Source organism: Lactuca virosa, chromosome 1 (genome assembly GCF_052849685.1).
Source record: "Lactuca virosa cultivar CGN04683 chromosome 1, Lactuca_virosa_CGN04683_v6, whole genome shotgun sequence".
NCBI classification, from domain to species: domain Eukaryota; kingdom Viridiplantae; phylum Streptophyta; class Magnoliopsida; order Asterales; family Asteraceae; genus Lactuca; species Lactuca virosa.
This window is the reverse complement of record NC_136426.1, coordinates 255,222,328-255,294,416: the sequence shown is the minus strand read 5'-3', so window position 1 is coordinate 255,294,416 and position 72,089 is coordinate 255,222,328. Positions and strand designations below refer to the sequence as shown.

Sequence of the window (72,089 nt, the reverse complement as noted above, 5' to 3'; positions counted from 1 at the left end):
ATCACGCGTTGGCCCTCACAATAAATCATAGCACCGAAACGGATAAGCCAATCCATACCCACAATCACGCAAACATCCCCCATGGAGATATTGATCAAATCGATCGGATAAGGTATCCCGAAGATCTCCAGAATACAACCCTGATACACTGACGATGTCGAAACCCCGTGTTCATTGGCGATAGAAACTCGCAATGGACACTATTGCTCCCCAATGGGCATATCAAACCATCTACTGAACGATCGAGACACAAAGGAGCAAATCGCACCCGAGTCAAACAACACTAAAGCAAGCAAAGATTTCACTAGGAACGTACCTAACATAGGCACAATAGATAAGCATAAAATAAAACATAATCAACAGAATAATGGATAGAAACATACCAGTCACAACATTTGGAGCTGCTCTGGCCTCCGTGGCAGTGAGCTGGAAAACGCGACCTCAAGCCTTCAGGGGATCCACCCTGCCCTGACTCTCATCAGTGATCTTCAAAGTAGTAGGCGCTGGAGCCTGCACTGGCCTAGAAGCAAGCGAGGGACAGTTGGCTTGCACATGGCTAACCTGGCAATGATAACAAATCCTAGAAACTAAGTGTTGGGCCTGCTGGCGGCAATCCCTCTCCATATGGCCCTGTCGGCCACAATTGTGGCACCCAGAAGATGATCGGCAAGCACCCTCATGAACCTTGCCACACTTCCCACAAGTGCGGCCCCTCCAACCCCCAGATCTGACATCAACGGCCTTAAACTGCTTTGGCGCAGGCTATGACTGCGCCTGGGCCAATCTTTGCTCTCTCAACTACAAATCAATCTCAATCTCATGCCACCTGGCGGTCTCCTGCATCTCCAACAAGGAACCATAACGCTAGGTGGAAACAAACTGTCTGATTTCCGTCTTAAGCATGCTCAAGTAACGAGGGTCATCTAATCCTTCTCAGATGTAGAAAACTCAAGACAAAACATAGCCCTCTCTGTGAACATCTTGGTGATCTCCTTCACCGTCTCCGTCCCCTACCTCGAATCCATGTACTCCTGGGCCAACCTCTCATGCTCCACAAGTGGCACATATCTAGAGCGGAACATATCAGATAACTTCTCCCAAGACACAGCAGTTTTCTGCTCAGCAGAAAATAAACTAGTAGCAAGCCTCCACCATCCTTTGCTCCGGTCCTCAGAAGGTTCAGAGTACACCTGACCTTCTGGTCAGCTGGGCAAGAACAGGTGAAGTAGCATCCCTCCACATCAGATAGCCACCTCATGGCTATGATTGGGTTCTGCACCCCATTGAAAGTCGGGGGCTTCGTATTGTCGAAGTCCCGATACTAAAAAACCCGACTCAATTCCAAACCTTATAGCCACAACGGCTGCAGTGGCTGTAGCAGCAGCAGCCTCAGACAAAGCAACATAATGCTCATCAAAGTATTCAATCATGGCGGTCTTAATAGACCCAAATATCTTTGGAAACTGAGCTCGGAAGCGAGCAACAACCTCCTGCAGGATCTCCCTGATCATGTCATCCAACGCAGCCGACCCACCCTGACTACCAGCTCCCGATCCCGATCCAGATCCAACCTCAAACCCTCACTCCCTATATGAAGGCTAAGCATCTCGAACTGGCCAGTTGACCCCATACAACTCATCCATGAAACTTCCACCAACCCTGCATCACTAGTGTATGCTAGCCATACATAACATTGGACCCTATAGATAGTCGGATATCTGATCCTACCCTAAGCCTTCATCAAACAAGAATAGGAAATAAGGCCAAACCAAACATTCTCAGGCTATAGAATCTTAGTTATGCATAACCATGATGCATACACTAAGCAACTACAATAATGATGTCAATTCCATTAGAGAAGAACCCTAGGCTATCAAGCATCATATAATCAGGCAATTCTATTATACAAAATCCTGAAGATCCCTAGCCTATCACTAGCATGTTGTTCTAACATATCACAATATCAAATAACAATATGGTATTTTAGGGTCAACTTACTCGCTCCGGCTAATCATACACATCGCATCCTCCTTGATTATTTTGAAAACCATTTGGAAAATCATTTTAAAATCTTTTTCCTTAGTTTGAGACTGAATTCACACGAGTGTTCCACCAATTCACTCAAACCAAGGCTTCTGATACCAACTTGTAACATCCATAAAATTCATGAAAAATTTAAACTTTTAAAACAACCCATATATCATCATTGTTTACAAATAGATTTCAAAACGAGTTTAATATCAGAGTTTTCCCAAAATCATAAAACAAAACACGAGGAGGTGCACGATCACGCCTTCGCCTTCCCGCGATCCTCTGAGGTACCTGAAACATAATCCAAAACTGTAAGCCCAAAGCTTAGTGAGTTCCCCCAACATATCAATACACAACAAATAGCACATATACAATAACAGCATGCAATGGCTCCACAACTAACAGACTGGATTACTACTAAGCCCACATCATAAGTTTGGCTTTCTCCCCGGCCTGATCAGTCCTCGGACTGAATATCACTAAGCCCTCAGTACGAGTCTAACATTCCCTTCCTGAACCTCAGCTCGTATCTGCAATGCTCATGAGCCCTCAGTATGAGTCTGGCATGCCCTCCCCGGCCCTCAGCTCATATTTGGCTTGCTCCAGGGTTTTTTTGCTACAACACGGAGTAGTACAACCTCAACCCAACCCACACAATATGTCGACATATAACAAATTTAACATACACAGATAAACAAACAATATCACAGGTAGTCCTACAGATCTACCAGACTAGCATATCAAAACTAGCATGCATATCTACTCTATACTCAACATATCAACGGATATTCGGTTATTAAACCAATGGGTCAGTGTCACAACTAGCATTTTGGGCTAGGAAATTATGTCTATGTGTAATTACTTCTGATGTATCTTGTAACCCTAAGTATTATGTTATACATGTTACTCATTCAAAAACGACAATTCGAATCAAAACTCACTTGTGCAAGCCCTAAACCTAATTCAATGCACTACATTCACTCAACTTTGTGTTTGAAACCCTAACTTCCCAGTTCAAACTTTTGTTGGACCAGGATCCTCTTATTGGGCCTAATGGACCAATAAACCCTCAACTTGCTTCTTTTGGGCTAAGACACCTCATTTGGGCCCTAGATGGACCCACACTCAATAAGCAATAGCATTTTGGGCCATAAGACTCATCATGGTCCTTAATGGGCCCAAAACCATCTTCTTTAATTATATGGGCCGAAAACCCATTCCTTTTTCATTTTGGGCCGTAAACACATATGTGGGCCTAATGGGCCGAAAATTTCGTTATTGGGCCATACATTTTCGGTTGCTATTTAAATTAAGCCCAATTTTTATTCTTTCTTTCCTTCCCTCACCTCATTCTCGGTTATACGTATATATGTATAAAAAAGGAAAAGAGGGTGATTATTTAGGGTGACACCTCATTAAAAACCACCAAATAACAAAGTAATTGTCTAACAAATCTCCATGCACCCAACATATGACCCCCATGCAAGGACCAACCTACTCTCTCTCTCTCTTCTCTCTTCTTATTCTCGGTCGAAGGCCATTCTCTCCCTCACCAAAATCATTCAAACTTCATTCCACTTTCAAATCCCTCTCTAAACCTTCAAGAACTCCTCCATTTTCCTTCATGAACCCGTGAGGTGGTGTTTGTTTTCAACAAGTTTTTATTAATTTCATCCTTTTTGTTAACTTGTGATCACACTCAAGATGTTGTATTCCATTTTGTGTTAAGGATTTACTCTCATAACTACCTTCATTTCATGTTTAAGCTTCCTAGAACTTCCTATGTTCGAAACTCTTCCTAAAGGAGCTTGCTAGGCCGAAAACACCTTCAATCTTCTCTTCAAAACTCAACCAACACCAAGGTGAGCTTCATACCCCCTTGTTTTCGGTTTTACTATGTTTTGGGGGGGAATACAAGTTGGTTTTGTGTTAGATCTAAGTATTTATGCATGTATGTGTGTATTTTCATGTTATATGGTGTGAATATGTCACGAAAGCTTGTCAAACTTTCATAAAACTCGAAATACCTACCAAATCATGTTGATGTTAGTAAACAACAATATTTGAAGTGACTCTACGTAATGATTGAAAAGTCTTAACATGCAAAAGTTACTAGAAAAACAAAAAAATAATGCAAAAGAGCCATTTTTGAAAAATAAACAAAAAGTGAGCCTTTTATGATAACTCGCGGTTTTGAGAGGACCAAAAGAGTCATTTTTGGATAAAAATGGGTTTTTATGACATTCACGGTTTTGTAGGGGTCAAAAGTGTTACTTTTGACAAAATGGGCTTCTTTTGGTCCTTCACGGTTTTAATGGGCTAAAATGGTCGTTTTTCATAAAAAGGGGCCTTATTTGGAAATTCACGGTTTCATGGGCTTAAAATGTAAATTTTTGGCCTTAATGGACTTAAAATGTCATTTTTATCAAAATTGGCCTTATTTACAAACTTTCGGTTTTATTGGGCTTAAAATGTCATTTGAAATGAAAATGGGCCTTTATTGTAAATTTTTGGTTTTAGTGGGCCAAATAATTAAATTTTGACAAAAGTGGGCCTTTATTGAAAAATCTTGATTACTTGGGCCAAATCAGACTAAAACAATCATTTTCATAATAAATGGGCTCTTTAGGACATTTTTACTCGAAGTTGGCTTGTTATACTCATTACATGCTTATTGGGTCTGTTATACTCAAATACATGTTTATTGGGCTTCGTATACCCATTTCATGTTTATTGGGCCTTATAGGCCCATTGATTATCTTATTGGGCCTTACGACACATTTTATACTAATCGGGTTAATAACATTAAATATTTGACATTTTGATAAAAAACAAAATGTATTTTATCACCAATGTTTTGTAATCAAATACATACTCGAAACATTATTTAAAGCGGTACATAATGTAATACACTGTTCGCGTAAATTTAGTTACGGCTCTTGTTAGACGCGCCTTCACCCGTACCTACCTAGTGTAAAACCGTAAGTCCTATAGTTATAACCAGTGTCTCCTGGAAGGAGAGCGAAAGTTTGTGTATAGATCTATACGGGGTTGACAACCCCACGCCTGAGTTGTTCGCTATAGTCAGACTAGGCCAGTCTAGGGTGACAAATGTCTTACCTTAAACAAGCGACGCCTGAAGAACTTCATGACATGCATATCAGTCACAACAAGCATGGTTATAACGACTCACATAGAGTTTAACAACACAATAAATTTACGGAATAAATATACTATACTTTTGATACACGTACGAGCTATTCATTTCTATAACACTCGAGTCTTATGGTTTAAAGACTACAACTCTTTTACAGAAAGAAACTATCGGATTTTCTGGGAAACAAACACTATATCTTACATTTTACTTACAACAAAAAATATAGGATTTTCTGGAACTCTCTCTTTATACATTTTCAAAATATGAACACACATACAAGATTTGAAACAAAACGCTCAAACCATTTTTACGGAAAATATCTGATTTTCTGGTGTTTACAAATGATACAAAACTTTTCATACAAACATGCTTATGAACTCACCAACATAATATATGTTGATGTTTTCAAAATAACTTGTATTCTCAGGGACTCGTTAAGTAGGTTGGTCATCAAGAACACGTTGATTTTTGTTGTATTTTTGTTATCAACATACATTTAACATTTGGAATGTAATTTGTAAACCAACACACTTATGTAAACTATGATGGTTGTTATATTTCATGTGTGATGATGATGTTGTCTTTGATTCAATTATATACACTGTTATGATATTACAAGATGAAGTCACCCGCCCCCGGACGTTTCCGTCGTCTGGTTTGGGGTGTGACAGATTGGTATCAAAGCAATGTTTATAGTGAACTGGCATATCTAATCATACATGATATGCAACTATAAATACATTGGGACTTAAATACTCTGAACAAAAAAATAAAATACATACCTATGTGTGCATTATTACAATAAGAAGAAAAGGTCTTTGGAGTAATTGAACATCGCGGTTAAACCCAGGCAGTTATGTAATCGTATTGGGGGTAAATATAGCTTGATCAACTATATTTATTCAAAATACGACCAACATGTGCTTGGGAGTGATCGTGGTGGGTAATGAATCTAGAAACTTACCAACCTCGTATCCAAAACGTTTTAAGGAACCCAAACATAAACAATTAAAATACTATAGGAGCAGTTTGGGGTATCATAAAACCGTCGCACGTACACTTTCTACACACTTCTCACGCCTCCATGTTCGCACAGGCACCATGGCTGAAATTCCACAAGGCGACCTCTACTACCAGGCCTTAGTGGCCAATGGATGGATTGAAGGAGAACCAGAAATGGTTAAAGAAGAAAATCCAGAAGCGAGACCCGAAGAGTATATGGAACTGGACTATGAGGATAGTGAATCTGACGAGGAGTCAGATAAAGGAGAAGATAACAAGGAAAACCCTAGTGAACTCTACCCTTCGGGAATCATACCAAACCAGCACACAGTGCAGGGGAGCACTACTAACCGTATACTCTCTCTAGAGGAAGAAGTATACAACCTGAAGCAACGACTCTTTGCGGCTGAAGCTAGGGTAGTTCGAGCAGAGCAGAAGGAAGATGAGATCACTCGTGAGATGAGTGAGTTGGCCGAGCTTCTGGTGCATCACTTCGGAATCTGAGTATCACCACCCCTATCGATAGGACCCTCTCTCCTTTCATATACTATTGTATATAGGACCGACTTTATGATTAAGTGACTACACTACTCATAGAGCCGTTATGCTGACGGATTTTTATTTTCTCTATGTATTGTACGCCTTTAAAGGCGAATTTTCATGCATTGTACTACAAAGTTATCATTAATGAAATGGTTTTATGTTTTATTTGTGATGTTGTTATCTATTATGTGTTCTATTTCCCTTATTTCATGATATTGTATGAATTCACTCATATGCACCACCGAAACCGCTATATGCCAAAGGAACTCGAAACCACGAACTGCTATGTACTCACCATCTTTCTGTTCCATGACAGATGATGCCTCAAAGATCGATACACAGAAACAACAACATGGCACCACCGCCGCCGCTAGGGATGAGCATATGGACCGGGGAACCGGCCGGAACCGGTACCGGAACCGGAACCCGATGGAACCGATCGGGCCGGGACCGGGACATTATTTTTGTAGATTTTTGGAACCGGGAACCAGTAGGAACCGAAACCGATATAACCGGAACTGGTAGAACCGGCAAAAACCGGAACCGTATGATGCTATTTTTCAAGGACCTGTTCCAACATTTGAAGACACGACAAGAACCGGTAGGAACCGGGAACCGGTAGAACCGTCGGGCCGGTTCGGTTCTTGATTTTGGCCGAAGCCGGTTCCGGGGTCGGGTCCGGTTCCGGCCGGTTCGGTCCTTTTGCTCATCCCTAGCCGCCGCCTCCGTCGGAGGTAAACTCTGCTGCACTCCAGGCAGCAGTATCGACTGCGGTCACCGCATCATTTGTAACACCCAATAATTTCATGCCAAATTAAAACTTTTTCAAAACATTTAAAACACATGATTATTACAAACTTGTTTTCTAAATAGTATATTGTCAGGGTATCCCAGAATCAGATCATAAAATCATAAAATGTGAGGAGCGATACGATCACGCCTTTGCCTTCCTGCGATCATCAGAAGTACCTGAAACAATAATCGATAAATGTAAGCTCGAAGGCTTAGTGAGTTACCCCCAAAATACCAACACCATACAATCATAATACTGACATATAGACTTTCAGCATGCATAATGAGCCTTCAGCCTGACTGGACCGCCTCGCAGGCCTTCAGCCCATCTGGACCGCTCCCCGAGCCTTCGGCATGTCTTGACCGCCTCGCAGGGACTACAGCCTATCCGGACCGCTCGTCGGGCCTTCGGTCTGACTGACATGCCCTCCTGGGCCTGTAGTCTATCCGGACCGCCCTGGGTATGTTGGCCTTCAGCACAAAGCAGGTCCGCCTCAACCCAACCCCCAATCAAACAACATGTGCACATAATATCATACGCTAGCATATATAACAGTCAAACCGATCTAACAGATCACTAACCATGACAACATCCCAATAACCGGGATACAGAACTAATCGGTCACTAACATAACATCATCCTATAACCAGGACACTGACCTAACCAGATCACTAAGCATAAGCATACCACCATCCCAACTACCAGGATATAATCAACAACATGTCATACCATAATCCAGATATACATATACATAAAGGGCCGGCCTTGGTGCCTTAGACCCTGTGGATATAGTGAGGATAACTCACCTCTCAAGGGTCGCACTGAAGTGATAAGCTCAACTCTCGGACCACCAACACGAACTCCTCCACCTAAAGTTACCATAAAAACCTTTTTTCATAAATTTCCAAATTACCAAAAATACCCCAGAGGTCCACTGGTCAACCCTTGGTCAAAGTCCATGTCCACAGTCAAAGTCAACAGTCCATGTTGACCCAACTCGTCAAGTGCAGTTCACCGACTCGTCGAGTCCTTCCTGAACTCGTGAAATCGTGAAATCCTAGGTTGACTCATCGAGTTCCCCTATAACTCGTCGAGTTCCCCTATAACTTGTCGAGTTCATACGTGTCCAAAGGTTGAGAGAAACCCTAGCCGACTCGCCGAGTCCAAGGCAATCTTCATCGGACTCGCCGAGTTGTTCATCCAACTCGCCGGGTACAGGACCATCTTCATGTGGCTCGTCGAGTTGACTATGCAACTCGCCGAGTCTCTTCAGACCTTCATCCATACAGGTACTTTTTAAGCCATGCAGCGGCTCCATATTGCAGATCCAAGCTTCTAAGGCATGTTTATCACGTAAAGTTGCAAACTTTACATGCATGCAAGGCCCTAGAGACTCTAAATGACCAATCTAAGCTTTTAATGGAGCTTTACACCTTAGGAGGGTCTCATTCTTGCAAGAGTTGGAAGCTTTATGGACTTGAAAGCCCAAGAGAGTTCAGATCTGAAGTTACAACTTCAGATCTTAGCTTATACCCAAGAAAAGCTTCCAAACATACTAGAAAAGCCCTAAAATTTACCCAAAAGGGATCTAGAAATGAAATGAGGTCAAGATAGCGATTTGATACCTTCCAGAAGATGCCAACTAAGGTAGATTCCAGATCCCACACGTTCCTTGCTTCTGGATACTTTCTCTCTAAGCTCTTTCTCCAAAAATCCTCTTCCAAAGCTTAAGAATACACAAACGGAACACACACACTCGATTTAGGGTTTGAGAGGGACAAAAAGCAGTAAAAGGGGAGGCTGGGGAAGGCCAATGATCCATTAAATAGGGTGCGATACCCCGGAATTTAGGGTTTCATCTGCCAGCTCCTACTCGTCGAGTCCTTTCTTGGACTCGGCGAGTAGGTCACTAAAACACGTGGACCAACCCGCTGCTACTCGACGAGTAGGGCAACCAACTCATCGACTAGCCCTTGAAATCAAGAAAACTCTTATATTAAATCAATATCTGAGAATCGGGGTCTTACAATTCTCCCCCACTTGAACTAGACTTCGTCCTCGAAGTCTGCCGCGGCGAATAGCTCCGGATAGTGCTCCCGCATCTTTGCCTCTAGCTCCCACGTCCACTCGGACCCCCTCTGATGCTCCCACTATACCTTCACCAAAGGTATCTCCTTGTTTCGCAGAACTTTCATTTTCCTTTCAAGTGTGGCCACAGGCCTCTCCACATAAATCAGGCGCTCATCGACCTGAATATCATCCAATGACACCACTACCTCCTGATCCATAATGCACTTTCGCAACTGCGACACATGGAAAGTGTTGTGGATCCGACTAAGCTCCTCCGGTAGCTCTAACCTGTAAGCCACCTTCCCAATCCTGGCAATGATCCTGAACGGCCCAGTATATCAGGGGCCCAATTTTCCCCTCTTCCTTAAGCGGATCACACCTTTCCAGGGCGAGACCTTCAGGAGTACCATATCACCGACCTGAAATTCTAACTCGGATCGGCACTGGTCGGCGTAACTCTTCTGCCGACTCTGAGCGATCTGCAGCCGCTGTCTAATCTGCTGAATCTCCTCGGTAGTCTGCAAGAATACCTCCGTCCGACCCATCACCCTGTGTCCGACCTCACCCCAACAAACCGGGGTGCGACATCTCCGCCCGTACAACAGCTCGAACGGCGGAGCGCCAATGCTATAATGGTAGTTGTTGTTGTAGGCGAACTCCGCAAGCGGTAGGTAGGAATCCCAGCTCCCACCGAAATCAATGACACATGCCCTCAACATGTCCTCGAGGGTCTGAATAGTCCACTCGCTCTGACCATCTGTTTGGGGGTGAAATGTTGTGCTGAAGTGCAACCGCGTGCCCAACTCCTCGTGGAACTTCTGCCAGAAACGGGAGGTAAACCAAACATCCCGGTCGGAGACAATGGAGACTGGAACCCCATGGCGAGCCACGATCTCGCGGACGTACACGTCGGCCAATTTCTCGGCCGATGAGCTTTCCCGTATGGCCAAGAAATGGGCACTCTTGGTCAATCGATCCACGATGACCCATATAGCATCAAGCCCCTTCGCCGTTCTCGGCAACTTGGTAATAAAATCCATTGTGATTTATTCCCATTTCCACATGGGGACCTCCAGGGGCTGCAGCTTGCCATGCGGCCTTTGATGCTCGGCCTTGACCGTCCTACAGGTCAAGCACCTCTCGACGTACCAAGCCACCTCTCGCTTCATGAACGGCTACCAGTAGCTCAAACTCAAATCCCGGTACATCTTGGTGGCCCCCGGGTGAATGGAGAAGTGAGACTTATGAGCCTCCTCCATGGCCGTCTGTGTGACCCCACCAGTCATCGGAACCCACATCCGACCGCATCGGGTTAATAATCCCCAACTATCCTGAACAAACTGGGTGTTCTCACCCCTAATCCTCTCCAGCTTCCAGTTCTCTGGCCGCATGCCCTCGACCTGAGCATCTCTGATCAAACCCACAAGCGGAGAATCCACTGCTATCCTCATGCATATCGCTGGGGTGGAAGTCCCAGCTGACTTGCGGCTCAGAGCGTCCGCCACCACTTTCGCTTTACCGGGGTGGTAAAGGATCTCGCAGTCGTAGTCCTTGACTACATCCAGCCAGCTGCGCTGCCTCATGTTTAGGTTCGGCTGATCCATGATATGTCTCAAGCTCTTGTGATCCGTATATATGGTACAACGGACCCCAAATAGATAATGCCTCCAAATTTTGAGAGCGAAAACCACCGCTCCCAACTCTAGATCATGAGTAGGATATCTCGTCTCATGCGGCTTCAACTGCCGCGATGCATAAGCTATCACCCGTCCCCTTTGCATGAGGACCGCTCCTAGTCCCGTGATGGATGCATCGCAGAATACTACAAAATCCTAGACTCCCTCCGGAAGAGTCAAAACTGGAGCCTCGCATAAACGCTGTCGAAGGGTCTCAAACTCCCTTTGCTGCTCAGGGCCCCACCGGAAATCCACCCCCGTCCTCGTCAGACGAGTGAGGGGTACTGCAATCTTGGAGAAATCTTGTATGAATCTCTGGCAGTACCCTGCCAATCCCAGAAAACTCCTGATATCTGAGGGAGACTTCAGAACCTACCACTGCATGACCGCCTCGATTTTGGCCGGGTTGATCAAAATCCCATCCTGGTTAACGAGGTGCCCCAGGAACTGGACCTCTCGTAACCAAAACTCGCATTTCAAAAACTTGGCATAAAGTCATTCTCACGTCAGAACGCCCAATAACTCCCACAGATGCTCCTCATGCTGCTCTCGGGTCTTGGAATACACGAAGATATCGTCGATAAACACTATGACCGAGCGATCGAGCATCGTTCTGCAGACCCGATTCATCAGGTCCATGAATACTGTCGGTGCGTTGGTGAGCCCAAACGGCATCACCACGAACTCGTAATGTCCATAACGCGACCGAAACGCGGTCTTCTCCACGTCCTCCTCCCTTACTCTAACTTGATGATACCTGGATCTCAAATCGATCTTGGAAAACCAAGATGCACCCTGAAACTGATCGAAAAGGTCATCTATCCTCGGGAGTGGATAACGGTTTTTCACCGTTAACTTGTTCAACTCCCGGTAATCGATGCACATCCGGTGCGAGCCATCCTTCTTCCTAACGAAAAGGATCAGTGCTCCCCATGGGGAACTGCTAGGTCGAATGAACTGCTTTCCCAGCAGTTCCTGCAGCTGTGACGACAGCTCCTGCATCTCTGGTGGTGCGAACCGGTACGCTGCCTTGGCGATAGGAGCCGCACCTGGCACTAGGTCGATCCTGAACTCGACCTGCCTCTCCGGAGGTACTCCGGGTAACTCCTCCGGGAACACATCAGCGAATTCCCTGACCACCGGAACATCTGAAACTGAAACCTCCTCTCTGGCCCGCGTATCTACCACGTACGCTAGATAACCCGCACTTCTGTGCTGAAGGTATTGTCGAGCCCTAGCAGCTGAACAAAACCCGGATCCCAACCTGGTGCCCTCGCCATAAACAATCAGTCTCCCCCACTTGGGGTTCGAACTACAACTCGCTGACCCTCGCAATCTATCATGGCACCAAAACGGCTAAGCCAATTCATCCCTACGATCACACACACCTCCCCCATGGGAATCGGTATCAAATCAATCGGAAAGGACACTCCGAAGATCTCCAACTCGCACTCTTGATAGACCGAAGAAGTAGAAACTCCGTGTTTGTTGGCGATAGAGACTTGCAATGGACACTCTAGCTCACCCACTGGCACACCAAACTCCCTACTAAAATTCTGAGATACAAAAGACCGACTCGCCCCCGAGTCAAATAAAACCAAAGCAGGAAAGGAGTTCACTAAGAACGTACCTAACCACAGGTACAATAGATAAGAATAAGACAGATATAATAAATGAGATAAAGGATAGAAACCTACCCGCAACCACATCTGGTGCTGCCCTGGCCTCCTCTGCTGTAAGCTGGAAGGCACGCCCCTGGGCCTCTGGAGGCTCTGCCCTAACTGGCCTCCCATTGGTAATCCTCAATGTAGCCGGCGCTGGAACCTGCGCCGGCCTGGCTGCGAGCTGCGGACAGTTGGTCTTCACGTGACCAACCTGATGACAATGATAGCATATCCTCATATCTGATGCAGGGGCGGACCGGCGACAGTCCCTCGCATAGTGCCCCTCCCTACCACACTTGTGGCACCCACTACTCGCTCGGCAGGCTCCTGAATGACCATTGACGCACTTTCCACAAGAGCGCCCTGCTGACCTTCAACCCTAGAATCAGCGGTCTTAGACCGCTTTGGCGTCGGCTGCGTCTGTGTCGGGGCCCGACCCTGCTCTCTCAGCTGTAACTCAATCTCAAGCTCCCGCCGCCTGGCGGCCTCCTATAACTCCAGAAGCGTATCACAATGTTGAGTCGCCACAAACTGTCGAATATCCGTCTTGAGCATGCTCAGATAATGAGTCATCTGAGCTTGCTCAGAAGCAAACTTCGGGCAGAACATCGCCCTCTCAGTGAACATACGGGTGATCTCTGTCACCGTCTCCCGATCTTGTCTCAACTCCAAAAACTCCTGAGCTAACCGTTCCCGCTCGACACGAGGAATGTAGCGAGCGTGGAACATATCCCTAAACTGCTCCCAAGTAACAGCAGCTCTCTGCTCGTCTGAATATGACCTAGTCATCAACCTCCACCAGTCCTTTGCCCCGGACCTCAGCAAGTTTAGGGCACATCTGACCTTCTGGTCAATAGGACATAAGCATGTGAAGAAACATCCCTCTATGTTAGACAGCCACCTCATGGCTTTGATGGGGTCCTGAGTCCCATCAAAAGTAGGGGGCTTCGTGTTGTCGAAGTCCCGAAACTGAAAAGCCCGACCGGCTCCCAACCCTTCCGTTGATACAGCTGCTGAAGCTGTTGCAGCAGCCGCCTCAGTGAGGGCTGCATAGCGATCATCGAAATACTCCACCATAGCGGTCTTAATAGACCCGAACATCTCTGGCAACTCGGCCCGGAACAAAGCAGCAACCTCATCATGCAGGATCTCCCGAATCCTGTCATCCATCTCATCTGGCCGATAGTCTCGGGCGCTGTCGGCGTCCCCTGTCCGCCCTCTCCCTCTCCCGGTCCTGATCCCGAACCAGATCCAGTCACCAAGCGTTTGGTCATCACCATTCTGAAACATAACACAAGGTATCAGATAATCCATACGAAGAACTGGGAACCAACTCCCGACTAAGCCCTATGGGTTGTGACTTCCTTGCTACGCGTATGGGTCATGTGCTTTCAGTAGTACGGTCCCATACTACCTTCCACACCTACCCATATTTGTCTCAAGTATCACCACAACACCCTAACTATATACATAAACATAGCGAGCACTCAATCATCATTCTTATAGAAGGGCTAACTGCCTCACAACTGACCTACCGGTCTCACACAACCCACCCATCCATGAAACTTCCACCAACCCTGCAGCACTAGTGTATGCTAGCCATACATAACGCTGGACCCTATAGACTTTCGAATATCCAATCCTACCCTAAGCTCCCAATCAAATAAGAACAGAACATAAGGCCAAATCAAACATTCTCAGGCTATAAGATCTTAATTATGTATAACTGTGATGCATACACTAAGCAACTACAGTAATGATATCAATCTCATATAAAGGAAACCCTAGGCTAGCAGGCATCATGAAATCAGGCAATTCTATCATGCAATTCCTGAAGATCCCTAGCCTAGTAATAGCATGCTATTAACATATCACAATATCAAATAACTGTATGGTATTTTGGGGTCTACTTACTGGCTCCGGCTGATCGTACACCCTGCATCCTCCTTTACTTATTTTGAAAACCATTTTAGAAATCATTTTCAAAACCTTTCCTTGATTTGAGACTGGACTCACACGAGTGTTCCTCCAATTCACTCAAACCAAGGCTCTGATACCAACTTGTAACACCCAAAAATTTCATGCCAAATTAAAACTTTTTCAAAACATTTAAAACACATGATTATTACAAACTTGTTTTCAAAATAGTATATTGTCAGGGTATCCCAGAATCAGATCATAAAATCATAAAATGTGAGGAGCGGTACGATCACGCCTTTGCCTTCCCGCGATCATTAGAAGTACCTGAAACAATAATCGATAAATGTAAGCTCGAAGGCTTAGTGAGTTACCCCCAAAATACAAACACCATACAATCATAATCCTGACATATAGACTTTCATCATGCATAATGAGCCTTCAGCCTGACTGGACCGAGTCGCAAGCCTTCAGCCCATCTGGATCGCTCCCCGAGCCTCCAGCACGTCTGGGCTGCCTCGCAAGGCCTACAGCCTATCCGGACCGCTCGTCGGGCCTTCGGTCTGACTGACATGCCCTCCTGGGCCTATAGTCTATCCGGACCGCCCTGGGTATGTTGGCCTTCAGCACAAAGCAGGTCCGCCTCAACCCAACCCCCAATCAAACAACATGTGCACATAATATCATACGCTAGCATATATAACACTCAAACCGATCTAACAGATCACTAATCATGATAACATCCCAATAACCGTGATACATAACTAACCGGTCACTAACATAACATCATCCTATAACCAGGACACTGACCTAACCAGGTCACTAAGCATAAGCATACCACCATCCTAACTACCAGGATGTAATCAACAACATGTCATACTATAATCCAGATATACATATACATAAAGGGCCGGCTGTAAAAACCGGTACAATTCGGTCATAGCTCGACGATCAAACCCCCGTGGGCCGTGATGCAATAGAGACCAATGGCACGTAGATTGGGGTCTCTTAAGTATAGGTGTTTGTATTTTTAATTTAACCAGCCGAGGTTTAACAAACTAATAAATTTTACATGGTTAAATATATATAAGTTCAAATATATATATATATATATATATATATATATATATATATATATATATATATATAAATATATATACAAATGTGTGTGTGTTAATTACCTTTGCAATTATCTAAATACTTGTAGGATATGTAACGTTATATATTCAAAATAAATATACACTTAAAATTGCGTGTTGTGTAAAATCCTAAAGACCAAATACCTTATATACATACATACACCAATACTTCTAATAATATATCAAATTCAAATAAAGGAATATACAAATACAAACAGCCAATTGACACTAATAAATTGACAGCCAATTGACACTAATAAATTGACAGCCAATTGACACTGACACTGTAGGGGAATGGCTTTATTCTTTCCCTTTTTCTTCCTTGTTTCCCGCAATCTATCAAAGAAACCCCAAACACTTTTCCCTACATTGATTCCTATTAAAACAATCATCCATTCTTCAATTATCAAATACAAATAAACAGAATCAAAACAAACCTCCCCATCGGTTTCTATCAAGAACAACCAAAAAGAAAAACCTGTATCCAAGCAAGAACACTCCTGTTCTTGATTCTCGAGTACAACTGCAAACAAGAAGAACAATAACCCGTTGGTATTTCTGTTCCTTTTCCTGTGGAAGAAGCACAATCACAAACACCCATCGAATTCTCGTTCTTTCCCTGTCAAATAATCAAAACCCAAACACCTATCGAAACCCTGTTGATCAAACTCCATACTTTGCAATCAAAATCACAAACACAGACAAAGAAAATTCGGACAATTCAACAAATGTGGAAGCAATCAAAAGTCAAAATTGTAAGTAACATGATCTTCTGTAAATGGAAACCCAAAGATGTACAGAATGAAGGAAGAGATAATGGATTCAGAGACAATTGGAAGATTTGGAATATAGCTATTACCTCAATCGATCTTGCCCCCCCTTCCGAGTCGTCGAACACCTCCGCAAAACACTGCTGCTGTCGCCACTCGATTCTAGCCGCCGGATGACAGAATCCATCTCCATCACTTCGCGACTGCCTTCGAGAAAACTCACCGCTACCCTCGCGATTTACCGATCGCCGGGTCCGCCTTCAGCTTCTATCTCCGAAACGAAGCAAGCCCCTGTTTTTACCCCGGGCTGTTGATACAGACGGCGAAGGGGGAGTCTTCGCCAGGAAGTTGGAGTCGGGTGATGAGGATGGCGAACCAGATGCGATCGGTGGCTGTGTCCGGTAGTCTCCACACGCGAACCGGGTGTTCACCAAGAAACAATCTCGTGGTCTCGTGCACCCCCAAACCTACCCCCGGTTTGTCTAAGTGAATCGATCGAGCAATTGAAAAGAAGAAAGGTTGCTAATATTGAAGGTGAAACATCTGGAGTTCCTGAAGGTGACTATCAATTAACACACAACAGAAATTTACAGATCGTGGAAAATACAGTGAATGGAGTACAACCAAATCATCACAAGAACTAGAAGATCAGGATTCAGTCGGAGCCGGGCGGCGATGGTGGTGATACCGTCGTATTAGGTTTCTGTGTTCGATTGCCTTCGTCTTCCTCCCGTTCATAGGGTTCTTCGAGTCGGCTGTAAAGAGAACACGATTTCCCTTTCGATCTTATTACCCGATCAAACTGATTGGAACGGGTTTAAAAGACCCTAATATTCTAGATATCGGATCCGTAGTCGGGTAAAGAGTTACAACCCGAAAAGAAAACGGGTACCGGGTTTGACCCAGTCAACAGTCAAACGGAAATCAAACCCAATTTTTAAACTATCAAAACTTAACCCTTTTTTACAAATACTTTGCAAATTCAGTCCAAACCCAAATCTTTGATTCCAATTGTCAATATTAACCCCTCCTTTGAAATTATGTTTACCCAATCAGTCCCACTTTGGTTAAAATAATTTACAAACAATCCTTATACTGTAAACCTGTTACAAAACGGTCCTGGTAATACTTCAAGGTTCAAGAATTATGAATTTGCGGTTCACTCGGAATGTTTATTATCGTTTCTCAAAGGAATGCAAATACCGTACCAATGGAACTCACGCTTCAAGGGTGAGTTCATACCCATACATTTACATGTTTTTCTTAAGTTTTAAGGGGGGAATACAAGTAAAATCATCAAGAACACAATTAAACTTTTTCTAACAGATTGCATCAGAAAAGATGGACGTTAATCACGGACTGTTTTGGTCAACTTAAAAATTTTAGTTTTCAAAACTGTTTCAGGTGCAAGTAGTTAAAACTCTTAGCTTTAAAATGACTACTTGCACATCTCCAAATGATTTTTCTACAATTAATGGTGATTTTTACAAAACTGCCTGTCATTTCAGAGGCAAACCCGGACCAGTCTGTGATTATGAACATTTTCACCTCTGTTAGAGATCACTAAAAATCATGATAAAATTCACGAACAAACTAGACTCATATTCCAAACTCTCAAAATTTGCGGATTTGGATTTAGAGCTGTGATGATTTTTCTATAAATTTTCTAAGAACGGTAACAGAAACTGTTTTTAACGAAAAGTTGCTGTTAATTTCATTTCACCTTGTAACATGTTGAGCAAGGTGTATATCTTTATGTGACTATATGTTACTGCAATATATGACATTTTATCTTAATATTTAGACACACATCAGTTTACAAATGGATTTGGTCATATAAAATATAAAGAATAACAAGTGATTATAATCAAAGTACAATCGATACATTCAAACATTAAATAAACTATTTTGAATATAGTTTGCATACATTACCACGTACTACCCTTGGTTGATAAACCATAATAGGTATAGTTTATGATACATTACATAACACATACATTTAAAAAGGGTACATTTATACAAAGGATATTTTCATTAAGCAAGGTACGGCCATACGGTACCAAGTTTTCATAACACGTAATTCCGTTAATGACTTTGTGAGACATTTACTTCAAATTACCATTAAGTCATGTATTGTAACCAGAGTCTCCTTGAGGGAGAGCGTGATACTTGTGTATAGATCTATATTGGGTTTGACAAACCCACACCTAAACTGCATGCAACAGTTAGACCGATAGGTCTGGGGTGACAAATGTCATAACATTTCCGACGCCTGAAGAACGTCGTTTCAGGCCAACTAGGTCATAGCATGGTTATAATAACTCACATAAAGTATTAATAAACGTTGGAATTTACGGGAACTTCATTAAAATTTAATGAGTTTATGTCGATTTAAACTTGCATTGTTTTACTATAAATATGACAAATTACTTGTACATTTCGGTCTTTGGGTTTTAAGACTACATTTACACATTAAGGAAAATATTGGATTTTCTAACACAAATACTACTTTCACAAACGAAAGGCTTTTAATAATACCAAACAAAAGCTTATGAACTCACCAACCTTTGTGTTGACACTTTTTCAAACAACTTGTATTCTCAGGAAATCATTAAACAGGTAATCAAGTGCTTTTGAGGATGGGACGCTAAGGCGTCTACTATTTCATATTTTGTCAACATATTGTAATTGATTCGTAAACATGTAATTCATACAATGATGTAACTCTTTCAATTATATATATGTTGGTTGTGTTTGCTTGAATTACTATTACAATTGTTGTTATGATACTACACATGAAGTCCTCCACCCCCGGACGTTTCCGCCATCCTTGGTTTGGGGGTGTGACAGATCGGTATCAGAGCACAGTTTATAGTGAATTAAGTGTATCAAACCACATAAGATATACAAACTATAAACACAATTGGGACTAATAGTCTCTGATTTGTGCATTTTCCAAATAAATATACCTTTAGAAAATAAATGTTTTTCTTAATTAAAGTATACCTACCAACATTCATACAAAGACCAGGGTCACAAGTACAGAACAAAAATATTACGATTGTTGGACAGCACAGGTGGGCTTAGAGACATATGGTCAAGTCTGGGAAGATGTAGCCTGATCAACTACATTATCTGGGGTTTGACTAGCATGTGCCTAAGTACGTTTGTGAAGTTTCAACAAATCTAAAAACTTTATTTCCATAATCAATTTACAAATAACTCACAAGTCCATATGCATGTTTCTCATAGTTGACTTGTTCCTTGTTTGGTTGTGGACTTAGGGGAGACTCATTAGGATCAACAGTCTAATAAAATTTTAATTACACATAACTGGGGGCATGTCGAGTGAATCTTAGGAGTGGATCAGACATGGAACAAATCACAAGATTTAATCAAGTTATTCCTACTAAAATCATAAGTCTATTTATATAGACCTCTGGTTTAGAGTCGTCAGAGTAGTCGTGTCGGCAATCTAGAATATAGCTAAATACATAATACAAACTATAATACCCAAATTATACAAACTTTTCTGCCTTAAAAATCCATTAATTATAACAAAATGGCTAAAAGAAAAGGTAAGGACTAAGGATTTTTCAGTCCTCTCTTCTTATAAATAGCTTTGAAGCAAGCTTGCCTAGGCCTCTTTGTTCTTTCTGTCAATTCCATACCGGGCAATTTCTCCATCATCTTCTTGTGCCCTGCTAACGTCTCTACCTCCTCCTTTAATCCCAACTCCTAGTTTTTTTTTGTTAGGTAGATGCAATATATTTTTCGTGTGAGTTCATAAAATTTACAATGAGTTAAGTTTATGTAAATATAAATCAGAAATCATAGTAAAACAATTGATTCGATGTGACATATGCCTAGGACCTATGATTATGTTATAAAGAAACTAATAATTAAAATTTTAGAAAATACCAAAACTACTATGGTTACCAAGTGCATGCATACATGCATGAGTAATGTATAGAAGGTTATTAAAGTAGTTTACCTTGGCATTTTGAATGAGGGATTCAAGGCTCTTAAGTTTCCTATGAGGCCATCTGTTTATGTTTAGCTCCCTGCATCTCTTCTTCAACAATGTTGCCCCTATCCCTAGTTCCTTTGCTGCCATGATTATCGGCATCTCAAAGTACTTTGCTATCTCTTCAAACTCCAATGGTCTCAATCTATTTGCCACCTTCCGGCCACCGTGATCAGTGGTGGCAGCACTAGAACTACCAGTAGCATCACCACTGGGTTTACAGTCTTCCCTGAAACTAACCGATGGTAAATTACCATCCTCCCAACAATCCCATAAGCTTATGTCTTCAAGGGGATCCAAATCGTGAAACTCATTTCTAGAAATGATGTTTTGATCTTGGTTAAGTACTGTGGAAACGTTCTGATCAAGCACTTCTGGCAATTTTTCTAACAACTCGTAATTATGATGGTCGAGCATGTCACCACTGTCAGAAAAAAAAAAAAAAAAAAAAACAAAACTCAAGATAATCAAATCCAACCCGATGAAATACTCTTTTGATCACTACAAATCCAAACCATGTTTTGATCAATATAGACAAAATCACTTTTCTGTGCGAAAGATAGGGTAATGAGTGACGTTTATATATACCTGAAAAGATCTTGATGATCAAAGTACGGAAACCAATCGAGGTCATATATGGGGTTTTGATGATCTGCAGGTGGATCCATTTGTGAGGGAGAAGTTAAAAGTTGCGGTAAGAATGTGATGATTTATATAAGTGAAGTAGGAGAAGTAATTAATAACAAATAAAGAGGAAGTGAATATAAATACTCGTTGAGCCGTAACTTTTTTCTTCCATTCACACACGTATAAGTATATACTGCTAAAATCTTGACTTGTGTGCCGCATGCATTTAATGCTTCACATGTCTACCCTGCAAATCCTTGACTTTGAAGCGACGTATCAGTTCCCATATACCTCAGATTAAATTCTTTTCACTGCATACTACAAGTCTTCAATCATGCAAAAGAAAACATGACCTGTTGTAGCTAAACTACTTACGTTCATTATAATTATTTGACTCGTATAAACTTGGTTGCTATAAGTTGCTTGGTATGTGTATGCTAGTGTCAATTCATGAGGTCTTATCACATTTAGGTCCCTGGAATCAGTTCACACTAATCATTAACTCCTTTGAGTATATGGTCATCATGGATAACGCTAGCCCAAAGTAGACAACTCCTCACTTGCACGATTCGCTTGAGTGCATTTTACCATTTTATACACTATGTTTTTGATACACATAGTAGTCACTAGGGCACAATTCGGTCATTAGGCTGGGGTTATGAACTCATGAATGGGGATTTGGTACATCTACGAGTCTTACATCACGTTTTGTCAACAAATCGTGTATACTCAATTTAACAACCACTCTGGTATCTCATTCTAGCAACTAAAAGTGTATCTCCTTTTAGTAACAAATTTGTTATCCCGTTTTCGCAACAAGCTTTGATTACCCAGAGAATATGAAATTGCATCTCATTTGGGGCAACATACTTCATCTCTCATGATAACAACAAGTCATGGTAATAGAATAAACTTGACATCATTAGTAGTTACGTCTCATATAACTTCTTGTAAACATCATACTTTGACATTACTACCAATATTCATGTAAATTTCTTTTGTGTTTCAGAATTTTAAATTTATGTTTGAGTGAGAATTAGGTTTAGTGAGTTGCATATTCATTAAGGAAGACCTCAACCGAATAAGGACAATATAGATTTATCATACCTATATAACATCTGGAAGAGAAACATGTGTTGTATTCAGTTCCCTTCTCGATTATAATTCTAACAATGTCATACTTTAGCATTCTAAATGTACGAAGAAATGATTGAACCCTTAATTCCCATATCAGCAAAGTAGAATAAATCAATCATTCTCATCGCTATCAAACAACTTCATTCCGCTAAATGTGAAAACCTAACAATATTGTAAACCATAAACAAGTCCATATATATTTTTCATCCATACCAAAACTTATCTTGTAGTCGATTATCCATAATCAAAGCATTGTATGTTCACTACAACGGTATACTTCATTAACACCCTAAGTGGTTGTAACGTTTGATGATCAATCAAACTCTTTCGTTTAGTAAACTAAGAATTTTAAATTTCACAGACAAAATTAGCAAAGCTAAGTTTAATTTACACAACTCATTGGGTTGAAATAATTCCTCAAATCTGATAAAATCCTTTTGAACCTATACATATTCGTAAATTTTATATTACTCGTCATATAGTTTGAAAATAATTAGCTAACCCAATGGGGCAAAGTTTCACAAAACTAGTCTAAACATACGTATCTAATATCGTAATATATTAAAAACTGGTATCAAAAAAAAAAAAAAAAAAAACCACCACTTTTCTCTTAAGGTACTTCTTTCTTAAATTTCGGGACGAAATTCCCTTCAACAGGGGGATAATGTAAAAACCGGTACAATTCGGTCATAGCTCGACGATCAAACCCCCGTGGGCCGTGATGCAATAGAGACCAATGGCACGTAGATTGGGGTCTCTTAAGTATAGGTGTTTGTATTTTTAATTTAACCAGCCGAGGTTTAACAAACTAATAAATTTTACATGGTTAAATATATATAAGTTCAAATTTATATATATATATATATATATATATATATATATATATATAAATATATATACAAATGTGTGTGTGTTAATTACCTTTGCAATTATCTAAATACTTGTAGGATATGTAACGTTATATATTCAAAATAAATATACACTTAAAATTGCGTGTTGTGTAAAATCCTAAAGACCAAATACCTTATATACATACATACACCAATACTTCTAATAATATATCAAATTCAAATAAAGGAATATACAAATACAAACAGCCAATTGACACTAATAAATTGACAGCCAATTGACACTGACACTGTAGGGGAATGGCTTTATTCTTTCCCTTTTTCTTCCTTGTTTCCCGCAATCTATCAAAGAAACCCCAAACACTTTTCCCTACATTGATTCCTATTAAAACAATCATCCATTCTTCAATTATCAAATACAAATAAACAGAATCAAAACAAACCTCCCCATCGGTTTCTATCAAGAACAACCAAAAAGAAAAACCTGTATCCAAGCAAGAACACTCCTGTTCTTGATTCTCGAGTACAACTGCAAACAAGAAGAACAATAACCCGTTGGTATTTCTGTTCCTTTTCCTGTGGAAGAAGCACAATCACAAACACCCATCGAATTCTCGTTCTTTCCCTGTCAAATAATCAAAACCCAAACACCTATCGAAACCCTGTTGATCAAACTCCATACTTTGCAATCAAAATCACAAACACAGACAAAGAAAATTCGGACAATTCAACAAATGTGGAAGCAATCAAAAGTCAAAATTGTAAGTAACATGATCTTCTGTAAATGGAAACCCAAAGATGTACAGAATGAAGGAAGAGATAATGGATTCAGAGACAATTGGAAGATTTGGAATATAGCTATTACCTCAATCGATCTTGCCCCCCCCCCCTTCCGAGTCGTCGAACACCTCCGCAAAACACTGCTGCTGTCGCCACTCGATTCTAGCCGCCGGATGACAGAATCCATCTCCATCACTTCGCGACTGCCTTCGAGAAAACTCACCGCTACCCTCGCGATTTACCGATCGCCGGGTCCGCCTTCAGCTTCTATCTCCGAAACGAAGCAAGCCCCTGTTTTTACCCCGGGCTGTTGATACAGACGGCGAAGGGGGAGTCTTCGCCAGGAAGTTGGAGTCGGGTGATGAGGATGGCGAACCAGATGCGATCGGTGGCTGTGTCCGGTAGTCTCCACACGCGAACCGGGTGTTCACCAAGAAACAATCTTGTGGTCTCGTGCACCCCCAAACCTACCCCCGGTTTGTCTAAGTGAATCGATCGAGCAATTGAAAAGAAGAAAGGTTGCTAATATTGAAGGTGAAACATCTGGAGTTCCTGAAGGTGACTATCAATTAACACACAACAGAAATTTACAGATCGTGGAAAATACAGTGAATGGAGTACAACCAAATCATCACAAGAACTAGAAGATCAGGATTCAGTCGGAGCCGGGCGGCGATGGTGGTGATACCGTCGTATTAGGTTTCTGTGTTCGATTGCCTTCGTCTTCCTCCCGTTCATAGGGTTCTTCGAGTCGGCTGTAAAGAGAACACAATTTCCCTTTCGATCTTATTACCCGATCAAACTGATTGGAACGGGTTTAAAAGACCCTAATATTCTAGATATCGGATCCGTAGTCGGGTAAAGAGTTACAACCCGAAAAGAAAACGGGTACCGGGTTTGACCCAGTCAACAGTCAAACGGAAATCAAACCCAATTTTTAAACTATCAAAACTTAACCCTTTTTTACAAATACTTTGCAAATTCAGTCCAAACCCAAATCTTTGATTCCAATTGTCAATATTAACCCCTCCTTTGAAATTATGTTTACCCAATCAGTCCCACTTTGGTTAAAATAATTTACAAACAATCCTTATACTGTAAACCTGTTACAAACCGGTCCTGGTAATACTTCAAGGTTCAAGAATTATGAATTTGCGGTTCACTCGGAATGTTTATTATCGTTTCTCAAAGGAATGCAAATACCGTACCAATGGAACTCACGCTTCAAGGGTGAGTTCATACTCATACATTTACATGTTTTTCTTAAGTTTTAAGGGGGGAATACAAGTAAAATCATCAAGAACACAATTAAACTTTTTCTAACAGATTGCATCAGAAAAGATGGACGTTAATCACGGACTGTTTTGGTCAACTTAAAAATTTTAGTTTTCAAAACTGTTTCAGGTGCAAGTAGTTCAAACTCTTAGCTTTAAAATGACTACTTGCACATCTCTAAATGATTTTTCTACAATTAATGGTGATTTTTACAAAACTGCCTGTCATTTCAGAGGCAAACCCGGACCAGTCTGTGATTATGAACATTTTCACCTCTGTTAGAGATCACTAAAAATCATGATAAAATTCACGAACAAACTAGACTCATATTCCAAACTCTCAAAATTTGCGGATTTGGATTTAGAGCTGTGATGATTTTTCTATAAATTTTCTAAGAACGGTAACAGAAACTGTTTTTAACGAAAAGTTGCTGTTAATTTCATTTCACCTTGTAACATGTTGAGCAAGGTGTATATCTTTATGTGACTATATGTTACTGCAATATATGACATTTTATCTTAATATTTAGACACACATCAGTTTACAAATGGATTTGGTCATATAAAATATAAAGAATAACAAGTGATTATAATCAAAGTACAATCGATACATTCAAACATTAAATAAACTATTTTGAATATAGTTTGCATACATTACCACGTACTACCCTTGGTTGATAAACCATAATAGGTATAGTTTATGATACATTACATAACACATACATTTAAAAAGGGTACATTTATACAAAGGATATTTTCATTAAGCAAGGTACGGCCATACGGTACCAAGTTTTCATAACACGTAATTCCGTTAATGACTTTGTGAGACATTTACTTCAAATTACCATTAAGTCCTGTATTGTAACCAGAGTCTCCTTGAGGGAGAGCGTGATACTTGTGTATAGATCTATATTGGGTTTGACAAACCCACACCTAAACTGCATGCAACAGTTAGACCGATAGGTCTGGGGTGACAAATGTCATAACATTTCCGACGCCTGAAGAACGTCGTTTCAGGCCAACTAGGTCATAGCATGGTTATAATAACTCACATAAAGTATTAATAAACGTTGGAATTTACGGGAACTTCATTAAAATTTAATGAGTTTATGTCGATTTAAACTTGCATTGTTTTACTATAAATATGACAAATTACTTGTACATTTCGGTCTTTGGGTTTTAAGACTACATTTACACATTAAGGAAAATATTGGATTTTCTAACACAAATACTACTTTCACAAACGAAAGGCTTTTAATAATACCAAACAAAAGCTTATGAACTCACCAACCTTTGTGTTGACACTTTTTCAAACAACTTGTATTCTCAGGAAATCATTAAACAGGTAATCAAGTGCTTTTGAGGATGGGACGCTAAGGCGTCTACTATTTCATATTTTGTCAACATATTGTAATTGATTCGTAAACATGTAATTCATACAATGATGTAACTCTTTCAATTATATATATGTTGGTTGTGTTTGCTTGAATTACTATTAAAATTGTTGTTATGATACTACACATGAAGTCCTCCACCCCCGGACGTTTCCGCCATCCTTGGTTTGGGGGTGTGACACCGGCCTTGGTGCCTTAGACCCTGTGGATATAGTGAGGATAACTCACCTCTCAAGGGTCGCACTGAAGTGATAAGCTCAACTCTCGGATCACCTACATGAACTCCTCCACCTAAAGTTACAATAAAAACCCTTTTTCATAAATTTCCAAATTACCAAAAATACCCCAGAGGTCCACTGGTCAACCCTTGGTCAAAGTCCACGTCCACAGTCAAAGTCAACAGTCCATGTTAACCCAACTCGTCGAGTGCAGTTCACCGACTCGTCGAGTCCTTCCAGAACTCGAGAAGTCATGAAATCCTAGGTTGACTCGTCGAGTTCCCCTATAACTCGTCGAGTTCATACGTTTCCAAAGGTTGAGAGAAACCCTAGCCGACTCGCCGAGTCATTCGACTGACTCGCCGAGTCCAAGGCAATCTTCATCGGACTCGTCGAGTTGTTCATCCAACTCGTCGGGTACAGGACCATCTTCATGTGGCTCGTTGAGTTGACTATGCAACTCGCCGAGTCTCTTCATACCTTCATCCATACAGGTACTTTTTAAGCCATGCAGTGGCTACATATTGCAGATCCATGCTTCTAAGGCATGTTTATCACGTAAAGTTGCAAACTTTACGTGCATGGAAGGCCCTAGAGACTCTAAATGACCAATCTAAGCTTCTAATGGAGCTTTACACCTTAGGAGGGTCTCATTCTTGCAAGAGTTGGAAGCTTTATGGACTTGAAAGCCCAAGAGAGTTCAGATCTGAAGTTACAACTTCAGATCTTAGCTTATACCCAAGAAAAGCTTCCAAACATACTAGAAAAGCCCTAAAATTTACCCAAAAGGGATCTAGAAATGAAATGAGGTCAAGATAGCGATTTGATACCTTCCAGAAGATGCCAACTAAGGTAGATTCCAGATCCCACACGTTCCTTTCTTCTGGATACTTGCTCTCCAAGCTCTTTCTCCAAAAATCCTCTTCCAAAGCTTAAGAATACACAAATAGAACACACACACTCGATTTAGGGTTTGAGAGGGACAAGAAGCAGTAAAAGGGGAGGCTGGGGAAGGCCAATGATCCTTTAAATAGGGTGCAATACCCCAGAATTTAGGGTTTCATCTGCCAGCTCCTACTCGCCGAGTCCCTTCTTGGACTCGGCGAGTAGGTCACTAAAACACATGGACCAACCCACTGCTACTCGACGAGTAGGGCAACCAACTCGTCGAGTAGCCCTTGAAATCAAGAAAACTCTTATATTAAATCAATACCTGAGAATCAGTGTGTTACATCATTGGCTCATATTCATGATGGAAACAATGGTGGCGGAAATGGTCAAGGAACTGGAAGCTCAAACCAAGGAATGAACCAAGGGCTTACAAATGTCTGCACCTACAAAGATTTCTCAAATGCCAAACCTCGAACATTCAATGGAACTGGTGGCGTGATAGCCTTGAAGCGCTGGATTGAAAAGACTGAGTCCGTCTTTGAAATCTGCGAATGTCCGGAAGAAAGCAATGTGAAGTTCGCAGCCTGCACATTTGTTGACCAAGCCCTATCCTGGTGGAATGGTCATGTGAAGGCCATGACTTTGTCGGTCGCAATCGCTATGCCTTGGGGAGAACTTAAGGAGATATTGATGGTAGAATATTGTCCCCGTGGGGAAGTATAGAAACTAGTGTTGGATTAGATGTCTAAGCCCATAACTATTATTGGTATGTACTTGACCCGAGAGTAGCATGGTCCATTTGGGTTGCATATCATAAGGACAATTTGTTAGGATGGACTTTTGAGAGAAGGTTATTTATGGTTTATTAATATATTATAAGTTATAATATATTAATATGAAATCATATGTTTTAATTAGTATCGATCAAGAATTAATTTGGAATTAATTTAGTGATCAAAAGAGACTAATTAAATCTATGGGGACTAATTATGATAATTAGTTATATTTATATGTGTTGGGCTTATGATCCATGTTGGACCAAGTTTATGTATGGATACATAAAGAGTTGGGCCACATGAACCATGGATCATAAAACTCATAGGTATGGATTATGGGTTATACCCATGACCCTTGGAATCCTACATATAAATAGGTTACTCCATAGCCAAAATCACCACTTCTTTTCTTAGAGAAATATGGAGGTGTTTTGATGCATGGAATTCTCTCTCAAGAGCCACCTTTGTCCTAGGTGTGTTGTGATTCCATTTGAGGCATTTCATACTATTGGTGCTAAGCTCTTAAGGCCAAATACATCAAGACTTCAAGCCACATAAAAGGTATGTTTCCCTAACTAGTATATTATATGGTTTATGTCAAATGCATGCTAGTTATAGGTTTAATGCCTTGGAAACCATTTGCATGTATAATAGAGAAAACATAAATCCAAGGTATTTAGGGTTGTATGTGCACTATAGGATGTTGTAGTATACTAAAACCCAACAGTGGTATCAGAGCCATGGGTTGTTTTCTATTATATTTGATGCAAATGTATTTTTTTTTCAAGTTGAAGGAAAAAAAAGAAAAAAAAAACATGAAGTTTGTCAAATTTTATGATAATTACTTGATTTTATGAAAAACTAATTATTTATAAAATTTGAGTCACTTTACTACAAGAGTTGAATTAGGTCAATTTATTAAAAGATAGAATGATATGATTATTTTATTTGTTTTAAAAGTTTGATCTAAATGGTTTTAAGGAGTTACAAATTTTGTCATAAAATTTTGGAACTCAAAAGTTTTTTTTTAAAGTTATGATCTTAAGAGTTTTGAAACTTCCATAAGTTATGGATGTGAAATGTCTCATTTATTAACTCTTTAGGTTATGAATTCCAAGAGTCTTCAAAGGATAATTGTCAAAGTTTCAAGATTTGTATTAGTTTATATGATTATCTAATTTCTTGAAAATTGTTGATGTGAATTATCTTTACTTATGAGTTTAATCTAGATCATAGAAAAATTATTTGATTATTGTGTTAATTGGAATATTTGATCTTAATGGTTTTTATGAACTCCATAACTTGTCCTCAAGTTATGGAAAGTGAAGAGTTTTTCTTTTTAAAGTGTCATTAAGTCTCATAGGTTATGAAAATAGAAGAGTCACTATTTTTAATGTCATCATTAAATGATTTAATGTCTTCCATTACTTGTCCTCAAGTTATGGAACTTGAATTTTTTTTTTCATTAAACCTTAATTAAACTCATAAGTTATGAAAAATCCAAGAGTTTTGAAAGGTTTCAAAACTTGTCCTCAAGTTTTGGAATTTGTAAAGTTACCCCCCATGTATACTTTAATTCCAAACTAGACCTTAGAATTTTAAAAGTTTAAAATTCAACCCTTATACTATTATTATAATTTTAATTATATAGATATGTATAAGATAAAGTCGTCTTACCATTAGTAGGTCTCATTCACGAAGCCGGTCTATAAGGGGGGGTATAAGGTTACTGCCTATAAAATGACAGTTTAATGGGTGTCCACTCTCACTCACCGCTTCCTTGACCGGTGGAGGGTCGTTAGCCGAACAGGTAGGACAAGGACTATAATTCTCCCTTCATTATAAGTATAATGATAAATACTAAGTAACTAAACACTTATAAATTCCCAATCTTAGTTACTTAGGAAAATGTGAATAAGGTGCTAATCCATGAAATTACACTTTGCACTTTGTTTAAGCTGTTAGTGGAGCGTGTGTGGTTAACCGGCACACTAACCTGGACTTAACAACGTAGGCAAAGGGTAACTTAATGTTTATCACAGTATCGTTGGAGCGTGTGTGGTTAACCGGCACATCGATTGAGGGGTAAATATTAAGGGTACCAAGTATATTTGCATGGTTACTTCACACCTTGTTTTGTGATCCTCGGCATCCCAGTCACAAAACCTGAAGGGCACACTCGAGATTGAAACATGCCATTGAAAAGTTCAATGAATCTCAAAAGAATCTAGGAGTTTCAAAACCAATTAAAACCTAATAATACATTTCGTTTATCTTGGTGGAAATTGGTGAATCGTCATTCACCTACCTTCAAATATTTTATAGCTTGGATTACGGCATCCCTCTTCCAAGTTATAAAATAGTTTGTTGGGTCCTAGCCTTAATATATCATATTGGGTGTTATATTAAGGACTTAAATCAACTTTACGTGAATTTCTCCCATTGTTGATGTCTGGTTTAGACAGCAATGATCTTCCCAAACCAAGCTTTCCTAATGAATATGACTTCCCGAGTTTGGCTTATGGAAGTCATACTTCTCTTCCTCCACCTCCTCCAATTATTCTCCCTAACCCACAAGTTCAAGGTCACTCAAGCCCTAATGGCAAGCAAGGTCTATGTGTGATCACATCTTAGAGATGAAGTCACATATTGACAAGCCGGGAGAGTTGGGTGTCAAAGTCTTGAGAAAGTTGGATGTTCAATCACTTTCTAATTCGCATAGTGAGTTCCTTTGGGACTACTATGAAACAGACTATGACATGAACCTTAATGATCATATCTATTTGCTTGGTGCTGCTGAATCAGCAATGATTTGGAACGATAGTAAAGCAAATTTGATTAGAAGATCAACTTCCCAAAAACTTTATGGACAGTGACAATGGTGACACTGGAAATCCAGAAAAAGCATTCTCTTCCCAATGGAAAGGGATTGGCCATAGTCAACCCGGTTGACCAAATGGTAAAGAGAAAGGCTAAGGAATAGATAACAACAATTTTCCAGGTGGATTGTAAGAATAAGTTTTTCCGCAAAGTTTTAAAATAAAAGAAAATTGTTTAATTTTATTTATTTGAAGTATCTTTACAATGGAATTTGTGGAAAATTGTTGCTTATATGATTCCACTGACAGCAATATTGGAAAATAGATTTGATTCTTTCATTTGTGGTAGTGTCTAAATTTACCAAATCAGGAAAGTTCCTCATCACCCAAGTTTCAATTGGACCGAAACTTGGAATCATGCAAGTTGAATAGTATGATGAATGAGAACTTTCAAGCATTGGAAAATCAAGACTAATTACTTGTTCACATGGATGTGTGAGTCAAGTGAAGGACTAAAGGGACCGAGTACACATTCTTGTGCATTGGTCATGTCGACCACAAAGCTCGTTAAGACTATTTGATTTACTAAAGTTTAGTAAATATGGTTATACTTACAAGTTTAAGTATAATTCTGAAACATTGGAAAAGTCTCAATGTATGGCAGAACGAATGGGAAGAATCAAATTAGGCATAAAGATAAAAGTTTCTCAAATCTGAAAAGATGGGAGAGTACTTTAGTATCATGTTTGTGATCATCTTAATGATTTAGAAATCATATCACAATTAGTCCTCTAAAGGTCATCTTAGTGCATTCTTATGACTAAGAAGAGGAGTCATGAATTGTTGAAATGGTTAGATCAGGAAGATGAGTCATACTTCGTTCCAAAACAATTCTTAGAGTCATACTCCAAGATTGTAACTTGAGTGACATATCTTAAAGAAAGGTTTAAAACACTTGTCAAATGTAAGAGTAAAAGTGTCCTACTCTTGTACATTTGAAATTGGTAAGTTGTGATGTTTTGGATAAAACAAAGACCAACTAAGGCCAATTGTGTGAAGTGTTTGTCTTGATAAAGAATCCGCACTATCTCTTGAATATTTGGCAAGATAGTCTTATATGTCAAGAGGATAGTGGGAGTCTTAAAGATCCTAAAAAGAATTTCAAGAACTAATCAAGAATAAAACCTGAGGTTCTTCACTAGCACACGACTTGAGTTTTATAACCTATCGTGTTGACATATTCTGTGCCCATTCCAGTTAAAGTTGGCTTTGCATAGGAGTTCTGAAAGTTCTCAATTGGTTGCATAACAACTTGGAAGCAATGGCAGGCTCTGTACTGCCAGGTGGCAAGAAGTTAAGATTGCATAAGTTCAGTCCATATGAGTTTGGATTTGTCATTATCCTTGTCTTGTGACTATGGTCTTGACGATTCACATGGATAAGAACACATACACCATAAAATCTAAGGGTCATAAGTTTTCTCTCCGATTCATGAAAATGATGGTGAGGAAACACTTCCACCAAGTAGATTTGAAGCAGATGGCAAAAGGTCTAAACAATTGAGACTATGATTACGGCATCCCTTTTCATAGTTCTGAAATTGTTTAGACACACATGCATGCTATCTAAGGAAAGGTGTATGATTTTGATAAAGTTTTATCAAAGCATCTCGTATCAGAAATCTGAACTTTGGTAAGAAAGTCAATAAAGTATTGATTTCTAGAAGTCCAGCTGATTTCTAAGTACATGTCAAAGCTAGTGGGAGCATAAGTGTTATGCTAATAATCATCATGTTAGTGGGAGCATGATAATTATTGTTAGTGTTGCAAGTTAGCAATGTTAATTATAGAAAACAAAAGTTTCAATTCGTGAGGCTGCAGGGATTGAAAAAGTTGTTTTGCTATAATTAAGGGAGAGGATATACTTCATTTTAGTTCTAAAGGCTTAGATTGAGACCTTAATCATCTTTAGTCAAGAATATATATATGAATTTCATTTTGGATTGGTTCAACTTAAGGAAATTCTATATATTGCGTTCTCAAAATTCGATTATGATTACGGCATCCCTCTTCATAGTCAAATTTTGAAAACATGGCAAATAAAAATAATGTAGCAAAAGACTGGTCTAGAATCATGTCTTTATGTGAGACATCATGAATCGTGTACCATTTGCTTTGGGTACAGGATCGATTGCATGTGCTATAATATTTGTCATTTCTAAATTTTTCCAAATGCCCAGAGGCATTAAGAAGGGAAAAGGTCTAGAATTGGTTATGACTAAAATGATTAAGCAATTGTCGAGGACAATCTGAGGTTTACCAAAGATTGGTTGCTCAGGGAAAGTTGGAAGTATAGTGCTAATTTTGGAAGGACCATATTGACATATTCTGAAAAGAGGCATCTCTTATTCAGAAGTGATAGTCAAAATGAGAATATGGAGTTGTCTCCATAGGTGGAAGTTATCTGTGTAAGATTAGAAAACTTAATGCAAGAAGCATGTCCAAAGCAATGTACTTTGAATATGAGACTTAGTTTCCATGGAGTTGATCTCCATTGGAATACCTTATAATGATTGTTGACAAGTCTTTGTGACTTCGTACATATTCATTACAGGAGGGTCAGTGCATATAAGTTTAAAATCTAAACATATTTCGATAAATGATAGGAATTTGAAATTCTCACATTTTTCGATAAGGATTTGGGAGTGTGAAATTAGAATCATTGAAATTATGTTCAATTGGTTTATTTCACAAAGTAAGGATCATAGACAAACATAAAGTGCATACTTGGTGTATGGCAAAGCTATTGTTTAAGAAAAACATAGTGTACATGCTTGGAGCATGGGACAACTAGTGTTTTTAATTCAAGTATAAAGTTGATAAAACCGAAACAATGAATAATGAGTAATCAGTATGGTGATAAATAAAAGTGTTTATTTATATTCATAGGGTTTGATACCATATTTGATTCATTTATTCTTGTGTTTCACTTCGCATGTTTTGACTTCCAGAATAACTAAGTTGCTCTTCCTGAATGATTAAGTTATTCAAACCATCCATAGTCGGTCATATGTTGGAAGTAGATATGAATCAAGACTGTCATGGGTTGGTTTGTAGAGGTCCAAGTTGGTGGACAAAGTGGTGCTACAACACTCATGAGTGCTCATAAGTTCTGAGTATTGGATTCAACCCGCGCTCATTTGAATCACTTCATGGATTTTATCACGAGTAATCATGAGACGATAATATCTTATATTCTTCAAACCTAGAGATATGAGTTGTTACTATGAGTTGGTTATACATTGATTGCACGAAAACGCATTTGGTAACTCGATGTTATAAAACGTGCCTTTGTGTATGATTCAATAAGAAGTAGAACAAGCCATATGAGTCGAAGTTTATCCATTCCTTTTACCTTCGGGATAAAAGCAATATATGTGGGCCCCTCGATGATTTAGCGATGACACATGTGAGTGCTTGGCCAACCCAGGACTGATTTGATTTGTTTAATCAGTCAGTCATCATAAATCGAAAATCGGGAAACAACAAATGGACAGATAGAATGATTATAATCCATGTCTCATTCCATATGATATCTAGAATGGAGGAATATATGATCCCTTATCTAATGGACGCGTCATTGATTTGTTCAGAGTTCGACAGCGGCTTTAAGAGCTACGATTGCTAGTCGGGTTATGAAGTCGTACTTGTAATAATAGTTTTAGACTTATCCAAGTGGGAGACTGTTGGATTAGATGTCTAAGCCCATAACTATTATTGGTATGTACTTGACCTGAGAGTAGCATGGTCCATTTGGGTTGCATATCATCAGGACAATTTGTTAGGATGGACTTTTGAGAGAAGGTTATTTATGGTTTATTAATATATTATAAGTTATAATATATTAATATGAAATCATATGTTTTAATTAGTATCGATCAAGAATTAATTTGGAATTAATTTAGTGATTAAAAGAGACTAATTAAATCTATGGGGACTAATTATGATAATTAGTTATATTTATATGTGTTGGGCTTATGATCCATGTTGGACCAAGTTTATGTATGGATACATAAAGAGTTGGGCCACATGAACCATGGATCATAAAACCCATGGGTATGGATTATGGGTTATACCCATGACCCTTGGAATCCTACATATAAATAGGTTACTCCATAGCCAAAATCACCACTTCTTTTCTTAGAGAAATATGGAGGTGTTTCGGTACATGGAATTCTCTCTCAAGAGCCACCTTTGTCCTAGGTGTGTTGTGATTCCATTTGAGGCATTTCATACTATTGGCGCTAAGCTCTTAAGGCCAAATACATCAAGACTTCAAGCCACATAAAAGGTATGTTTCCCTAACTATTATATTATATGGTTTATGTCAAATGCATGCTAGTTATAGGTTTAATGCCTTGGAAACCATTTGCATGTATAATAGAGAAAACATAGATCCAAGGTATTTAGGGTTGTATGTGCACCATAGGATGTTGTAGTATACTAAAACCCAACAACTAGAACAAGAGTTATGGAACCTCACAGTGCAAAACTCAGACATCGAGGCCTACATTTCCAGATTCAGTGAGTTAGCACTGTTGTGCCTGGGTATGATCACTTCAGAGGGAAAGAAGATTGAGTGTTCATTTGGGGATTAACTTCCCCAATCCAAGGAAACGTGATTGCAGCAAACCCTGAGACTTTTGACAGTGCGAAAAGGCTAGCTCAGAATCTTTACGATCATGGCAACAAGAAGAGTACCAAAACTATTGAGACTGAGACCAAGAAGGAAGGGAATAACAAGAAGAATGGGGAAAACAAACGAAAGGGACGACAGAACCAGAGATCCTCTAAAAAGCAGCAAACTGTAGCATTCCACGCTGCTACTGCTTAAGTTGCACCAGCCCCAGCCGCCTCAGCCTCATCCTCGCAAACTACTACATAGCCTTACGTAGGAACCTTACCGAAATGTAACAAATGCAACTACCACCACAATGGCGAGTGCAGAGAAATACAGTGTACCAACTGCAACCGCAAGGGGCACACCGCCTGGTACTGCAGATCTCAACCCCAACTGAACCAACAGCCCAACAAAAATAACGTCGGGGCCAATCATACTTGTTATGGATGTGGAGGAACTGGCCATTTTAGGCGAAACTTCCCCAAAGCCAATAACCAAGGTGCAGGAGGATCAGGCAGGGTCCTGACATTGGGTCAAGGAGAAGCAGTTCAAGACCCGACGGTTGTTACTGGTACGTTTCCCCTCAACAACACTTACGCATGCATTCTATTTGATAGTGGGGTTGAGCGGATTTTTGTGAGTAATAAATTCAAACACTTACTAAACCAACAACCCCAAAAGTTAAGCGAAGCCTTCACGGTGTAGATGGCTAATGAGAAAATTGAAACAACCAAAGACGTTTACGTAGGATGCACGTTAACATTAAACAACCACCCATTTCAAATAGATTTGATGCCAGTTAATATTAGGAGTTTCGATGTGATAATCGGCATGGATTGGTTAAGCCCCCACCATGCTGATATTATGTGCCACGAGAAGGTCGTTCGCCTTCACCTCCCCAACCACGAAACTCTAATAATCTACGGTGATAAACCTTGCGCCAATCTCCATCTTATCTCGTGCATCAAGGCACAAAAATGCATGCACAAGAAAAATTATGCCTTCCTCACCCATGTTGTGGATAAAACAAAGGAGGAAATAAACATCAAAGATATCCCAGTGGCATGTCACTTTCCGGATATATTTCCTGAAGGCCTTCCGGGAATACCCCCAGAAAGAGAGGTCGAATTTCGAATCGACCTAATACCGGGAGCCACATCAATTTCCAAATCACCCTACAGGTTATCTCCCGCCGAAATGTAGGAGTTATCGAGTCAATTAAGAGAACTCTTAGACAAAGGATTCATCAGGCCGAGCTTCTCACCCTGGGGAGCTCCGGTCTTGTTTGTCAAGAAGAATGATGGATCCTTCAGAATGTGCATCGACTATCGGGAGTTGAACAAACTCACCATCAAAAATCGATATCCACTCCCTCGGATTAATGATCTATTCGACCAGCTTCAAGGAGCCAGTTATTTTTCTAAAATAGATCTAAGGTCCGGTTATCATCAGCTACGAGTTCGGGAAGAAGATATCCCCAAAACTACTTTCCGAACCCGATATGGTCATTATAAATTCGTTGTTATGCCCTTCGGTCTGACAAATGATCCTGCAGCATTTATGGACCTCATGAATCGAGTCTGCCGCCCCTTCCTTGATAATTTTGTAATCGTTTTCATTTGATGACATACTAATATACTCTCGAAGTAAGGAGGAGCACAGTCATCATCTACGTCAGATCTTGGAAACTCTTAGAGTTGAAAAGCTATATGCAAAACTCTCTAAATGCGAGTTCTGGATTCGCAGTGTGAATTTCTTGGGTCATGTAGTCAGTGAGGAAGGCATTCATATGGATCCTTCCAAGATCAAAGCTATTGAAGGCTGGGCAATTCCGAAAACGCCAACAGAGATCAGGCAATTCTTGGGCCTTGTTGGTTACTATAGAAGGTTCATTCAGAATTTCTCCAAAATTGCCAAGCCCCTCACCACTCTAACCCAAAAAGGCGTACCCTTCAATTGGACTGACAAATAAGAAGCTGCTTTTCAAACCCTGGCGCGAGCCCTCTGTAGTGCTCCGGTACTATCCTTGCCAGCGGAAACCGAAGACTTCTTAGTATATTGTGACGCCTCAAATCAAGGGTTAGGCTGTGTTCTTATGCAGCGCGGAAAAGTGATAGCTTACGCGTCCAGACAATTGAAGAACCACGAAGTAAATTATACCATCCATGATCTCGAGTTGGGATCTGTAGTCATCGCCCTAAAAATTTGGAGGCACTACCTTTATGGTACCAAGTGCACCATCTTCATAGACCACAAAAGCCTCCAGCATATTCTGAACCAAAAAGAACTGAACATGAGGCAGCGGTGATGGGTCGAGCTGGTGAATGATTATGAATGCGAGATCAAGTACCATCCAGGCAAGGCTAACGTGGTGGTCGATGCCTTAAGCAGAAAAGAATACTCAGGCCGTCGAGTCAAAACATTAACAATGACCATCCATTCCCACCTGTCTTCATAAATCAAGGAGGCTCACTTGGAGGCCTTGAAACCGGATAATGCTACAAATGAAGCGCTGCGTGGAATGGAGAAGAATCTTGAAGTCAAAGAAAACGAATCTTACTACTTCATGGAACGTATCTAGGTCCCAAAATTTGGAGGATTCAGGGATGTAGTCATGAACGAAGCGCACAAAACACGATACTCCGTCCATCCAGATTCCGATAAGATGTACCTGAACATTAAACAACATTATTGGTGGCCGAACATGAAATCAGAGATTTCCACCTATGTGGGTAAGTATCTCACTTGTGGCAAAGTTAAAGTGGAATATCAGAAGCCCTCGGGATTGTTACAACAGCCAGTAATACCCGAGTGGAAATGGGAAAGGTTTACAATGGATTTCATAACCAAATTACCTAAGACAGCGGACGGGTTGGATGATATATGGGTTATTGTCGATAGGTGAACCAAATCTGCCCATTTCCTACCAATAAAAGAGTCATTCAAGATGGAAAGTTTAACATGAATCTACATAAAAGAAGTGGTAAGGCTGCATGGGGTGCCGATATCCATTATCTCTGATTGAGATAGTAGATTCACCTCTCGATTTTGGCAGTCGCTCCAGAAGGCACTGGGGACCCAGCTCGATATGAGTACCGCCTACCACCCCCAGACCGACGGCCAAAGCGAGCGAACCATTCAAACATTAGAAGATATGATTTGAGCTTGTGTAATAGATTTTGGCAAGGCATGGGATACCCACTTTCCCCTAATCGAGGTCTCGTACAATAACAGATATCACACGAGCATTAAAGTGGCTCCTTTCGAAGTTTTGTATGGCCGGAAATGCAAATCACCTCTTTGCTGGGCTGAGGTGGGAGACACTCGGCTGGAAAGAGGACAAACACCGAACAGCACTCTTACAAGACCTAAGATCATTCGGGAAACAACGGAGAAAATAGTTCAAATCAGGTCACGACTCCAAGCATCGCGAGACCGACAAAAGAGCTATACTGATAAACGGTGAAATTCTCTCCAATTTCAAGTCGGAGATCGATTTTTGTTGAAGGTCTCTCCCTGGAAAAGGATGATCCGATTTGGGAAGCGGGGAAAACCAAATCCACGATACATCGGACCGTTCGAGATCCTTGCTCGGATTGGTCCGGTAGCTTATAAGCTACAGCTACCTTCAGAACTTAGCAACATACACCCTGTTTTCCACGTGTCAAATCTGAAAAAGTGTCTATCAGATGAAACCCTCGTTGTTCCCCTGGATGAGATCGAGGTGAACGAGAATCTCCTGTTCTTCGAAGAGCCGGTTGAAATCATGGACAGACAGGTAAAGCGTACAAAACAAAGTCGCATTCCGATTGTGAAGGTTCGATGGAACGCTAAGCGCGTACCGTAATTTACATGGGAACGCGAAGATCAAATGATGCAAAAGTAGCCTCACCTTTTCTCTAGCTCTTAAGATCAACTTTTAAAAGAATTTCAGGACAAAATTCCCTCTAACGGGGGGATGATGTCACAACTGGCATTTTGGGCTAGGAAATTTTGTCCATGTGTAATTACTTCTGATGTATCTTGTAACCCTAAGTATTATGTTATACATGTTACTATTCAAAAACGACAATTCGAATCAAAACTCACTTGTGCAAGCCCTAAACCTAATTCAATGCACTACATTCACTCAACTTTGGGTTTGAAACCCTAACTTTGGGTTTGAAAACCATCTTCTTTAATTATATGGGCCGAAAACCCATTCCTTTTATCATTTTGGGCCGTAAACACATATGTGGGCCTAATGGGCCGAAAATTTCCTTATTGGGCCATACATTTTCGGTTGCTATTTAAAGTAAGCCCAATGTTTATTCTTTCTTTCCTTCCCTCACCTCATTCTCGGTTATACATATATATGTATAAAAAAAGGAAAATAGGGTGATTATTTAGGGTGACACCTAATTAAAAACCACCAAATAACAAAGTAATTGTCTAACAAATCTCCATGCACCCAACATATGACCCCCATGCAAGGACCAACCTACTCTCTCTCTCTTCTCTCTTCTTATTCTCGGCCGAAGGCCATTCTCTCCCTCACCAAAATCATTCAAACTTCATTCCACTTTTAAATCCCTCTCTAAACCTTCAAGAACTCCTCCATTTTCCTTCATGAACTCGTGAGGTGGTGTGTGTTTTCAACAATTTTTATCAAGTTCATCCTTTTTGGTAAGTTTTGATCACACTCAAGATGTTGTATTCCATTTTGTGTTAAGGATTTACTCTCATAACTACCTTCATTTCGTGTTTAAGCTTCCTAGAACTTCCTAAGTTCGAAACTTTTCCTAAATGAGCTTGCTAGGCCGAAAACACCTTCAATCTTTTCTTCAAAACTTAACCAACACCAAGGTAAGCTTCATACCCCCTTGTTTTTGGTTTTACTATGTTTTGGGGGAGAATACAAGTTGGTTTTGTGTTAGATCTAAGTATTTATGCATGTATGTGTGTATTTTCATGTTATATGGTGTGAATATGTCATGAAAGCTTGTCAAACTTTCATAAAACTCGAAATACCTACCAAATCATGTTGATGTTAGTAAACTACGATATTTGAAGTGACTCTACATAATGATTGAAAAGTCTTAACATGCAAAAGTTACTAGAAAAATAAAGAAATAATGCAAAAGGGCCATTTTTGACAAATAAACAAAAAGTTAGCCTTTTATGATAAGTCACGGTTTTGAGAGGACCAAAAGAGTCATTTTTGGATAAAAATGGGTTTTTATGACATTCACAGTTTTGTAGGGGTCAAAAGTGTTATTTTTGACAAAATGGGCTTCTTTTGGGCCTTCACGGTTTTAATGGGCTAAAACGGTTGTTTTTCATAAAAAGAGGCCTTATTTGGAAATTCACGGTTTCATGGGCTTAAAATGTAAATTTTTGGCCTTAATGGACTTAAAATGACATTTTTCTATGAAAATGGACCTTATTTACAAACGTTTGGTTTTATTGGGCTTAAAATGTCATTTGAAATGAAAATGGGCCTTTATTGTAAATTTTTGGTTTTAGTGGGCCAAATAATTAAATTTTGACAAAAGTGGGCCTTTATTGAAAAATCTTGATTACTTGGGCCAAAAAGGTCATTTCGAAGAAAAGTGGGCTGTTTATGTCATTTTTAGCACAAATCAGACCAAAACGATCATTTTCATAATAAATGGGCTCTTTACGATATTTTTACTCGAATTTGGTTTGTTATACTCATTACATGCTTATGGGCCTGTTATACTCAAATACATGTTTATTGGGTTTCGTATACCCATTTCATGTTTATTGGGCCTTATAGTCCCATTGATTATCTTATTGGGCCTTACGACACCTTTTATACTAATCGGGTTAATAATATTAAATATTTGACATTTTGATAAAAAACAAAATGTATTTTATCACCAATGTTTTGTAATCAAATACATACTCGAAACATTATTTAAAGCGGTACATAATGTAATACACTGTTCGCGTAAATTTAGTTACGGCTCTTGTTAGACACGCCTTCACCCGTACCTACCTAGTGTAAAACCGTAAGTCCTATAGTTATAACCAGTGTCTCCTGGAAGGAGAGCGAAAGTTTGTGTATAGATCTATACGGGGTTGACAACCCCACGCCTGAGTTGTTCGCTATAGTCAGACTAGGCCAGTCTAGGGTGACAAATGTCTTACCTTAAACAAGCGACGCCTGAAGAACTTCATGACAGGCATATCAGTCACAACAAGCATGGTTATAACGACTCACATAGAGTTTAACAACACAATAAATTTACGGAATACATATACTATACTTTTGATACACGTACGAGCTATTCATTTCTATAACACTCGGGTCTTATGGTTTAAAGACTACAACTCTTTTACAGAAAGAAAATATCGGATTTTCTGGGAAACAAACACTATATCTTACATTTTACTTACAACAAAAAATATAGGATTTTCTGGAACTCTCTCTTTATACATTTTCAAAATATGAACACACATACAAGATTTGAAACAAAACGCTCAAACCATTTTTACGGAAAATATCGGATTTTCTGGTGTTTACAAATGATACAAAACTTTTCATACAAACATGCTTATGAACTCACCAACATAATATATGTTGACGTTTTCAAAATAACTTGTATTCTCAGGGACTCGTTAAGTAGGTTGGTCATCAAACTGGACAAAACTGATAAGGACCGACTCCGAATCTCAACTCTCTACTCAATACCTACATCCGCCAAGTGACCAATTCCATCAAAATCCCAAAATACCCAAAATGCCCTCAAAGTCAAACATGGTCAAACTCAAAGTCATATGGTCAAAATCACTAAACCAACTCAGTCAACCTAGTCGAGTCAACTCAACAAGGGCTGACTCATGCAAGTACGCGGGGCGTAACCCATAGGTATGCTAAGCGTACGCGGAGCCTCGCATTGACCAGCTTACGGGGTGGTTGGCCGAGTATCCGGGGCGTACTCCCACTTACGCGGGGCGTAACCTCGCAGACTTTAAATCATCATTAAGTGCTTGATGGCTTAAGCACTTGAGCCCATACTTCATATCTACGGTCCAAATGCACCTTAAAGTCATAAAGTCTCCAACTTTATGACTTTGCACATCCATAAAGTCCTTAATACAAGGTATTAATTCATTAAGACCCTCTACAAGATGCATGAGACAATTCTAGCCATTGGGACCTCAATTTTATGGCTTACGACCCTTCCTAGGGTCTGAAAGGACAGCTCAAAACATCAATAACCAAACATGCATAGAATGGGACCTTTGGGACAAGAAAAGCAACATAAAACTTCCAAAGATGGGATCTAACAATCATAACATAAAGGTATAGACTTTATACCTTCTGGAGCTTCACAAAGGGGCAACGATCCCAGATCCACAAGCTTGCTTCCACTTCAAAGCTTCTTGATGTAACTCCTCCTTCCTCTAATACACCAAGAACACACTTTAAGGCTCAAATTACGCTTTAAGGGACTAGGGTTTTGCAAGAACGAATCAAAGACTTTGGAGGCTGAAAAGGTGGGGATAAATGAGCCATAAGGATGTTTAAATATCCCTCAAACCCTAAAACTTAGGGTTTTATCCAGACATGAGTACACTCAGCGTACCCTCATGTACGCTTAGCGTACTCCTCCTGTCCCAAAATTACAAAATTACCACTAGGGCTTCTCACAGCTACTTCCTTCTATTACAGGGACCAAAATGACATAAATTAAAACCATAAGGATGAATTTGAAAGTACCTGAATACCGGGGTGTTACAACTCTCCCCCGCTTGGACTAGATTTTGTCCTCGAAAATGGAATGTCCCCTAAAATTAGTTCTAACCAGCTTTAGCCACCGGCTACCTCTGGTCACCAGCCACCACCCATCCCAACCACCATCTACCTCCGACCAACCACCTCCAATCATCCCTTGTATCATTTTGATCTCTTTTTCTCTCCATGTCCTCTTTCTCAGCTTTAATAACCACCATTTGTCACCACTGTCATCCCCTTTCACCTGCGGCAACCACCACCAAGTGGAGTACAACGTATTGACAAAAGTTTTGTTGACGAATTGTAGATTTGTGAAAAGAGTGTAGTTCTGCAAACCTAGATGGTGTGGATATGGCGACACGCAGGTGGCGATAGTCGAACAGACAAGAGAGAAGAGGGAATGAGAGGGAGATTGTGCTTTGTGTTTCTTTGCTACCTTTTTGTCGGAGTGTAGATGTGCTACCCTCTCGTCATAATACATGTCTCCACCACTGACCACCATCACCTCCGGTAAGGGTGATGTTGTCTTGGCAATGGCCCCCACCTACCCTCCTTCACCTCTATTAGAGGCGAACAGATACACCGCCTCCGGCCTCCTTCGCCTCCATCAGAGACGCCGCAATCTTTACCTTCATCTACTACTGTGAACTTGAAATCCCGGATGCAAAAAATTGATACATCTCCTCCTTTATTATGTGTAGTGGCCGGATTTGCAACCCTATCACCGGAAAAAACAAGATTTATGGTGCTCATTCCTCATCGATCTCCCCCTTTCTTCGTGGTAAGGTCATCGTCTCCGACGACTAAGAGGACTAGCTCTAAATTCTAGTTGATCAGGCATGGAGTTTGGTTGAAGAGATAAATAAACAGGGTATATGAGGTGGGGTTCATTCCTTTTAGTAAACAAATAAATATGTAATTAGTTAAATATAACTAACAAATAAAATTAAATAAAAAAGAAATAAATAAAGGAAAATTCATTTTTTTTATTTCTGGCTAACGATATTAGAGATGAAGCGTACAAGATTCAAACAAACAAATGTCTATCCAAATTAATTTTTGAAAATAAAGAACAAACTCGCTTCTCTTAAACTTAGTCATAGCACTTTAAAGTGGGATAACTAATACCATCGCAAGACTTAGGTTAAAAGGTAAAGAATCATGGCAAGACTTTGATTGCAATAGAATTCATGGCAAGGCAAGTTTCCTTTTTTGACTTAAAGTCAAAGAAAAATTACTAGGAATTTTCCTTTATTTATTTTCCTTATCATTTATTTGGACGATATTTAATTTATCCTAATAGTCCTTAATAGTTAATAGAAAAAAAAATGTTAAACGGATCTTAGTAGTATATGCTGTCCGCATTGCTTCAAAGGTAAAAGGAACTCTAATACCATGAACAGTAAAATATGATTGCTTTATTCATCGGAGATATATATATTTATAATTAAATATATAGAAAGAGTACATTGATGATGAGCCTAAATGCTGAAATATATAATACAATGAAATTAAACAATCTCTCATACATCTATGAATTAGCATCATCATCCTCATCATTTTCCCACTCATCATCATCATCATCATCCTCATCATCATCATCAGAGTTTGTCCATGAACTTTCATCTTCACTCTGCACATTATACAAACAGATACATACAACTTCTTGATGTTTTATAACATTTACAAAAGGTAGCAAGTTATGCATTGTTATAACTTTTTAGATTTTACAAAAAAAAAAAAAAAAAAAAAAAAACAACCTAGAAAGTAGAATGCTATAATAAAATAAATTGAAAACAAACCTGTTGGGATTCCATGGATTGACCAAACAGCTCAATTTCCTCTGAGTTTTGAGCACTAATGTCCCTTATATTGTCAACACCACCCTATACACATATCATTATGAATTTTTTAATTATAATTAATAAATATTTTATGTATAAAAATAAAAAACAACACTTACATTTTCGGCTTTCGTTTGCTTAATGTTGTTTTCCAACTCAGCCACGTGTTCAGTGAGAGCCTGTATAATTTTACATTAACATATAAAATAATTACTTAAACTGATAAATAAAATAATAAAATAATAAATAAAAACCTCGTATCTCTGTAGGGCTTTCCAGCGTTTTAATGCACGTGCTTTTGAAGGAAGGCTTCTAGGCCTAATACTAATTGGCCTCTGATAATTTTTTCCACGATAATAAATAATTGCATAGCCTTTTGGAACTCTTACAATATCTATTAATATTCCACCACTTTCATATTCTAAAAACCTTGCAGTTTCTTCAACAAATTCTATATCTTTTTGCTTTGATATAAGTTTTACAAGCTCTCGATGTTTCCAGTGTAAATGCATGTTTTCAATAACACCATCAAACACACCACGAATACCTGAAAATTTTAACAACAAATAATATCTCAAGAAAAAAGGTTAGATGCAAGAAATAGCAAAAAAAAATTCACCTTTTAAACAATTTTATGCATCAATATTTTTCTTTTCTAACCAATTTATACAATAAATACAAACTACGCAACAAGGGTTAATCTTATATTTTGTGTTTTTTCTGGATTAAACCTCCAACTTTATTTTTTTTATGAAAAGACCTTGCATTTTTTTCGTTTTTTCTGATCTGGCCCTTTTAGTCATTTTTCTCTAAAAAAAAGTTGTAAAATGCGAGTGTTTTTTAGGAAAAACTAAAAAAGTTGAGGATTTATTTGGAAACATTTAGAAGGTTGAGGGTTTTTTTGGGAAAAAAAAGGGTTAATCTCGAAAAAGACCTTATATTTTGTGTTTTTTCTGGATTAAACCTCAAATTTATTTTTTTGCTTGAAAAAGACCTTGTATTTTTTCATTTTTTCCAAAAAAGCCCTCAACTTTGTATTTTTTTCAGAAAAAAAAAACCCTCAACCTTCTAAATGCTTCCAAATAAACCCTCAACTTTTTTAGTTTTTCTCGAAAGAACCCTCAAATTTTACAATCTTTTTGCGAAAAAATGACAAAGGGCCAAATCGGAAAAAATGAAAAATACAAGGTCTTTTTCAGACAAATAATAAATTTGATGTTTAATCTGGAAAAAACACAAAATATAAGGTCTTTTATGAGATTGACCCAAAAATGAAAAACAAAGTTGAGGGTTTTTTTGGAAAAAAATGAAAAAATATAAGGTCTTTTTCATGAAAAGAAAATAAAGATGAGGTTTAATCCAGAAAAAAAAAAACACACACACACACACACACACAAAATATAAGGTCTTCTATAATGGTTTATCATTATACAACAATATTTTTACTGTTTTACCAAAATGTATGCAACTAACATGATTCATGCGATCATGTTTCTCAACTGATTAAACAGATAAGTGGTCAAAATGTAAAATACAGCATCTTTTGAATATATTTCATATAAAATATGATATATTTATTATTGATAGAGAAGAAATTACCAAGTGGTAAATAGGGCTTCATTCTTAATCCAACTCTTCTAAACATAACACGTTCTTCATCTGTAATTGTTTCTTGATCTTCAGGAGCACCAGAAGGAAGCCATGATTCTCTTATCTTTGCCAACTCTTTATCTGCTTTAGACCTTTTAGATTGAGCCTGTTTATTTAAATATATTTTCAAAAAGAATAAATTAAAACACATACAAAAAAAATGAGATAGAAAGCATATTTGTGTGTAAATCATCACTACTTCCTTAAGCAATAACCAACTAAGGTGCTGTTTTTTTTTTATTTAATCCAGAAAGAACGAATTAATAGATAAAGTCATGAAAATAAGGTTTTTCCCATTGAGTCCTAACTTTTTTACAAATTTGCAGTTTTTTCGTGATTTTCATAAATACTTTTTTTATATCATGATGTCATTCGGACAAACATTGCATTTGTTTTTACTCAACCCGAACAATTTTATGCAACAATGCTTCATTTTGCTTTCGTATGAGAAAAAGACGTAAATGCCCTCCTCAACCTCATCATCGAAAATAGCCTTGGAGAGCTTGTCAAGTCCCATCCTTTCCAATTCTATCCCATCAAGCTTTTAAGGCTGTTTTTTTTATTATGAGGATGAGAAGGGCATTTTCGTCTTTTTCACAAACAACAGATCAAAGGCAAGTCTGTGTCCTGTCCCACCTTTTTGGGTATTGACAAAAAAGCTACAAATTTACTCAACCCAACCAATTTTATGCAACAATGTTTCATTTTGCTCCTAATCTTTCGTCTGTGAAAAAGACGTAAATGCCCTCCTCATCCTCATCATCAAAAATAACCTTATAGAGCTTGTCAAGTCCCATCCCTTCCAATTCTATCCCATCAAGCTTTCTAGGGCTTTTTTTATTATGAAAATGAGAAGGGCATTTTCGTCTTTTTCACAAACAAGAGATCAAAGGCAAGTCCCTATCCTCCTTTTTTGGGTATGACAAAAAACAACAATTTTTGTCCCATTAATTCCTAACTTTTTTACAAATTTGAAGTTTTTCATGATTTTCTCAAAAACTTTTTATATATATCATGATGTCAATCGGATAAAAACTGCATTTTTTTTACTCAATCCGAAAAGGTGGGACTAGGACCTGCTCCTAGTCTTTCGCCTGTGAAAAAGACGTAAATGCCCTCCTGATCCTCATCATCAAAAATAGCATTGGAGAGCTTGTCAAGTCCCATCCTTTCCAATTCCATCCCGTCAAGTTTTCTTGGGCTTTTTTTTATTATGAAGATGAGAAGGGCATTTTCGTCTTTTTCAAAAACAAGAGATCAAAGGTGAGTCGGTGTCCTGTCCCACCTTTTTGGGTATGACAAAAAACAACAATTTTGTTCTTTAAATGGAAAAAAAGGACAAACACACTTACAATAAACAACTTATGCTCAAGTTTCTTGACAACTCGAGTAACTTTGGTTTTGGATGCTTCTAGAAGCATCTTTTCATGTTCTTCACTTGTCTTTTCTCTTCCCCATTGTGCTTGAGCTTGATAAAACTCAGCCAAACTCCCTGCAAGTGGAGTTGCTTCTCCATCTTTTTCAACACCTGCAACTGCAACTGCTTCAATTGCTCCATTTCTGACCTTCTCTTCTGCATCTTGAATCTCTTTTGTCATTTCTTGTCTTTCTACTAAAGCAGTAGCCACACTTTTGGGAACAAAATCTTTCCCTCGATAAATTACAATGTAATATTTGTTTCTCAGCAATAAGACACCTCCTGTTAATCTCTGCATTGCAATGTAATATTTGATATATATATATATATATATATATATATATATATATATTTGTTTCTCAGAAGTAGATTTGCTTTGTATTTGGATGAAATTTCTACAGTTGGGTAGACTTAAGAAAGTACAATGTTGTAAATTGTAATTTGTAATAGAAATAAATGAGAGTAGGATACTATAATAAACAAATCAATGGAAGTATGTTGTGACTTGATTATAGCACAGAGAAAGAATGAAAAGTACCTTTAACTCCTCAGCCATTAACTCATTATTTGTATTCTGAATTCCACGTTTAACAGCAATTTTAGCAACCATGCTTTTCTCCCAAAGTTTAAGTATAGCAGATGCCAAACCCTGATGATTCCTGTTTCTCCCTATAAGAAAATAAAAAATTTAAGAAATATGTCATATGCAGATTAAAAGAAATTCAAGATTATCTACTTATTAAATGCTGTTTCTTTTACTTAATGGACTTAACAGGGTCAATAATACTTGATCAGATTAAGTCCTAACTTTTTTACAAATTTACCCTCATTTATTTTTTTCTTCCAGTTCCCAAACAGACCTGTCATTTTCTTTTAAACATCATTTATCCAAATAGTATGAGCATCTCTTTTGGACTTAATGCAGAAAGAAAAACATAAAAGAGAAAGTCAAGAAAAGGAAGCTTTCCCGATTAAGTCCAAACTATTTACAAATTTACCCTCATTTTCTCAAAAAAAAAATTAAACAGAGTGTTTTCTCTTGACTTAATACAGAAAGAACAACTTAATGGAGAAAGTCAAGAACAACTTAATAGAGAAAGTCAAGAAAAAAAAGCTTTCCCGATTAAGTCCAAAATGTTTACAAATTTACCCTCGTTTAACTTTTCTTCTAGTTCCCCAAAAGTTACATCATTTTCTCAAATATTTTTTTAACATAGTGTTTCCTCTTGACTTGATGCAGAAAAAACAACTTAATGGAGAAAGTCAAGAAAAAGAAGCTTTCCGGATTAAGTCCAAAATGTTTACAAATTTACCCTCATTTATATACTCTTTCCATTTCCACAAATGTGTAGTCATTTTCTCAGATACTTTTTAAAGATAACGAAAAAAGAAAAAAAGAAATACCAAGAGCAAAATGACAAGGAAGTGATTTAGCAAGTTTTCTCAAATTTGTCATCTCAGAATTGGTCAATCTTGGCCTCATTCCAGTGGGAAGAAGTCGGAATGGAGTTCTGAACCCCGGAATCGTCTGAGGGAGTAAATCAGCATCCACTGGAAGGATTCCAGTTCCCCACCATTCTTGAAACCTTGGACCTAATCCATCTAACACACTGTTAAACTCAGCTTCTTCTTCTGTCATGCTTTCTGCAACAACAGGTGTTCTTGTTGCAACACTAGTAGTGGCAGAATCGTTGTTTCTTGTTGTTGGATTACTCGCAGGGGAAACATCAGGGACAAAAAGGGTATTATTGTCTTTTTCAGTGGATTCAGGTCTTGAAGAAGGGCCTGCGTAGTTAACTCCCCGGAATACCATCATCACACTTCCTGATTGCCATATGACTAATCCACCTGTTCGACGCTGTTTGGAAATATATACAGAATTTGTAGTTATGAATTATGAAAAAGTTGAATTCATAGATAGAAGAAAGAAAGGTGGAATGTGTTACTTGGATGGAATGGAATGAGAAAGGAATGGAATGGAATGAATATTTTGCAAACAGATGCTTTCAGTGATGAAAAATCAACCAACCTGAACAATTTCATGAGCAGTTTTCATATCACGAGCTAACACTTCATGAAACTTGAGTCGAACCAACTCTGACTTCCTCCATTGATCATGAATCTTCTCAAGAACAGCCCCTGTAATCCCTGCCTTAGGTACTGAAATCCTTTCCCTAATCGTTGTACCCACTGTCCTCAACCTCCTCAATTCTGTATCTTCAAGTGTCAACTCAGCCAATGTTGGTGCTTTCATGGTTCTCTTCTTTACCCCTGAAATTTCCCTCCCTTCCTCCTGATTTCCCTCCTGTTCTCTCTCCCATGGCAGAATCGTCTCCTCATCGTCATCTTCGACCAACATTCTATCAGGACGAATCCAATCTCTTCTTAACAAATCTCCCAATTTCTCGTCTCCCGTCAAAGCCATTTCCGAAGACCCGGGGTATTCATTTTCCGCCTCTTCTTCTTCGTCATCGGAGCCCAGACCTAAATTCCGCAACCGAAGAACAATCCGGTCAATGGCGGTGGTCCTGGTTGAACCACCGGAAGCAGCAGGTTCAGAAGAACTCCGAGTTTCAGACCGTTTTCCGGATTCAGGTTTGATAGAAGGGTTTGGTGGTGGAGAAGACCAATTGTTGAGCCAAGGGGAAGAGGAAGAAGGATTAGTGGTGGTAGAAGTAGTGGAATTATCAGTTGTTGAACGAATTGAAGGTAAGGGTTTGACAAGAGATGGTTTCAGAAAAGAAGAAGAGGAAGAGGAGAAGAAGAGTAAGTGAGAGTTACGAGGGAATGGGAATATGAATTTTGTGTTACGGAGTGGCACCGCCACTTCTGTTAGTTTCATGGTCGTTAAATGTTGGTGGCCGGTCTACTTCGTAGTCATTCCATCATTCACGGCGGAGGGCAGCGGCGGTGTTATTGCAAAGGGAGAGAAAACAGCAGAGTTGAGTGCGAATGGGGAGAGCTGAGTTTGGAGAGGACGAGGATAAGATGGCATGGTGCCATTTCGATATGATATTTTACCTTTTCTATAATAATGTGATTTATATATTATTTCTAAGGAAATTGTCATAAAAGCCCTTAAGTTTTCCAAAAAGTGTCGGTTTTATCATTGGATGAGTTTTAGGGGTAATAAAGTCGGATACTCTCGCTAAATGTTTCAAATATCTCATTTAAGAGGTTGCACCCTCAGTGGTCGGTTACCCATGTGCTGATTTGGCACTTAATTGAGGAGTTGGCACGAACGTTATGTCCGTTTACGTAGAGCAGTGTACCCATCACCTTACCTCAACCTTTTGCACGTAAACGTACACTTTCTCAGAATCCTTAAGAAAATCGACATCATTCATCGCAAATTTAGGGCTTTTTGAAGAAGATTAGGTTATTGGGAGAAGAAAATTAGGTTATTGGAGAGTCGATTTCACAGGGTATGTATAATTTCGTTGAAGATTGTGTTATTACAGTTCTTTGTTCTTCAGAGGTTAACGAATAACGATAATGTGTGTTTTTCAGGTTGTTTTGATGTATTGGGATTCAGAGGACGAAGGCAACACAAACCCATTTTTTGGTTTACACGAGCCTTTCTCTGGTCTTAATGAGATGGATTTTGAGCTTCATGGCATCTACATGGATCATGAACCAGACGAAGAGTTCATTACTCCACTGGACAAGTGTAAGGATGCATTTTTTAATGTGTTACTAACTGATGAACATATTAAAAACTCTTGTTTGACTAATGATGTAAGAGCACAAGTGTATCATGGTGATGACTTACAAAGTGATGAAGATGAAGAAGAGCAAGAACAAGTGAAAAACAAGTATAGAATACATGATCCAAAAACAAGATGGGACAAAATGGAACCAAAACTTGGTGACATTTTTAAGAATGTTACACAGCTGAAGTTTTGTATCCAAAATTACACAGTCCATAATGGGTATCAACTCTACTTTGAGAAGTGTGACAGTAGCAGAATACTTGTAAGATGTGGGAAAAGAAATGAGGATAATGGTTGCCCTTTTAGACTATATGCCTCATGGATGTTCAATGAAAGATCTATTCAAATCAATACTTTAGAAGCTACTCATGTTTGTGGTAGGAAGTTCAAACTTGGCTCTATGGTTACTCCTAAATGGATAGGTAGACACTACATAACTAAAATTGCAAATAAACCTAAGGTGAAGCTTAAAGAGATGATTACTAACATCAAACAAAGGTTTAGGTGTGTTGTGTCTATAGGCCAATGTCGTAGGGCAAAGAAATGGGCCAATGAGCTAATTGAAGGTAAATTGACTGAACATTATGCCAGAATATGGGATTATGCACAAGAGTTGTTAAAATCCAATCCATGATCTACATGTAAGGTGTGTGTAACTGTCAATCCAGATGGGATAAACTATTTTCATAGGTTTTATATTGGTTTCAAAGCTATATGTGAAGGCTGGAAAAGAGGGTGTAGAGAGTTATTGGTTTGGATGGGTGCATTCTGAAGGGAGCATTAAAGGGTGAGTTGTTGACAGTCATAGGTAGAGATGCCAATAATCAGGTCTACCCAATTGCTTGGGTTGTTGTGGATGTTGAGAATAAGCCTAACTAGACATGGTTCCTTGAGCTGTTAAGGGATGATTTCGATCTTGATAGCGGAAGAGTTTTGGTAGTGATATCAGATCAACACAAGGTAAAAGTTTACATACTTGTCCTCTACTTAATTTCATAAGTATCTTATTACATATTTGTCCTCAATTAAACTAATTAAATCATTGTCTTGTAGGGTCTGCTTGAATCAGTGAAAGATATATTGCCTCATGTTGAACACAGGAATTGTGTTAGGCATATTTATGCCAACTTTAGAAAACTTTCACAGGTTTGGAGTATAAGAAGTTGTTTTGGGCTGCCTCTATGAGTTGCACAGAAGGTGACTTCAAGAGGCATATGGAAAGCATCAAGAAATTGAACCCTTCTGCATATGAATACTTGATGTCAAAGCAACCAAAAACATGGTGTAGAGCCTTTTTTGGATCAGGCTATGCATGTGAAGCAGTTGAGAATGGGATCTCTGTGACAACCGACAATTTTTGGTCAAGACAAAGTCAAATAAAGTCAACAAGTAAAACCGGTCAACTCATCTAACCCTTGCATATTAGGGTTTACAATATGTTTTCTATTGTACAACACACTATCTTAATACAAAGTATCGCTTAGAGGTTTCATGTGTTCCGGGAATCTAAGCCCTAATCAGAATAAGTGAAGTAGCGAATCGATTAAACACAACTACATACCCTTCGGGAACGTATAACACTCATAACAAGGCATAACGGGGTTTACAAAACTTGCATTAAGAGGCTAAACACTAACAAAGGTCACAAACGAAATCTCTCCCAAATCTCTCCCAAATCTCTCTCAAAATCTCTTTTAACTTTTCATGAACACCCGGGGCATCCCGACCCTTAACATAATCAAAAACCGCTCGAAACGGGAAGATTACTTGAAAAAACAGCCATATAGGGCCGAAGTCCCTATTAGAACCGAAACCTCTCTTTAGAACCGAAACTACTCCTTAAGGACCGAAACTAGCTTAAGAACCGAACCCTTAAGGACCGAACCTGCCAAGACCGAAACAGGCTTTAGGACCAAAGCCACCTTCGGTTCGGCTCCAGCCCTCTCGGTCCATTTCGCCTTCGGTTCCCTCCTCGGCCAACTTCGCTTGCAAGATCCCATAGACCGAAACTACTTTTGATTCTCAGCCCCATAGACTGAACCTACTTTCGGTCCTCAGCAACATGAACCGAACCCTCGCAGGTTCGCTCCTCACTTCCGGTTTTCGACCACAATCACGTTTTAAGCCCGTTTTTCATGATTTTAACGTGGGATTTTCACCCAAATCCATATTTTACCATTTTCAACCCTCCAAAGTCATAATATATCCATATCTTAAAGATTTCTAAGATATAATCCATAACATTGATTAGGATAAAAGTGCAACGTGCAAGAAGGTACTTTTGACTTTTCCAAAAAGTTATGACGCAACCCATTTCCCCATACCCACTCTATGACAACTATAGGGCACTATTCCCATAGTACCTAGTCAAATCGATATCTTTCCTCCAACACTCCACTAGATTTTCTTACTCAAATCCACTCATTAAGATCTTCAACCTTTACCTATAAAATCCCAAGCACATCCTCCAAAAATACACTTTTTCTCCCTCCCACTCTTCTCACTCTCTGGAACTCGAGATTCTCCAGGAAGCATTTTGCTTCTACTTCACTCTTGGTAAGTTTTTCATTCCTACTCTTGAATATTCTACACTCCTTCCTTCAAATCATGGATTTCTTATACAAATATCGTTATATTTGTTCTTAGGATCTTCAAATCCTCAAGCATCCTCCAAGTGTTCTTGACTTGGAAACCTCTTTTCTTCCACACCCATCTCAGAAAATCACTCAAGGTGAGTTCATACCCCTACATTTTCATGTTTTCTTCACGTTTTAGGGGGGGGGGGGATACAAGTTATAACACCAAAAACTTAACTAAACTCAAACATCAGCTTTCAACAGGAAAGTTTAGCTCCAATCACGGACTGTTTTGAACATCTTAAACTTTTTAGTTTTCAAAACTATACAAGGTACAAATAGTTTAGGTTTATACCTTCTAATGACTACTTGCACATGTTTATACGATTTTTCTACAATTTATGGTGAATTTTACAAAACTGCCTATCATTTCAGAAACAACTTCGGACCAGTCTGTGAAGTTGAACACTTTCACACAAGTTAGAGACTTCTAAAAATCATAATAAAAATTATGAACAAACTAGACACATTTTCTAAACTCTCAGAGTTTACAGATTCAGTTTTCGACTTCGTATGATTTTTCTGTGATTTTTCTAAAACAATGCAGAAAAGTTAAAAACTAGTTAAATAGCTTACAATATTAAAAACACATTGTAAAATGTTGAGCAAGTGTATATCAATAAGTTTCTAAATGTTGAATGTATTTCCTGTTAGTTTAACATCATAAACAGAAATTAGTCATTCATGATAAGGGTTTTCATTCACTTCGAACAAGTACAATAAACTATAATAGGTATAGTTTATGGATTTTACATTACAAACATACTACATAAAGGGGATTCAATTCCACCACAAAAAAGGTTTACATTCACACAACACGTAAACTTGTTAACGTAAATTGTGAGACATTACTTCATTGTACTCTTAGAGTACGGGTTAAAATTCATGTAAGTTATAACCAGAGTCTCTTGTAGGGAGAGCGTGATAATTGTATATAGATCTATATTGGGATTGACACCCCACACCTTGTTGTTAGCTACAGTGGGACCTGCAGGTCTACGGGTGACAAATGTCATAACAGTTCCGACGCCTGAAGAACGTCGCAGCAGGTCTGCTCTGTCATAGTATGGTTATAGCGACTCATGTCACACCCCAAAACCGGAACGACGGAAACGTTCGGGGGCGGAGGACGTCATGTACAGTATCACAACAATGCATAATAGTAAACAAGCAACAACATCATCCATTGCATTAATAGTAATAATTTTAATACAAGTGTGTTCTGTATAGTTTATAAGACACCAAAAATGTAAATCAAAATAAGAGATGAGTCTTGAATGTGCTCCATCTTCTCAAAACCTGGCCATCGGTACCTGTCTACTGGTGACGTGAGAATACAAGTTATTTTGAAAGCGTAGATCAACATTTAAGCTGGTGAGTTCATAAGTATTTTTAGTGTCATTGTTTGTATAAGTTGAAGAATGTACTTGTAAATGTTTGATGTAAAAGTTTGTAAGTATTTGATGTAAATGTTTGTAAACTTCCTAGAAAATCCTATATTTTCTACTAAAGTAGCCTTCTACCAAGACTCAAGTATTCTCTATGTTTGTTCTTTTGTAAAAGTGTGAGTTTTCCCAAAGTATGACTATCATTACTAAAATATAGTTTCTCATTACCGATTATGTGAGAAGATCACATTGTGAATGAAATGGGAAAAATAAAGATGTACTGTAGCTTTATCTAGATAACTACCAATGTACTAACTACCTTTAAACTTGTTAGTTAATTAAGGTAAAATGTGATATGATTGTAACCATACTTGATCGACCAGTAAAACACGACATTCGAGACGTCGAAATGATATGACATTCGTCACCCGTAGACCTGCAGGTCCCACTGTAGCTAGCAGCAAGGTGTAGGAGGGTCAGTCCCGTATAGATCTATACACAAATTCACGCTCTCCCTCCAGGAGACTCTGGGTACAAAACGTGACGCAGCAGTATCTTGCCGAGCCATGAAGTAGTATCTTACATTAATGTTATAGTATTCTTGTATTTGTATAGTATGTACTAGTGTAGTGTATGTTCTCTCTGTCTAGTATGTAGTATGTTCTCTAGTGTATAGTGTGTAGTATGTATTGATGCGCGTTATAGTATACTCTCTCTGTTTCTCTTTATAGTGAGTATTGTTTCTCGTTATAGTATGTACTGACTCATGTATGAACTGACTCTGGTATGTTTCATTGTTCTAGAAATAGTAATAGTGACTTCTTAAACTATACCTATTATAGTTTACTAGCAATGTTGTTTGTATGAATGAACATGTTTGGACACCTTTGCTACCCAAAGGTATTGAACTGAATGAAGGACTTTAATATCTATATACATACACATAATATATAACTAAGATTCAAATGACCTTCGGACAAATAACCGATACCCTAAGTCCACAACCAAACAAGGAACATGAAATAAGGCGAGTTATCAGTCCTAAGTCCTTTCAATCCTACTTATATAACTATATCTATATAGACATGATTTTGACAAAGTATAAGTTTAAAAGAGTTTAATAGAAAGTATTTATCATGTAAAAGAGTTTATAAAACGATTTGAAACAGTTTGTTTGATAACACAGTTTGAAATGTAAGAAATCCACTGGTTTGATAGTTATTAATCACATGTGATTGATATAATAACTATAATGTTTGTACTTGTATTCCCCCACATAAAAGCATTTAAAATCATTTAAAAGGTAAGTTAAAGGGGTATGAACTCACCTGCAGTGAGTGATACGAATGAAAGATCGGATTGTAGGATGCTAAGTGCCAAGTGAAGACTTGAGCACAACGGATCCTAATATGCATATAATGAACATATATGTATATAATTAGTGTTTATACAACTAATTGTTGGATTAATGTCTAAGTCCATAACTATAATTGGTAAGACTTGACCCGACCCGGCATGGTCCATTTGGGTTGCATGGCATCATGCATTTGGATAGACTATAATGAGAGAAATAACACTTAAGGTTGGTTAACATATTATAAGTTCTAATATATTAATAAGGTTATTTAATTAGTATTGATCAAGAATTAATTTGGAATTAATTAAGTGATCAAAAGGAGACTAATTAAATATATGGTTGATTGTGTAAATCATTCATTCTTATATATGTGGGCTTGTGATCCAAGATTCCTTATGTTGGACTAAGTCCATGGGGTGACCCATGGATACTCCATGGAGGTTAAAATCCATGGAGCATAAGGAATGGGTAAAGTTATGAGTTACATGGTGTAACCCTAATAGCCACCATATAAAAGAATCCCATGGCTCAAGAAATCGTGCACTAATGTGTGAGTGTGAGGGCTAGACGATTTCAAGGAGTGTTCAAGTTTCTCTCAAGTTATTCCAAGTGTATTTGGTGTTGTGTGAACCATTTGAGGTGTCACACTTGGGGCACTAGGCACTCAAGCTTCATGAAGACATTCTACATCAAAGAGGTATGTATTCTATCTTGTTATATTTATTATTTTGTATGCTAGATTAGGATAATACCTTGGATGTTCATAATTGTATGTATAATAGAGAAAACATAGATCCAAGGTATTTAGGGTTGCATGTACACTTAGGAGTGTTAGAATGCTCATAACCCAACAGTGGTATCAGAGCCTAGGCTTGTTTTCTTGTTATACTTGCAAAAGTAGCTGAAAAATCGAGTTGGATGCATATATTCGATTGTTTTGGGTGGAATTGGACTAGGAACATTACCCTAAGATGTTTTTGGACTTATAAACTTGTTTTTGATGTGGTAATGTTCATGCTAATCCAATTTCTAAGATAATTGTCATAATTTCAAGATTTGTATTAGTTTGTATGTTCATGCTAATTTCTTGAAGATTGATGATTTGAATTATCTTGTTCTTATGAGGTTCTTAGATTAATAGAAAAGTTGTGTGAAATAGTTGTTTTCAATCCATTTTAATCTAAGAGTTGATTCCAAAGTGTGTTTTTGTAACTTGTCCTCAAGTTATATGAAAAGTCACATTTAAGAATCATAAAACTCATAAAAGTTGGCAAAGGTTACAAAATAAAGAGTCTAGTTCTAATTAAATAGTTTTATGACTCCATAACTTGTCCTCAAGTTATGGAGGTTCAAGAGTCTCTTCATTAAATTAAAAAAAAAAGTGTAACCTTAATTAGTTCCATAAGTTACAATAAAAAAAAGTTATTTTTTTTATTAATTAGTTTAAACTCTTCCATAACTTGTCCTCAAGTTATGGAACTTGAAGAGTTTTTTTTTAATTAAAACTACTTTAAACTCATAAGTTATGGAACTAATTAGTTTTGAATAGTTTCAAAACTTGCCCTCAAGTTTTGGAATTTGAAAAGTTTTCACTTATGAATACTTTAATTCCAAGTTAGCCCTTAGAATTTTAAAAGTTAAAATTCAACCCTTATACTTTATAATATTATAAGTTAATAATATTTATATATATGTATAAGAGTAAAGTCAGTCTTACCGTTAGTAGGCCTCATTCACGAAGCCGGTCTATAAGGGGGGTATAAGGTTACTGCCTATAAAATGGCAGTTTAATGGGTGTCCACTCTCACCCACCGCTTCCTTGACTGGTGGAGGGTCGTTAGCCGAACGGGTAGGACAAGGACTATAATTCTCCTTTCATTAAAAGTATTAATGATAAATACTAAGTAACTAAACTCTTATTAATACCCAATCTTAGTTACTTAGGAAAATGTGAATTTGGTGCTAACCCATGAAATTACACTTTGCACTTTGCTTAAGTCGTTAGTGGAGCGTGTGTGGTTAACCGACACACTAACCTGGACTTAACAAGGTAGGCAAAGGGTAACTTAATATTTATCATAGTATCGGTGGAGCGTGTGTGGTTAACCGACACACTGATTAAGGGGTAAATATTAAGGGTACCAAGTATATTTGCATGGTTATTCACACCTTGTTTTGTGATCCTCGGCATCCCAGTCACAAAACCTGAAGGGCACACTCGAGATCGAAACATGCCTTTGAACAGTTCAATGAATCTCAAAGATCTAGGACTTTCAAATCCAATTAAAACCTAATAAATTATTTCGTTTTTCATGGTGGAAATTGGTGAATCGTCATTCACCTACCTTCAAATATTTTATAGCTTGGATTACGGCATCCCTCTTCTAAGTTATAAAATAGTTTGTTGGGTCCTAGCCTTAATATTTCATATTGGGTGTCATATTAAGGACTTCAAAATCAACTATCTTGAATATCTCCCAAAAAGATGTCTGGTCTAGACATTTATGATCTTCCCAAATCTCTTGAAACAAGCTTTCCTAAATGAAGATGATGTCCCATGGATATCATACTTCTTTCACCTCCTCCAATTATTCTCCCTAACCCACAAGTTCCTAAAAAGTTTAAGGTCACTCAAGCCCTATTGGCAAGGCAAGGTCTAGGTGTGATCACATCTTGGAGATGTAGTCACATATTGACAAGCCGGGAGAGTTGGGTGTCAAAGTCTTGAGAAAGTTGGTGGCTCAACTACTTTCTAAGTCACATAGTGAGTTCTTTTGGGAATCCTATGAAACAGACTAAGACAAGACCCTTAATGATCTTATCTATTTGCTAAGATCAACTTCCTAAAACGCTATGGACATTGACAATGATGACATTGGATATCCAGTAAAGCTCTCTCTTCCCAATGGAAAGGGATCGGCCATAGTCAACTCGGTTGACCCAATGGTAAAGAGAGAGGCGAAGTCTGAGATAGTCCCATTATCAAGGGTCCATAGGTAACTATTGCCAAAAGAAGGGGCATTGGTTACGAAGTTGCCAAATTTACCTAAGGATGTTAAAGTCAATAAGTTTGGCTCTACTTCAGGTAAAGTCCATTGTCTAACTCTATTAAGTACATGCTGATTCTGATCGCGAAGATGGATTTCAATCGCACGGTTCGGTGATCAGAATTTTGGGCTATTACTTAAGAGTTATGATATTTATATTGCTTAGGAATAGATAACAACAAGGTTTTCATATGGATTGTAAGGATAAGTTTTTCCGCAAAGTTTTAAAATAAAAGAAAAAGGTTTTGATTTTATTTATCCTTACAATGGCATTTGTGAAAAGTTGTTGCTTATAAGATTCCATTGATAGCAATATTGGAAAAATGGATTTGATTCTTTCGGTTGTGGTAGTGTCTAATATTACCAAATAAGGAAAGATTCTCATCACCCAAGGTTCAATTGGACCGAAACTTGGAATCATGCAAGTTGTATAGTATGATGAATGAGAACTTTCAGCTTGGAAAATTAAGACTAATTCCTTATGTGAATAAGGAAAGGACTAAGGGATCGAGTACACATTCTTGTGCACTGGTCAAGTCCACCACAAAAGATCAAGAAGACTATTCGTCATGATTTACTTAAGTTCAGTAAATATGGTTATACTTATAAGTTTAAGTATAAGTCTGTAGCATTGGAGAAGTTTCAATGTGAGACAGAACGAATAAGAAGAATCAAAGTATGGCAGAAAGATAAAAGTTTCTCAAATCTGAAAAGATGGGAGAGTACTTTAGTATCATGTTTATGATCATCTTAATGATTAAGATACCATATCACAATTGGTCCTCTAAAGTCATCTTAGTGCATTCTTATGACTAAGAAGAGGAGTCCATGAATTGTTGAAATGGTTAAATCAAAAAGATGAGTCATACTTCGTTCCAAAACAATTCTTAGAGTCATACTCCAAGATTGTAACTTGAGTGACATATCTTAAAGAGGGTTTGTTAACACTAGTCAAATGTAAGAGTAAAAGGTTATCTACTCTTGTACATTTGAAATTGGTAAGTTGTGATGTTTTGGATAAAACAGAGACCAACTTAGGCCAATTGTGTAAAGTGTTAGTCTTGATAAAGAATCCACACTATCTCTTGAATATTTGACAAGGGAGTCTTATATGTCAAGAGGACAGTGGGAGTCTTAAAGCTCTTGAAAGTTTCAAGACTTAATCAAGAATAAAACCTAAAGTCCTTCACTAGCACACGACTTGAGGTTTATAACCTATCGTGTTGAAATTTTTGTGCCTATTCAAGTTGGCTTTGCATAGGAGTTCTGAGAGTTCTCAATTGGTTGCACAACTACTTGGAAGCAATGGCAGGCACCTGAGCTGCCAAATGGCAAGAATTTAAGATTGCACAAGTTTAATCAATATGAGTTTGGATTTGTCACTAACCTTGTCTTGTGATTATGGTTTTGACAAATTCACATGGATAAGAACATATACACTATTAAATCTAAGTGTCATAAGGTTTCTCTCCGATTCATGAAAATGATGGTGAGGAAACACTTTCACTAAGTAGATTTTAGCTAGATAGCAATTGTGATATTTGCATTCTCAAAGTCGTTAGTAGAGCGTGTGTGGTTTACCGACACACTAACATGGACTTGTGAGAAGTGGCAAAGGTCTAAACAATTGAGACTATGATTACGGCATCCCTTTTCATAGTTCTAAAATTGTTTAGAAACACATGTGAGCTATCTAAGAGAGGTGTATGATTTTGATAAAGTTTTATCAAAAACAATCTAGTATCAGAAATCTGAACTTTGGTAAGAAAGTCAGCTGATTTCTGAGTACATGTCAAAGCTAGTGGGAGCATAAGTGTTATGCTAATAATCATCATGTTAGTGGGAGCATGATAATTATGACAAAGGTTGCAAGTTAGCAATGTTAATTATAGAAAACAAAAGTTTCAATTCGTGAGGTTGCAGGGGTTGAAAAAGTTGTTTTGCTATAATTAAGGGAGAGAAAATTATACTTCATTTCAATTCTAAAAGCTTAGATTGAGATTTTAATTGTATTTAATCAAGGATATATATATATATATATGAATTTCATGTTGGAATGGCTGAACATAAGGAAATTCTATATATGGGTCCATTATTTGCGTTCTAAAATTCGATTATGATTACGGCATCCCTTTTCATAATCTGAATTTTGAGAACTTGGCAAATTGAAATGGAAATATTATAGCAAAAGACTGGTTTAGTCTTTATGTGAGACATCATGAATCGTGTCCCATATGCTTCGGATATAGGATCGATTACATGTGTTATATTCATCCTTTCTAAAATTTTCCAAATGTCTGGGGCATTATGAAGGGAAAAGGTCTAGAATTGGATATGACTAAAATGATTAAGCAATTGTCGAGGACAATCTAAGGTTTACCAAAGATTGGTTGCTCAAGGACAGTTGGAAGTATAATGTTAATTCTGGAAGGACCATATTGACATAATCTGTAAGGAGGCAACTCTTGTTCAGAAGTGATAGTCAAAATGGAATATGGAAATGTTTCAAAGTTAGAAATTATTCAATCTGTGTAAGATTAGGAAACTTAATGAAAGAAGGATGTTTCCAAGGAGCTGATCTCCTTTGGAATGCTCTGTAATGATTGTTCTCAAGTCTTTCTGACTTTGTGCATAATCATTAAGAGGATCAATGCATATAAGTTTAGAATCTAACAGATTTCAGTAAATGGCATGAATTTGGAATTCTTGCATTTGCAGTAAGGATTTGGGACTGTGAAAAGAGGATCATTGGAGTGATGTTCAATTGATCTATTTTACAAAGTAAAGATCATAGACAAACATAGTATGCATACTTGGTGTATGGCATGACTAGTGTTTAGAAAACATAGTGTACATGCTTGGAGCATGGGACAACTATTGTTTTAAATTCAAGTATAAAGTTGATAAAACCGAAACAATGAATAATGAGTAATCAGTATGGTGATAAATAAAAGTGTTTATTTATATTCATAGGGTTTGATACCATATTTGATTCATTTATTCTTGTGTTTCACTTTGCATGTTTTGACTTCCAGAATAACTAAGTCGCTCTTCCTGAATGATTAAGTTATTCAAACCATCCACAGTCGGTCATATGTTGGAAGTAGATATGAATCAAGACTGTCATGGGTTGGTTTGTAGAGGTCCAAGTTGGTGGACAAAGTGGTGCTACAACACTCATGAGTGCTCATAAGTTCTGAGTATTGGATTCAACTCGCGCTCATTTGAATCACTTCATGGATTTTATCACGAGTGATCATGAGACGATAATATCTTATATTCTTCAAACCTAGAGATATGAGTTGTTACTATGAGTTGGTTATACATTGATTGCACGAAAACGCATTGGTATCTCGATGTTATAAAACGTGCCTTTCTGTATGATTCAACAAGTAGTAGAACAAGCCATATGAGTCGAAGTTTATCCATTCCTTTTACCTTCGGGATAAAAGCGATATCCGTGGGCCCCTCGATCATTTAAAGATGATACATGTGAGTGCTTGGCCAAGCCAGGACTGATTTGATTTGTTCAATCAGTCAGTCATCATGAATCGGAAATCGGGAAACAACAAATGGATAGAGAGAATGATTGATAATCCATGTCTCAGTCCATATGATATCTAGAATGGAGGAATATATGATCCCTTATCTAATGGACAAGTCATTGACAAAGGTCATAGTTCATCGACAAGGTCAGAGTTCGACAGAAGCTTTTGAGAGCTACGATTGCTGATCGGTTCCTAAAGTCATACGCAATAATAGTTTTAGACTTATCCAAGTGGGAGACTGTCGGATTAATGTCTAAGTCCATAACTATAATTGGTAAGACTTGACCCGACCCGGCATGGTCCATTTGGGTTGCATGGCATCATGCATTTGGATAGACTATAATGAGAGAAATAACACTTAAGGTTGGTTAATATATTATAAGTTCTAATATATTAATAAGGTTATTTAATTAGTATTGATCAAGAATTAATTTGGAATTAATTAAGTGATCAAAAGGAGACTAATTAAATATATGGGTTGATTGTGTAAATCATTCATTCTTATATATGTGGGCTTGTGATCCAAGATTCCTTATGTTGGACTAAGTCCATGGGGTGACCCATGGATACTCCATGGAGGTTAAAATCTATGGAGCATAAGGAATGGGTAAAGTTATGAGTTACATGGTGTAACCCTAATAGCCACCATATAAAAGAATCTCATGGCTCAAGAAATCGTGCACTAATGTGTGAGTGTGAGGGCTAGACGATTTCAAGGAGTGTTCAAGTTTCTCTCAAGTTATTCCAAGTGTATTTGGTGTTGTGTGAACCATTTGAGGTGTCACACTTGGGGCACTAGGCACTCAAGCTTCATGAAGACATTCTACATCAAAGAGGTATGTATTCTATCTTGTTATATTTATTATTTTGTATGCTAGATTAGGATAATACCTTAGATGTTCATAATTGTATGTATAATAGAGAAAACATAGATCCAAGGTATTTAGGGTTGCATGTACACTTAGGAGTGTTAGAATGCTCATAACCCAACACTAATCATGTAAGGAACACACCTTAGGAACTAGGAAACACTTATATGGAGGTGTTATAATCACAAAGGATTGCATCTAAGGAGTTTAAGGCCACACTATGGTGTTTACGGCCATGTGTTCACGGCCACATGAGTTTGCGGCCATAGGGTTTGCGGCCCTATGAGTTTACGACCGTAAACTCATGAAATCTTGTGCCAATAAGTGATTTAAGGCCATACAAACATCAAGGAAGTGTTCTAGACCCGATCCAAGCCTTAAGGATGAGTTTATGTCCAACTTGAAGGCTTAACAAGGGTTTACGGACAAGGGAGATGCTCCTGGCCGTAAACTCTCTTTGATCTTGGATATTTGATGATTTCGAGTAGCATAACCAGTAAGCAATACACAAAGGAAGGTATTTACGAGTTTAGAAGCCTTTAGGGGTGTTTGAAGTCCAAGAACTTAGTAGGCGTTCTTGGTGTTCTTGGTGATCTTGAAGATCAAACCCAAAAAGATGAAGTTAATGGATGAAATCAAAGGTTGATACGAGATAATGAGATGTATCAACTAAACAAAGGATGAAACACTTACATTTTTGAAGAATAAAATGAAGATCCTTATGATACTTGAGAGAGAATTCGAGTCTTTGAGGTTGAAATGGTGAATAATGAGGAAGAAAGGGTGGAATATCATGTTTATAGGGTGAGTTTACGGCCGTAAACTCATATGGTGTGGCCGTAAACTCCACATGATGAATTTTATGGCATACTTGGTGCACAATGGACTCAAGCAGTTACTTCTTAATACCCGATCTTTGGATGTACTAGGCTTAAAACGCTCTAATTGACTTTAAATAATGCTAGAAGATAGCAAAATGAGTCCAACCTTGATTGATTTGAACACTATTCAAGATAGAAATTTCGGGTTGTCACATCATCCCCCCGTTAGAGAGAATTTCGTTCCGAAATTAGAGTTTAACAAATAAGCTATTACAAATAACTAAACGAAAAGATGAGGATATTTCAGTTTCATTTGATCCTCGCGCTCCCAAGTGAATTCAGGTCCTCGCTTGGCATTCCAGCGAACCTTCACTATCAGGATACGACTTTGCTTCGTTTGCTTGACCTCTCGGTTCAAGATCTCTATAGGTTCTTCCACGAAATTGAGGCTCTCGTTGATCTCGATCTCATTGAGTGGGATTACAAGAGTCTCGTCGGATAGACACTTTTTCAAGTTCGAGACGTGGAAAGTAGAATGTACGTTACTAAGTTCGCGAGGTAGTTTGAGTTTGTAAGCTATAGAGCCGATTCTAGCGATAATCTCGAAAGGCCCTACGTATCTTGGATTTAGCTTTCCACGCTTTCCGAAGCGTATCAAGCCTTTCCAGGGTGAGACCTTCAATAGAACACGGTCGCCCACATGGAATTCCAATGGTTTCCTTCTCTTGTCTGCGTAGCTTTTCTGTCGGTCTCTAGAGGCTTTCAATCGTTCACGAATCTGCACGATTTTCTCTGTCGTTTCCCGAATGATCTCCGGACCTGTGAGAGTGCTGTCAGGAACTCGTCCTTTAGCTAATTATGTGTCACCCACTTCAGCCCAGCACAGAGAGGATCTGCACTTACGACCATAGAGGGCTTCAAATGGAGCAACCTTTATGCTCGTGTGATAACTATTGTTGTAGGAGAACTCGACAAGGGGTAAATGACTATCCCATGCCTTCCCAAAGTATATCACGCAGGCTTGCAGCATATCTTCCAAAGTTTGAATAGTCCTCTCACTTTGTCCGTCGGTTTGCGGATGGTAGGCTGTACTCATGTCCAGCCTAGTTCCTAGGGAACTTTGTAGCGACTGCCAGAACCTCGAAGTGAATCTACTATCTCTATCTGAGATAATGGATATGGGAACACCATGCAGTCGTACGATTTCTCTAATGTATGTTCTAGTGAGTTTCTCCATCTTGTCAGTCTCTTTGATAGGTAGGAAGTGTGCGGACTTTATTAACCTGTCTACGATCAACCATATGGTATCGAGACCACCAGTTGTCTTGGGCAACTTGGTTATGAAGTCTATTGTGATCCGCTCCCACTTCCATTCAGGTATATCCGATTGTTGAAGTAGACCTGATGGTTTCTGGTATTCGACCTTAACCTTGGCGCAAGTAAGGCATTTACTCACAAAGGTAGCAATCTCTGCTTTCATGTTAGGCCACTAGTATAACTTTTTAAGATCCAAATACATCTTATCTGAACCTGGGTGGACGAAATATCGAGTGTTGTGAGCTTCGGTCATGACCAAGTCTCTGAAACCACAGTGTTTCGGTGTCCAGATCTGACCCATGAGGTATAAGGCTCCGCCACCCTTGACTTCCAAATTCTTATCCATCCCTCTCAGGGATTCACTCGTCACATTTTCAGGTTTCAAAGCTTCCAACTAAGCCTCCTTAATTTGTGTGGACAAGTGTGAATGGATAGTCATAGTCAGAGATTTGACTCTACGACCAGTGTATCCCTTTTCGACTTAGGGCGTCAGCTACTACGTTGGCCTTGTCGGGATGATAACGAATTTCGCATTCGTAATCACTGAGTAGCTCGAACCACCGTCGTTGTCTCATGTTGAGCTCCTTCTGGTCGAATATGTGTTGAAGGCTTTTGTGGTCTGTGAAGATAGTGATTTTCGTACCGTACAGGTAGTGTCTCCAGATCTTCAGAGCAAACACTACTACTCCTAACTCAAGATCGTGTGTGGTGTAGTTGTCCTCGTGTGTCTTCAGTTGTCTTGAGGCATAGGCGATGACCTTACCTCGTTGCATTAGAACACAGCCGAGCCCCTGGTTGGATGCATCGTAATAAACCACAAAGTCTTCTATCCCTTCGGGGAGGGATAGTATCGGTGCGGTGCATAAGGCTCGTTTCAGCGTTTGGAACGCTTTCTCTTGCTTCTCTTCCCAGTCAAAGGCCACGCCTTTCTGGGTCAATGTCATAAGCGGTTTCGCAATTCTAGAGAAGTTCTGAATGAACATGCGATAGTAGCCAGCGAGGCCTAGAAATTGACGAATTTCTGTAGGCGTCTTCGGTGCTGACCAGTTCTCAATGGCTTTGATTTTGGAAGGGTCCACGTGTATTCCCTCTTCGCTAACCACGTGACCTAAGAATTCGACTCTTCGAATCCAAAATTCGCATTTCGAGAACTTTGCATAGAGTTTCTCTGATCGCAGCGTTTCTAAAACCTGTCGCAGATGTTGACTATGCTCCTCCTTACTACGAGAGTAGATAAGTATGTCATCGATGAAGACAATGACGAACTGATCCAAGTAAGGACGGCAAACCCTATTCATTAAATCCATGAATACTACGGGTGCATTGGTCAATCCGAACGGCATCACTACAAACTCGTAGTGTCCATAACGAGTTCGGAAGGCTGTCTTCGGAACATCCTCCCCTAGCACTCGTAACTGGTGATACCCGGATCTCAGGTCAATCTTTGAAAAGAAATTCTCCCCTTGAAGTTGGTCGAACAAATCGTCTATGCGAGGCAGAGGGTAACGATTTTTTACGGTTAACTTGTTAAGTTCTCTGTAGTCGATGCACATACGGAACAATCCGTCTTTCTTCTTGACGAATAGGACCGGTGCTCCCCAGGGTGAGAAGCTTGGTCTAATAAAGCCCTTACTGAGCAATTCGTTAAGTTGACCGGATAGCTCCTGCATCTCAGCTGGTGCTAGACGATAGGGCGATTTGGCTACTGGGGTAGCTCCTAGGACTTAGTCGATTCTGAACTCGACTTGACGTTGCGGAGGTAATCCTGGGAGTTCTTCTGGAAAGATGTCGGGAAAGTCGCTTACCACCGGGATGTTCTTTATGTCCTTCGTCTCTTGGTTCACATCGACAACATGAGCAAGGAATGTGTAACGCCCGTAGATCCGGGCTAGTCAATTTAGAGACGATAAGCATCAAAAACGACTTTTTGATGGAAGATTATTTAGAAGGATTAATCTTAACCAAGTTGTAGTATATGTCTCAAGGTTTCCGGATATATAAAGAATGTCGAAATCCGAGTTATAACGAAGAAGTTATGACCTGTCGGAGTTTCGCAACAAACCAGCACGGTGCCGAATGTCGTAAAAAGTGAATTTTTGATAAACTACTTTTTAGCCTTAGTAATCTAAACGAAACTCGTAGTGTTCGTTAAACCGAGAAGTTCGATAAAAAGAACGCCCAAATCTGACTTTGTATGAGGAAGTTATGATTTTTCTAAGTTTCAGCTTAGCAGTAGACAGCTAAAAACTCGAATTTTAGATCGAGTGATTTTTAGCCGACACGACCTAAATGAGAATCGAAGGTCTCGTCATTAGTAGCACAACGGTAAAAAGTCTGACGAAAACGGACGTCGGATGAAGAAGTTATGAATTTTTAACGGATTTCCTATCCCGGTCTGTTAAAAATAATAATATAAAAATTAAAGTCAAAATTAACCGACGAAGTCTAAACTAAAGTTGTAGAGCGTAATTTTACCTACGCGTGCATATAAAGAACGTCAAAAACGGAGCTCGTATGCGAAAGTTATGGATTTTAGAAGTTTTGACGCGAAAACCGAGAAAATTCGCATAGTCACGTTTTTGCCACGTCACCTTCGCTGAAAGAGTGCCACGTGTCCGAAATTGGTGAGTCATGCAAAGCCACGTGTCGCCTTCCCTCGCATGAACAGTAGCTGCGTGTCGGATTCTGATTCGACCGAAGGGAGGCCCAATCCGAAGCTCGTAGCTGGACCGAGCCTCGCACCGCCTTAGCCTCCGAGCCTCGCAGATAGACCACTAGACCTCGGTCCAATCAGCAGCTGCCACCGAGGCCTTCGCACGTGCAGCCACTTGCGCACCCTCGCCTGCGGACCCCACCACCACCAAACCAACTTCGGACCCTATAAATAGAAGGGTCATGCGAACCCTCCCGGTTACTTTTGAGATTTTGCCATTTTTGATCCCTTTTTCCATATTTTTACTATCCCGACATCCCCCGAAGCCCCGGTACTTATTCCAAAGCCCGAAACACGCCCTGAGATTCTCGAGAATCCCGAAAAATTTATCTTTTCGGTTTTGAAGCCCGACCTTTCGCAGAGCCCGGTTTCTCAATAAAACTCCCGGTTTTATTAGAAACGATCGTTTTAAGAAACGAATTGCTGGCCGATTTTCATTAAATCAGGTGAGTGTGTAGTCACTTTCATCTTACACATAAATATGAAGTATTTTATATAAAATATGTGATATGTGTATATATGTTGTTTGTTTATTTGAGATGGATGTTGAATGAATGTTTTATACATGTTTAAAATGATTTAAAATGTATATGTATTTTATCTTCAAATATGTTGGGTAAAACATGGGTAGATAAAGTATGAGGGATAAAAGTACAGTATAGATGTACGTTGGTAGCTATGAATTTAGTACAGTATAGATGTACGTTGGTAGCTACGGATTTAGTATGTTGGCAGCTATGGACTTAGTGCCTGTTGTATAAACCTTGGTGAGATGTGACTTCGTGCCTATTAGATAAACCCTGGCGACTATGAGACGTAGTGCCTATTAGATAAACCCTGGCGACTATGAGACGTAGTGCCTATTGTATAAGCCCTGGCGACTATGAGACGTAGTGCCTATTGTATAAACCTTGGCGACTATGAGACGTAGTGCCTATTGTATAAACCCTGGCGACTATGAGACGTAGTGCCTATTGTATAAACCTTAGCGACTATGAGACGTAGTGCCTATTGTATAAACCCCGGCGACTATGTGACGTAGTGCCTGTTGTATGAACCTTGGGCAGCGATGGACTTCGTGCCTATTCCTTAGGATGAATCCTTAGGAATGAGTGAGATTTGATTCTTAGGGTAAATCCTTAAGAAATAAATAAGATAATGGGGATTGGGTAATTGGGTTGATTGTTTGATGTTTAAGCATAATAAATTATTTATTGTGGGTCGAAAACCCTATATGCTCACCAGGCTCCCAAGCGTGACCCACTCAGTTTGTTTGTATCACAGGTATCGATACGAAGTTACTTTACACTGAGAGATTAAAAGAGATGTAGATCACTAGTGTAAGTGAGTGTAAGTTATGTTTATGCTTATGTTTCTATATTGACGATGACATCCCAATGGTTTAAGTGAATAAAATACATTTCTTCAGAAATGATTTGATAATATAATTATCATGTTTTTATGGGAATAAATTCCGCAACACCTTTTAAAAGGATTACTCTAATTTTATTTTAAAAAGCATAAGCGAAATCGGTCTTTTCTGGCCGAGAAATTAGGGGATGTCACAGTTGGTATCAGAGCATTAGTTTAAGCGAACTAAGAAATATCCTACGATTTCTAGACTTAAACTTAGAATGCTAAGTGCTGATTGTGAGATGAGTGTCTACCATATTTTAGACACGAGCACTAGTTTATTTTAGGAAGGATTCCTAAAATGCTTTTATGTGCTAAATGTTTTGTGTTATAGCTATAATGATGCTATTATTTGTTCGGATCTATGGTCTGTTGCCGA

At 38.8% G+C, this 72,089-nt stretch overlaps 1 protein-coding gene across 1 annotated transcript; it reads right to left on the bottom strand.

The window, feature by feature from the left end:
* Positions 1-45,373: 45,373 nt before the first annotated feature.
* EMB1865 (CRS1 / YhbY (CRM) domain-containing protein) lies at positions 45,374-51,891 on the bottom strand. The gene is made up of 9 exons (XM_079085192.1): positions 50,918-51,891; positions 50,293-50,746; positions 49,427-49,557; positions 48,824-49,180; positions 47,421-47,577; positions 46,076-46,368; positions 45,941-46,000; positions 45,780-45,863; positions 45,374-45,610 (listed from the first exon to the last, which is right to left on the bottom strand). Exons 1-9 carry the CDS (start codon positions 51,728-51,730, stop codon positions 45,509-45,511), a joined length of 2,451 nt encoding a protein of 816 aa, XP_078941318.1. The 5' UTR covers positions 51,731-51,891; the 3' UTR covers positions 45,374-45,508.
* Positions 51,892-72,089: the final 20,198 nt, after the last annotated feature.

What these genes read in the sequence shown, in the direction of transcription:
- EMB1865 (XM_079085192.1), bottom strand. Translation starts at nt 51,730, where the DNA reads ATGAAACTAACAGAAGTGGCGGTGCCACTCCGTAACACAAAATTCATA. An exon ending in TAATGGCTGAGGAGTTAAAG is followed by an intron (nt 49,181 to 49,426) that starts GTACTTTTCATT and finishes ATTGCAATGCAG; the next exon opens with AGATTAACAGGAGGTGTCTT. An exon ending in GAAGCCCTATTTACCACTTG is followed by an intron (nt 46,369 to 47,420) that starts GTAATTTCTTCT and finishes TAAAATTTTCAG; the next exon opens with GTATTCGTGGTGTGTTTGAT.